Source organism: Anolis carolinensis, chromosome 3 (assembly GCF_035594765.1).
Source record: "Anolis carolinensis isolate JA03-04 chromosome 3, rAnoCar3.1.pri, whole genome shotgun sequence".
NCBI classification, from domain to species: Eukaryota; Metazoa; Chordata; class Lepidosauria; order Squamata; family Dactyloidae; genus Anolis; species Anolis carolinensis.
Genome location: NC_085843.1, coordinates 116,914,209 through 116,986,297, shown reverse-complemented (window position 1 = coordinate 116,986,297; position 72,089 = coordinate 116,914,209). Strand labels below are relative to the sequence as shown.

Sequence of the window (72,089 nt, the reverse complement as noted above, 5' to 3'; positions counted from 1 at the left end):
CACATGAAGAACTGTCATTAATAGCATCTACACATAACTTCCACTGCTGTGAGCATACATTTTATATTAAGTTTACTTTTCTCAAATAGTCCTGAAGATCTGAGATTTTAAACTCCCAAATCCTTGAATATGGGCAATAATATGATGTACCGCTCAGCCTCATGTCCAATCAATTATATTTGTTATACAAAACTGCAGCAATTGTGTTATAGAATTGCTTATCATCCAAACACATTAATCAGTGTGCCACTTCAACAAGTTTATATTACATAGAAAATTCCAGTGGGGAAGGGATGTGTGTGTTTATTCTCAAAATGTATAGAATTCCTTTAAAGAGAAAGATAGCTTCCATTTACTCCAGGAAACATTGATACAAAATGGCAAAACATAAATAAGAAATAAGAACAACGGTGGATTAAACTGAAATATAACTTGGAAGATCCCTTAACAGCAACTACTAAAATCAATTCCACTCAGCAGACCAATAAAGAAACATTACTGAAACGTTTTTAAAATCTCACTTAAGCACTGGCAATTACAGGGCCTGAGAGATCCCAAGGGGTCCTTTTTCAGAAATCGCCACTTTCATACACAAATTACACACCTGTAAGACTGGAAGTTAATTCCCACTGGTGCTAGTAAAGTTTCAACAGATGACCTCAGTGCATGGCCCACTATTATGGGCAAAGTTACTTGGTCCCAAACCATTTAGAGCTTTACTGCAATACTGGGTAATGGAGGAAGCAGGCATTTTTCATCTTGTGCTGTTTCAGCCGGTCACAGCTTAGGATTTTTAGCTGAAAATTGGGTGTAAATAATTCCCAGAAGTGACCAAAAATCTACTTCTGGTTTTCACTTCCAGGACTGTTGGTCTTTTGGGAACTGGGAATAACACTTGGGAAAGGTATTAATTCGTGTGACAGGCAGATGAAATCTTTTTCTTCACTTTCATTAATTATCACCATTTGTGGCAGTGTTCAATAAGACTTACAGATGTGGCCCAAATGGATAGAATCTGGAAAACAGTCTGACAAAAAGCATGTAATAATAGAAGGAAGGAAGAAAGAACTCCTCTGTCATATTCTGCAGAAATGTAGACTACCTGCCTTTACTCAGATGTCAGTTAATGTATATGCTGAACAATATGAACCAGACAGGCTTTCCACTTCCCTTTTTTATATAAACTGAAAAAATTGAGTTAAGTCAATTTATTTAGATAATATTTTGTAAATTATATAAAATGTAATAGTTCTTTTAAACACCTCTTAATTCTCTAAATTGGTAGTCTGTGATAAAGTTCCATTTGGACCTTGAACCAAGTAAATAAGTAGCAGATTATATTTGGGATGCCTTTGGATAGATATTCCAAAGTCTACAGGCAAGACTTCTGGAAATGAGTGGATTAAAATTATATCCACATTCATATCTCAGAAGGTATGTGTAAGAGAAGCTCTGGAATATTTCACTTTGACAGATGTTTTAGAAGGGATTTCTTTTCCTTTTTGAAGATAGTTGAGCAATAGTAGAAAGAATGATAAAAACAGAGGCAGGTTGGATAGATTGGACTTTTGTTTTATCCATTCAGAAGATATTTTGAATCATATGTAGAAATTTTCACCTTAATCAATTATCAATTGAAATGGATTTGGATTTCATTGTATTTCAAGTGGACCAATTAAAATAAATAGCACAATTTATTCATGAATGACTAAAATCCATTGATTTTAATGGCTCTATTTTAGATACGACTATGTCAGGATCCAACCGTTATAAATACATTTTAAAACAAATAATGATTGAACAATCCCTCATTGATTCAGGCATCTACATTATTTATGACTAGGACATTCATAAATAATTTACTAATAATTTACTAGGCACTGATAGTCTGGAGCAATTCATTTGCTTGGAGATATGAAACATCATATGTAATAAGTAAACTCTGTATTTCCTTTTGGTGTGTTGCTCATAATATATTTATATCCTCCCACATTGACAGAGCTACCCCTCTGTTAGAAAGACTAAAGCAGCTATCTCAGGCAACAGATTTGGATGGCAAATTGTATGACTGTGTTTTTTTTTCCCTACTAGAGAGGGGAAAATGTGGTCATAAAATGCTTTGCTTCAGGTATCAAGAAAGACTGGCTGAGAATACTATGCATCTTGAATCCGTAGCAAGAAAAACTTATTTGTCATTCTGCAAGCCCAGATAAGTACCCCAAAGCCTTTGTGAATGTTTCCCCTTTTATGTAAGTTCCTCTATTCCTACAGAAATGTACAATGGAAGGCAACTGCAGTGGATCAGTTGGCCTTCTTGCTGCCTTTTGGGAGGCACATGATATGCAAAGATGACGCAACCACTCCTGATTTGAAAGGTGAATATTTTATTTTTATGCTAATAAATGTGGACCTGGGTTCTTTTTTAAAAGCCCAAGCCCCAGTAATCTATTTAAAATATGAATTGCCACTCTGGGAGGCTTTCAAAAAGGCAAATGACCTTTTCAGGAGCAGTCATAAAAGTTTTGGTTTAGGGTGAGCTTTGGGTCCCTGTGCCACCCAAAACTACACGCTGCCCACCCCACTTCTAAATGGTACTTATTCCCCAAGTAAATGTTTCATAACATTAGCTTTGCAACCTTCAGTATCTAGTACTACATGTTCTTGTGAAAAATGATTTTGTATCCTGAATGTTTAGTTATAATAGAGGAGGGGAGATTTCAGGCTCATCAGTTGCTTAGAACGTAGAACAGCAAGTTTCCAGAATCTTCAGGAGCCTAGTATAATATAGTACCTTAATGTCACAGAAATAAAATCCCATTTGTTTTTTCATAGGTCCTAGCTATATGTTTTATATCATCCTCATGTTCACAAATAACACTGAAAAACATGCATCCTTTGCTCACAGACTAAAGACTGATAGGTTTGTACAACATAGTGGTTTTTACATGGACTGTGTTCTATTGATGCTTAGCTTTGCACTTCTTTTATTCCCCATCAAATAATACCTTTCATTTTAATCTTTTAATAAGATACTGACCATGACTTTTGAAGTAGGCAGACTGATCATAAACACAACAGGTATCTACATTCAGTAGAAAACCACAGATGTTGCTCTTAAACTTGAGAGGGTGGGGGACTACATATCAAAGGGATTTAAGAAACATTAACAAATAAACAGATGGCTTGATGCCTCATGGCTGAAACTCATTAATAAACACAACTGGCACTGAGCTGAGATTCATCCTCCTCCAACTTGATGCAGATTCAAAGATTCAAAGTAGTATTATCTTTACTGTGTGCAGATGAAAAATATATGGAAAAAATCTAAAGTCTCCTCAATCAACATTCTGCTGTTAGAAAGGACTTTCTTATTCACAGTCCAGTAGGGAGCATTTTGGAAGGATTGCATGTAGCAATTGTTGTTGTGTCGTCACATCATTTCTGATTTATAGTGACCCAAAGGCAGGATTTTCTTGGGAGATCGTGTTCAGATGAGAATTATCTTTTCCTTCCTCAGTGACTGAGGCTGGCCCAAGCCAAGGCCAACAAGTGCATTTCCATGCCTGATTTGGGGTTCAAAATTTGGTCTCCAGAGTTGTAGTCCTATGCTTAACCCACTATACCACTCTAGCTCCCTTCTCTTCAAAGATACGTGTTCCATCCATTATGGTACAGTAAATTCTGGACCATTAAGGACCTCATCACATCAAGGTCCTGAACCCAGGGAACAGAGGGGGCATTCATTGGGCAGCAGGGCAAACTGGGTGGGCAGCATGGGAAGCCATGGCCTCATGCTCTGCATCACCTGCATTGCCTCCTTCCCCATCCCAAGGAGGGAGTGTCGCCACCTAGTTTCCCCTTGCATGTTCCTATTCTATCTTAGGAGAACACGGGAGGCCATTGTGTTCTCAAGGCTCTGTTATAGGACCCTTTCAACATGGAGTCAGGACGGAGCCCCACTGGAAGTAGCCCCGCATCATGTGATGGGCTCTGTCCAGCTCCGTACTGGCTCCATGTAGAAAATGTCCTACATGGAGCCCAGACCTCATGTGATGAGGTTGTGAGTGCATGTGTTGCAACAGGTAGCAACTATAATTTATTAGCTTTAATAATTAATACTTCATTGCATGAAAAAGTATAGGAAGGATATATGATAATTTCTTTGGCTTGATGAATCCATATCTTGTCTTTCTAGAAAGAGAGGTGATGTGATATCAGCATATCCTGTGCATCTTGCTTTAATTTCTTTTAGCAGAGAAATGTCATTCTCTCCTGCTCATAACATGGGATCCTCGGCTCTGTGAGGCTAATTGACCCATTTAAGCTCATTTCTTAATATCAGTCAATTCCTCTACCAGACAAGAAGCCCCTATTTCCTGTGTAGGAAGTGGTTAGCATTTTGCAGAAAATGGGAATATTCCAGCAAGACACTAATAGCCTCCTTCAGCAATTAATTATAAGTAACTATTATAAATCTGAATTAGCATCAGAAACTAATTAATTCATCTTTATCATGAATAGAAATAGCTAATGAATATGATCCAGACAAAACTTAAGGTTACAATTATTTATTTAACCAAAGAAATTATAATTGGCAAGAGATGGTCAGATCCACAGCTTTTTGAGCGATGTAACTGTGACCTATAAAGACAGTGGTTAAATTCTTTTTGTTATTACTGTTTTTTTTATTGTGTCTCAGACTTTGACTTAAGCCTTCTTGGAAGAACCCAAGATTAGGTTAAAGATTTATAAAGTTATACAGTATATGAGCTACATGAGTTCTGACTTATTCTTCCTGAAGTAAACAGAACGCTTAAGGGCTTAACTAAAATTAGTGATCTGAAAAATGAATTCATGGGCATTTCCATATTTAAAGACTATGTCTGGAAGGTTAATCCCATTTTCTGTGCCATAAAAAGCAGACTACTATAGGGAAAAAGGCATTTTCTTATTAGAATTATGAGCAGTTGCTTTAACTATGGCTGCCAAGGCATAGTGATGTGGGAGCAAGTATACTTTACCCATTTGTTTGCTTTGCCATCAAAAACAACTCTCCAGGCAAAAATAAATGTTAGTCATGGCTTTTCATAAATTAGTTATGCCCGCTTGTCACAAACCCACACTAAGATGCCATTTAGTGAGCGAATATAGTATGTATAACTACATTGGGGGTCCTTTAAAATATATTAACACATTTTAACAGAATTTGTCTTACCCGACATTTAAGGGGGAGTATATAAACAGTTTGTTAGGAAAGTGATACAGATCTTCTTCCATCAAACCCATCATTTCTTCTGAGCATATATTCTGTATTTTCATTAAAAAGTGTATCAGATTAAAGACTTGTAAGTATAAATCTGAAGCCAAGAGATTGGTTTCAGAAACATATTTTGATGGCTGACTGGCTCTAGTGCAGGACCGGCCCAAGGGAATCTTCAGGGGTACGCAAAAAAATTTTTGCGCCCCCCCACCGCGCCGCGGGAGGCGTGGTCAGATCTGGCCCCGCCTCCCACACCACGTGTGGGTGCCCTGACCCCGCCCCCACGGCGTGGGGCAGCGTGGGAGGCGGGGCCAGACCTGGCCCCGCCTCCTACGCTGTGTGCGGGCGCCCTGACCCCGCCCCCACAGCGGGAAGCGGGGCTGGCCACGCCTCCCTTGGCGGGCACCCTGTCCCAGCCAAGCCGCAGCGCACGCCCGCTGCAGCTTGACTGGGACAGGGTGCCCGCCGTGGGAAGCGGGGCTGGCCACGCCTCCCGCGGCGGGCACCCTCTCCCAGCCAAGCTGCAGCGGGCGTGTGCTGCGGCTTGGCGGGGACAGGGTGCCCGCCACGGGAAGCGGGGCTGGCCACGCCTCCCGCGGCGGGCACCCTCTCCGAGTCCCAGCCAAGCTGCAGCGAGCGTGCGCTGCAGCTTGGCTGGGACAGGGTGCCTGCCGTGGGAAGCGGGGCTGGCCACGCCTCCCACGGCGGGCACCCTCTCCGAGTCCCAGCCAAGCTGCAGCGGGCGTGCGCTGCGGCTTGGCTGGGACAGGGTGCCCGCCGCAGGAAGCAGGGCTGGCCACGCCTCCCACGGCGGGCACCCTCTCCGAGTCCCAGCCAAGCTGCAGCAGGCGTGCGCTGCGGCTTGGCTGGGACAGGGTGCCCGCCGCAGGAAGCAGGGCTGGCCACGCCTCCCGCGGCAGGCACCCTCTCCGAGTCCCAGCCAAGCTGCAGCGGGCGTGCGCTGCGGCTTGGCTGGGACAGGGTGCCCGCCGCGGGAAGCGGGGCTGGCCACGCCTCCCGCGGCGGGCACCCTCTCCGAGTCCCAGCCAAGCTGCAGCGGGCGTGCGCTGCGGCTTGGCTGGGACAGGGTGCCCGCCGCGTGAAGCGGGGCTGGCCACGCCTCCCGCGGCGGGCACCCTGTCCCTACGGCAGGCGCCGCAGGAGGCGGGGCCAGACTTGACCACGCCTCCCGCGTCGCACGGCCATGCCTCCCACAGAGCGGGAGGCAGGGCCAGGGCGCCGGAGGCGGGGCCAAGTGTGGCCACGCCTCCCAGGGGCTCGATAGCGCCCCTGGGAACATGGCGCCCAACGCGGGGGCGTGGCTAGCGTCCCGTGTTGGGCCGGGCCTGCTCTAGTGATATCCTTATTTCAAAAAGAAAATAAAATGTTGGCATTAACTTGCCAGTTTAGGGCCCATTTTAGGAGAAAAGTGGATTATAAATCTAATAAACAACTGCTGGAGTCATCCACAATACATACTTCTGCACTGGCCAATTTGTTTTAATAAACCATTAAAATCCTCAGTTTTTCTTTTCTTGATTCCTTTTCTTTCAATTGTGATTGTTTTAGTGTATGATGATTACTGTGAACATTTTGATTTTTTTTATGAAAAGCAGTGTAGAAATGCTGGAAGTAAACAAAACAAATGAAGTACAATTACACAACTGAATTGTTTATTGAAAACAAATATTAAATGCGTGGGAATTCTGGCAGAAAGAAGTAAGTAAGTAAGTAACTTTATTTTTCTACCCTGCCACCATCTCCCGACAGGGACTCAGGGTGGCTAACAAAACAAGTACAACAATTAAAATATATTACAATAAATAAACCACAATAAAATCGACATTATAGAACAATACATTACAATGATCATAAAACTCATTAAAAGCATAAAATGAATAAAGACAAGGTAAAATGAACTGAACCACTTAAAATGGATGGAAGTGTCATCGGTAATACTATATTGGGACAATGAGAGTGTTGAAAGATTATTATTTTCTGTTTTATTCCTACTGACACATTTGTTGACTGGGTTTCTTAAAATCCACCAACTGTAGGGAAATGTCACTTATAATAAACAAACAAATAAATAAATAAATGCATAGATACATTTATTTATATCCCACCCCCTCTCCAAACAGGACTCGGGATGGCTTACAAAAAAATAAAATACAGTACAAAAACACAGAAATGAAACATGATAAATAAACGACAGTTTCAAAAAACTAACAAAACTTATACACACACTACCAAATTGTCTAAGTATCTGGACCACTCTCAACTGAATTCATAATACAGGCTAGTTTCCTTTCTTTCAGTTTCTGATGCTGCCCTCAGATCCTTAAGAGAATTTTCCTTTTAACCCTTAACATATCAGAAAAGTTATCACAAGCATATTGTATTGCAGAATTTGCACAGAACAAGAACTAGAGTATACACGTTCTATGACAGTTTATGGCATTATTACTGGAAGAGTCCTAAACTATGTCCTTGAGTTATGATCCCCTGCCTTGTAGTGGTTTTTTTTTCAGGACAAAATATGGCTGGAATAAAAATTGTCCCAACAAATCTGTTGTCCTCATATTGATTCATTTCTTCCAGAAAAGGAGTGCTGATAACTACTCAAAATAAATGTTCTTCTTCATGTGAATGTGTTTTTTCTTGCTCTGGCTGTTTTGATATTGGGGAACACTCTTGAGTCTGCACCTGTACACACTCTTGTGGAAATATGCAGATTTTGCCTCCTGCAATTATTTTTTTCTTTGAAATTTCAAACCCAGATTGAACCATTTAGGGAAGGGTTCCTCACTTTCCTAGACTGTCATGAATAGAGCAATAGGATAAACACACATGGAAAATTATTTAGGAATACATTTATGACAGAGGTATGGAGAGAGATATTGATATGTTTGATGATTTTTGAACCTTGCACACAAATGCATACGATCTGTTATATCCTTAACTAAAGTTACTTCTGCAATCGTCTTTATCTTCAATCCTAGTAAGCTCTGCTAATACGGGATTGATCCTTGGATTTCTCCTGGAGTCCTGAATGCCTACAGACTACCATACTGAACACAGTCACTCAGCTCTCATTATAAGAGTCACTTGTTGAGACTGATGCTCTTTTTCTGGAGGTTTGCTTCCTACAGTTCCTGAAATGGTCTTTCCTCAGGTTCAGGATGTAGTGAAGAATGTGTCACAATTGTCTCTTTGTAAGTTCTTTTTTGATATTCATTGATCATCAGACCACTCTGATTCAACTGACCAAAGGTGCTCATTTCATACAATTTTGGACATAATACTGTCACCAATCACCTAGAAATATTTGATTATGAGCTACTTATTGGCCTGCAATTATAAGCCAATTACAACCAATAGGCCAGCTTGTCAAATAATCATGTCTCATGTTTGATAGGTCTAAATTTGGTGACAATTTTACTGTCACTCTGGATACTGTCAAGAGCATGCCATTGACAGGAAATAACAGGTAATTTTTCACCTATTCCAGATAACTTTAATAAACATATCCATATTATGTTACACATAATATATAACTTGTTTTACACAATACTTTAAATATCTTATAGCCCGTATTTTTAGATTCTCTACAGACCAGATAGAAATGCATTATGATAAAGTGCTGGTCTGGATTCAGCATAGGAGACACTATTTTAAAGACATCTATAGTGCCACATTTGTAGATCACAATAAAACAAGTGCATCTGAAAAGAAAGGTGTACTGGATATTGTTGGAGTATGGTTGTATTTGTATGAAATGTAAATCAAGTGTTTACTGCTGATGAGCAAGAGTGCGTATTTTTCATGAAATAGTTAACAGCAGGCTAGTTTTGACTGACAGCCTGTTGTGATTGTTATGACCTATCAGGCTTGATTTCCTGCCTTTGAGGGTTGGAACTTCCTCTGGACAGAGGAATGTGTGTCTTATCTTATCTGTGGTTTTCGGCTTGAGCATTCCCTGAAGATGGACTATGAATGCTATGCTCTGAAGCCGAGAAAAGGAACTGTAAATATGTAAATAAAGTTTAACAACAGTTGGATTTACAACTGAACCTCCGGCTGCTGGAATTCTGTTGGCCAGTGCTGTTTCTCCGCAAGAGAAGACAGCCTGCGGAAGAAAGGGGGCGGTGAGACCAGAATGATGATTTTTGGAATCCACTCTGCTACCCATCATCCCCTGACAGATATATCTACATATTCTCTTTCAGTACACCCAGGAAGATGAAAGGCTTAATGTCCATAAAGTGAGAAATCTAATTTATTAGTATGACAGATGCTGTACCATCCTGCTATTTATGCAAACCATGGTGGGTAAAGTGAAGCTTGTGGGTGCCACCACCCCAAAAAAGTTACCAGAAACTCCATGTAGATTTTTACAATTTACCTCCTATTCCTCAAAACATGAAGAAAGTTCAACTCAAAACAGTCAGAAATAACATCTATGAGCAGAGACAGATTGTATGGAGAAGATTTGTTCTTGTTTAGTATGCAAGGAGCATGTGATGATCTGGCTAATTTGAAGCTGATCAGCAAATTCACCACTATATCCTTGGCTTACATAAACTATGTATTAGCTATCTTGCTAAGGAAAGCAATACTCCCCCGGTAGTAATGTAATCTTTATTCTCACTAATAGAGGTTGAACATTTTTTGGCACATATTGAATGGTTCCTTTTAACATTCACCTGGTAAATCACACCAGCAGGAATGAAAGAAGGCAATAATTCTGATTGGAACATATATTCATCTGTGAAAGCATTCAGACTTTAGTCTAAAAACACACTTCATTCCTGACAAGATCAGGGTTCATATTACTTGCATTTTGTTTATCTTTCAGTCTGCCTGTGCTTTTCTTCCACTGCACATATAAGCCCCATGCAAAACACAGTCTGAATACAGCTTAGTGAAATTCATGACACATTCAAATGACTGGTCTTTATGTCCTACAAAATTATTTGCACTTTAAATGATAAAATGAGAGACAAAAAACAGTAGAGTTTGTACCACTTGTTATCATTTGTCAAGGACAGGTATAGATAAACATTTTGATTGTTTTCATTTAAAAAAACAACACCCGTCCAAAATTTGAAAATTTATTCAAGCATTCAAAGGAACGCACTTGAGATTTTGAGTATTTGGATACAGGAAGAATCAAAATTTCACAGTTTTTCTCCTACAAAAGTTTTCAAGTATTAAAAGTTTGGCTTTGCATTTAGGCATTTTTGTTTGTGTGTGTCCTGAATTAGCTTCAGTACACACTGAACTAGCCAACTCTCTCTTTTTTCTCTCTGGGTTTGTCTAAACTGACATGGCCCAAAATCACTCTTATATGTTTGCACAATATCCAAGAATTTTCAATAGAAGAATTTTCTTCTATTTTTAAGCACAAAGAGATGACAGAATGATTCTCAGAATATTCTTCCCTTAAGATGTTTCTTTTGAGGTTCTACTACATAACTTTTCTATTCTTAAATTGCTTGGGGGAATGCAGGTTTAAAAATAAATTCAAAAGAACTGTCATAAACATGGCCACATGAGTAAATCAAAGCATAGCTAAGTAGCTTTTCATATTGTCTAAATCCACATGGAGCTGGAGAAACAACCATTCTGACCAATCTATAAATTATAGTGAAGTGTGGTTCACTTATCAAACTGACCTGTCAAGATGTAGGAAAATGAACAAAGCATGTTCTGTGATACCTCCTTTCTCCTGTTTCCAGAATGTCATACATTCCAATTCATTGACAGTAGGCTTTTTAGTAGCCAATGATCAATCTTTCCAGGCAGACTTGAGCTGAATAGAGTTTCATGATGTAAAAACCTTGGTCCAGGTAATTCCAGACAGCTGGCAAATACTATTCGCAGTCTTGGTTAGTAACTTCATACATCAATACTAATATTTATTTATTTATTTATTTATTTACAGTATTTATATTCCGCCCTTCTCACCCCGAAGGGGACTCAGGGCGGATCACATTATAACACACATAGGGCAAACATTCAATGCCCATAAACACATCAAACAGAGACTGAGAGACACACACGCAGAGGCAAGTTAACTTTCTTCTGAGGGGATGTTCGATTCTGGCCACAGGGGGGAGCAGCTGCTTCATCATCCACACTGACGGCACTTCCTCATTCCAGGTCGTAAATTAGTTAATCTTGCCTCCCCACTTTTATTAGTGGTACCTTATCTCCTACTTGATAGATGCAACTATCTTTCGGGTTGCTAGGTCAGCAACGAGCAGGGGCTATTTTTTATTTTTAATTGACGGGTGCTCACCCCGCCACAGGCTGGCCTCGAACTCATGACCTCATGGTCAGAGTGATTTAAGGCAGCTGCTCAACAGCTGCGCCACAGCCCGGCCCCACTATTATGTTGCTCCATGTCCCACTAAAAATTGTGAAGATATCTCACTATATTTGCTCTCTCATCACAGAAGACAGTTATTTTGTGGATTATCCAACCATCTCCTAAGAGCTCACCTCTGGAATAAAACCAAGACATCAATTCTGCCCTGTCACAGTTTTTCACTTCGTCCAAAATATACTTTGTTCAAAATGTCTGCTTAAAATGTTTGGTTACTTTACTGAAATGAAGGACTCATTCATGTGTTTATAGCAATATAATCTCACTTTAACTATTATGGATCCCTGGGATTTTCAGTTTAGGGAGAGGCACTTAGAATTCTCAGCCAGATTACTCCAGTTCTTCACCAAACTACAAACCTCAAGATTTCATAGGAGAAAGACATGGAAGTTAAAGAAATATCATAGTGATGTAGTTGTCCTATGGAAAGACTCTAAGTACTCATGTATGCATCCAGGCATGCACATTCATGAGTTGGATTGATGAATTACAAAAACACAAATAATTCTTCCCATAATTTGGAGAGGAAAAAGACATTTTAAAATCCAAACATAGACATTTCCCATTATATAGTCAAAAGGAGCATACAACTATGAAGATGCTTAGAAGTGCACATAGTACTTACTAAAGGTAGCTCACAGTTAAAAAGGGGGGCACATCACAGTGTTGAGGAGAGGTGCACCTTTTCCCTGGTCCACAAGCAGTCACCAGGGTTTTCCATGATTATTATTTTATGTATCCTGGCAGTTTGAAAGTTTATATGCACTATGATTCCGGTACAAAGGTCAATATTCTCAGATTGTTCAAGGTCAAGTCATGGAATTTACAGAGAAGGGCATGTAGACTGTTGCTGTTGACCTCAAGGGAACACATTGCTGTTATTTGTTCCTTCAAAATCTCTTTGTCCCTTGGAACAAGTTCAAGTTCACTTTATTATGGTCAATGACCAGCTCGTCCTTTGGAACAGCCTTTCCCCAATATGGATTTTTTAAAATCCATAATCTAATTGTTGCCTGGGGGTGATGAGAATCCAACATATCTGAGAATCCCATATCTGACTGGGAAAGGCATGGGATCTAATCTTACAGCTTCTTCTATTTTTTTGGGGGGGGGGGGTTGTTTTTGTTTTTATCTTGGCCAATACATACACTTCACTCACTTGTAAAATACCTTGTTTGTTAAATATTAATAAGGATTTGCAAAAGTTCAAAAAAAGAAAGAAATAACAGTATTATATTAAATTAGATAAAACAATTTAAAACATGTTGTAAGACCCCTTTATCCATGGGCAATATGTTCCAAGCTGGATTGCAGTTTCTTGAAACCATGGATATGACCAAACACCATTACATTATGTGACTTCTGGTCCCAGGATGCCATAGATTTGTCCTCAATGACTTAGACATTCCTAAAAATGTTTTCTCTCTACAAATGTCTAAGGTCATCCAGGACAATGCTGTAAACATTTACTGTGGAATCATATCATAGAATAAACTAGAAGACCAACAAATTCCTTAAGGAGCCATCCTTCCTTGGGCACAGGTAAGCAAAAACATGGGCTATGGGTTCTGTGGTTATGGGAGTCTCACCATATTTAAAACTTAATTTCTAATAAAAGGTAAGAAATACAGTACACTATTTCATACACACCGCTGCTACACAAATCTCAAAGGCCTGCCTGAATAAAAAAAATTATCCTGGTGATAAAAGAGAGCAGGGAGGAAGTCCACCTCCCATTGAAGTTCCATAGCCTGGAAGAAGCCTCTTTTTTGTGTTCTCATCAAATGTGTCTGTGAAGGTGGTGAGATAAAGTGGAAACCTGCCCCTGCAGGTTTTGAACGGGCGCTGCTTTGTATAGGGAGATATGGTCTTATGGATAATCAGAACTCAAACTGTTTGGGACTTTAAAAGATTAAAAAAAGAAAGCAATGCGAATTGTGCCTAGATATAGACTGGTAGCCAGAGAAGTTATTTCAACTGGGCCAGGAAAGGCAGGTCATACAAACAATAACAGATGAATATCAGTTGTGTATTAGCAATAAATGTAATATATACCTTGTCACTTAGTAACAGAATGAAATCTTAAACATTTATTGGTAATCGTTGTTTTTTGTATCAGTGTGGGCTTGTATTTGTATTATTTCAATGTATACAGTCAGCCCCCAATTTCATGGGTTTCACATTCACAGTTTTCATTCTTCACAAGCATGTATAATTGCAACCACCTCCTGAAATTGAAGCTGCCATTTGAACATTCACACAGAAACTCTGTTGTCAGGTGATGTGGGAATGTGCTGAATTACCACCCATTATTTGCCTACCTATGCAAGATGGGCCTGGCATGTGAACATTCACATGGCAGCTCCATCTCCAGGAGATGAGCAGAGCAGGCACCAAATGGGTAGTGATGGTTTTCTTCCTCCACTTAACTCCTGAGGATGAGGTTGCATTGTGAATGTCCACAAGGTAGCCCTTTTTGCAGGAGCCAGGTGTGCCATGTGTTTCTGTTTAACCTGATGGTTTTCTTCTTTTGTCTGGGCAAAACAGACACATGTGGCACACAAGAAGAGGAGAAGGAGTAGAACCCACATATCACTTTACTTGCCATGCAGATTCAGGTTCCACTTCCCATGTGCTGCATATATCTGTTTTACCCAGGCAGAGGAGGGGAGGTATTGGGCAAAATGGACCCATGTGACACAGAGGAAGAGAAAGAGGAGCCATGAAGATGCCTGGGTGATTGTGAGTCCTTTGTCCATGTGGCTGCCACAAAGGAATGTTGGCCCAATTCAGGTTCTGGTAATCCCTTGCCCAGCCGGTTCTATTGATCCTGGAGATGTTGGTTGTTTGAATCCGTTGTTGGAGTGATGACCCAGAGAACACAGAAGAAAATCTGGGTCACGATGTGTCAGTGAAAGGTTACCAAGGTGGCTTCATACTCCAAAGAGTTATGTGTATAAAATTATAAAACATAAAAAGATGAAACACACACATAAGAATCCCAGTATCCACTGACCAGCGGATCCTAGGGGCAGCAAAGGCCCAGGATTTTGGGGTGGCTTGGGGTGACTCAGGGGACGGGGACGCATGAAAGAGGCTACATAGGGAAAGGGAAAAGGAAGGAAAGGGAGCTTGTTTAGGAGTGGGGAGGCAGGGAACCTCAGCCGGGGATGATGGGGTCCATAGGGGCAGAAGCCAGCCATAGCTGCTGAGAGAGAAAAGAGAAAGAAAGATATAGAGAAGCAAGCATAAATTAACAAGAGATACTTTTTCTTTACAGTTCAAGGGTGAAAGGGGATTTGAAACATTATCTCATGGAGCCAGCTCTGCTGCAGGTCCTCTCAGAGGCTTTCACTGGTGATTCACTGGAGGGGGGGTTGTGGCTCGATATCAGTGAAAGCAAAGCAGCACTCATCTCCTCAACCCCTGAAGATACTGTAGTCACAGTTTTTCCACTTTCATGTTCCCAAATACTGCAATAGTGAAACAATAGTACTTATGAATCCTAAAGCAAAGAAAAGTCAGGCTGATATGACAATTGTGCCAGTAGTACAACTGATGTTTCAAAGGGAAGAGTGGGTTGTAGACTGCCTGCTGATTACAGTTTGAACTCACACTGAATGAAGTTGTGCTGCTCAGTATGGGATCCACTATAAAACACAACCTGTTATGTTATGTGAAATTTTCTTTGTGGGATTACGATCTGAATGCTTTACTTTCTAATAACTAACATGAACACATGTGCTTTCTTATTATGAATGTTGGCTGTAGTGAGGCAGCTGTAGATAATTATATTACATCATAAAAATATATTAAGATATATTAAGATAATGACACCAAAGTTTAGAACACTGTATCAATCTATCCATTTCTATAAGGATCACCAACAGAACACATTCCTTGTTTTCTTATTGAAAAATCAATGCCTTGGCTTATGCAAAAATCCAAAAACTAATTTCACAGAATTAAGTCAAAAATGTATTTTTCTGAATCTGGTTGGTTTTTGGAGGTCTTCCCCACTCCTGCAAATGACTTCCCAACTTGATTTGCTTTGAACTTACCTGAATTTCTTTTGATTATTAATATGATCGGCAGATTTCACACAGGGCTGTGCCAACATCAGGTAGCAGTGTCAAATGAAATTTATTCAAACGTGCCTAATGTAGCATAAGCTACAGGTTCTCATCCACCAAATGTATTATTTTCCCTTTCATTGAACCTGAGAATGTAAACAAATCTGATATTCATGTCTGAAGCAGCTGGGCTGGTTTACTATAATCTCCTTTAAGCCATATGATAGCCTCCTTTAGGGCTTCTAGGATTTCAAAAGTTTGTTTCTAGCCGAGAACATATAATTTTATTGCTCTTGTGCAGCAGCAGAATAAACCCATTGTTCAAGCTCATTAAACAGAGATAAGTAATACTCGTTATATTTTGGTTGTATATAGTGATACAGATATATTTTGATAAAGGAATCAATCTGCCATGCAAAGTTCCTTCTCTTTCTTTTGAAAGAAATCTGGTCATCTTTCCTTCATATAGCCCAAAAGAGTGCTTTAAAATTGATGCTCAGATTTATTCTACTTGGAAATGAAAACCTAACTTCTACATTTACAGCAAGACAAGCTTATTTTCCAAACATATTATCTCTGGTTTTTAAATGAATATTGATTCTGCAGCAAAATAAATACAATATGGAGAGAGTGGCAGATGAAGATAATTAAAAAGTCATCAGATGAATGGAAGGTATGAATATGAAAGAGACCATAAATATTAAATTTGGACTCTACATTCCCTCACCAATTAAGGAATATAAACGGCAATATCTGCTTTTATCTCAACCGTAATTGTTACATAATCACTATGACCTCATTTGTGACAAATCCTCTAAAGTTGGATGCAAAAGCTACACTAATTAGAGCTACATTGAAAAGCAAAATGAAACCTGGTTCTATTTGCTGAAGGGTTATCTACTCTCTCTAGACACTATCAGATTCTATACACTGCAGCCAAGGAAAATTAATTTCACGTTTTTTCTTAAGATCAAAAGATGGAATAGGCAGAATACCTGAGAAGCAATTTGCTAGGTTAAATTTTCAAAAATCACATTTTCCTTCTCATTGAGTGGAAAGAACATAGCAGTGATTATGAGGCCCCTTCTACACTGTCCTTATATCCCAGGATCTGATCACAGTTTATCAGCTTTGAACTGGATTATATGAGTTTTCACTGAGATAATCTGAGATCATATCCTGGATAAGGGCAGTGTAGAAGGGCCAGAGTTACTCTTTTTGAATGACAATTCCCAAAGTTGTATTTTGGTGATTTGGGGATTTCTGGTCTTCCAAACTCTAAAGTACTGACTGAGGGATGACTCACAGCCCCTTCTGTGCTGCCATAGAATCCAGATTATCAAAGTAGATAATCCACATTATATGATTTGAACTGGATTTGAACTAATCCAGTTCAAAGCAGATAATCTGGATTTTATATGGCAGTGTAGAAGGGATCCTCTTCTCTTTCTATACCAAAGATAGGTATGGCAAACCAAAACTCCAATTCTTTAGCTGCTCCTTCTTTCCTCCCGCTCCTATATACATTGCTTGGACATATAACAGTAGTGGCTGTTGACTTCCATGTTGGCAGGGTAGTGAATCCATTCTGCAGTCAATTTTAAAGGAGCTACAGTATTTAAGATGCTAAACTTATATTATTGACAAAGTCTAACACCTTAGATATTACCTTTAAACTTTGGATTAAAACACAGAACAAAACTATCAGCTACCAGGGCATAACTTGGCTTATTCAACAAACAAAGGGGGGGGCCACACCCTGCCTTCTTTGCAGGGAAAGACAAAAACACTGGCATACTTTATTATAATTTCAGAGATGTTTTCTGTCAGGCAATGAAAATCTTCATCCGATTGATTCATTACTTAATGTAACAACTGAAATGGCAATGTGCACCCATTAAATGAGAAATGCTATCTTGATGAAGAGTGTCTTATGCTAGGCACACTTTTATGAGCTCCTATAAACACTGGAATTAAAAAAAAGTGCAGGACAAGGAGCTTGAAGTAAATAGGATTTGAGTACCATCCATTTCCAGAATGGGTTTTGACAGCCTCAGATGAGAAATGAAGAAAACAGGGATACAAAACAGAAAATGATGCCTAGATGTGCAAGCATTTGATCCATTACTTATATCTAACTAGATTGTACATAGAGGAGATTTTTTGGTACTTATAAACATAAAACATTACTTGGGCTTATTAAAAAATATTGCACATGGTAAGACTCCATAAAAGGTTTTTTTTTAAAGAATATACCTTGAGGTATGAATTTAACTTCTAGAGAACTGAAAGATTCCAAACACTTGACTAGAATAATCCAAAAATCCAATATATCAATTACAATTTTTTTTAATGTCAGGATAACTTGAGAAACAGCAAGTCACTTCTGGTGTGAGAGAATTGGCCATCTACAAGGATGTTACCCAGGGGACGCCTGGATGTTTGATGTTTTACCATCCTGTGTAAGGCTTCTCTCATGTCCCTGCATGGGAATCTGGAGCTGACAAAGGGGAACTCAACCTGCTCCCCAGATTCAAACCACCGACCTTTGGTCAGCAGTCCTGCTAGCACTAGCCAAGAAAGGTGAAGGTTTGTAAGTATCACATTTGTTCAATAGCTTGGCCTGCCCAGAGATACACATCCTGTGGTCCTCTGGAAGTTTTTGGATCCCATGTACCATCAGCTTTAGTCGGCATAGTCAATGAAGGATGATGGGAACTGCAATCTTACAACATCTGGAGGGACACATTTTGCCCAACTTCTTCCTAGACAAGATAACCCTCAAGGAAAGTTTCACATAGATTTGCCACTAAAGATGAGATGAACTGGAAGCTGTAGCCTATTAACCTTACTAATAAATCTATGCAATACACAGTCTTGTACATAAACAACCAGGTGGAAGGTCACAAAGTTCGTGTGAATATAAAAACATTCTTCTGTTCATGAATAGAGAGTAATTCAGAGATAGCCTATTAAAAGTGAAAAAACAGAGCTTGGTTAAAGTTTCCCACAGAACTTAGCTGAAAGTGTGATACATCTACAAAGAAAAATGCCCTCTGTTCCATGTTAAACACACAAATGTGATCAATGTTTCATACACTACAATAGGGATTCCTCATCTAACAATTTCTCTCTTCCTAACTGACAGGCAAAGCTTCATTTTTCCAGGGATAAAGCCAATATATATTCTGCTCTTATTCTTATTGCTGAAACATATAGCAAAGAAACCTGCAACATAAGCAGGCTTCAGAGACAACTTAAAGTTTGCTTTATGAGGAAGCCCAATATTTTTCTTATCACCTCTAATTTCTAAGAGCTAGAGTAGCTCTGAAGGGAAGACCTTAACAGGGTCTTTTCTGACTGAAAGCTTATAAGAGAGGCATGCAATTCACCAAATCAGTTTAACAAAGTGTACGCTTTTTAAAGTGTGGGAGTGACGTCAGTGCCAGTAACAGTTAAAAAGAGAGGGAACATCAGCTCATTTCTTTTCTTTTTTAAAAATGAAAAATCCTGCTTATATAGAACACCAAGTATGTAATATAAAACTCAGTGTTGCCTCCATGGTGCTTTATACTGGAAAAGTCAATCCCCTAGGCAATACAGCACAGTTCACCACTCACTGCTTCGACATGTACAATAATGAATTATCAGACATGCAATAAGTTCAAGGAATTTGGAGCCAGGATGACTACAAAAACTAGATTTTCACATGCGTTTATTCTCTTGGGATTTATCCCATTGAAGTGCTGGGTTTATGGACAGAAATCCAACATGGTATAATGGTTTTAATGTTGGACTAGGATTCTGAGAGACCAGGATTTGTCTCCCTGCACAGCCATGGAAACCCACTGGGTGACCTTGGGCAAGACACAATATCTGTCTATAAAGGAGGCAATGACAGTAGTATGTATATGTATGTATGTATGTATGTATGTATGTATATCAGGAATGGAAATAATGAAGTCCTTCAGTTGTGGTTGTATAACTGGTAGCTTACCTCACTGGACACTAGAATGAAAAAAACAGGGCCGCGTAATTCCCATCCTTGAGGTAGAGAAACTCAGACTTTGAAGACAGAAGAATCACAAATGCAAATTGAGCTAATTTAGTCCTGATTTCTTTTAACCAAACTGCAAGTCTCTTCTGGTGTGAGAGAATTGGCTATTTGCAAGGACATTGCCCAGAGGACAACCGAATGTTTGATGTTTTACCATCCTGTGGGAGGCTTCTCTCATGTCCCCGCATGAGAAGCTGGAGCTGACATTTAACCCATTGCACCATTGGGGGCTCCATTTAAAGTATTAAAATACCATATATTCTCTGTAACAAAAAAAAAGTGTGCTCTTGTCATCCAACTTTAAAACTGGTAATAATATCTTCTTATATTGTCCTGTGTTGTTCTTCTCTTCTCTTCCAGATATTTACATTAATTCTTATCAGTTTATTTATTTAAGATCTTTTATATAATTTTAATTATTGACACATAAATCTAAATATTTAATTTAATTTGTTAGTAAATTAGTTTTTGTGTAGTCGCTCGGATACGCCTTGAGCTCGACTCCAATTTCACCACAGTGCCAGGGGAGGTGATTGAGGCATCTGCTTGTCCAATTTTGTGGGATTCTTTTAGGCTTGTTCTTCCTGAGAACGTGGTGGAGGTCCTTGGGGCTGTGAGGGCAACCACGTCGGCTCTGGACCCTTGCCCGTCTTGGCTAATTAAATCGGCCAGAGAGGGGCTGGTTGATTGGTTTGTTGATCATTAATGCATCGCTGGAGCAGGGGTTTTTTCCATCTTATCTGAAACAAGCTGTGGTTCGTCCACTCCTTAAAAAGGTTTCCCTTGACTCTACGGTGCTGAACAACTTCAGACCAATCTCCAACCTCCCTTTCTTGGGTAAGGTGCTGGAGCGGGTGGTTGCCTCCCAGCTCTAGGGCTTTCTAGATGACATCAACTACCTAGATCAGTCACAGTCTGGTTTCAGGCCTGGTCACGGCACCGAGACAGCCTTGGTCGCCTTGGTGGATGATCTCCGTAGAGAGCTGGACAGGGGGAGTGTGACCCTTTTGGTTCTCTTGGACATCTCAGCGGCTTTCGATACCATCGATCATGGTATCATTCTGGGATGACTCTCTGGGATGGGTCTTGGGGGCACGGTTTTGTCGTGGCTCCAATCCTTCCTGGAGGGTCGATCCCAGATGGGTGTCACCTCTATGCAGATGACGCACAACTCTACTACTCTTTTCCACCTAATTCCAAGGAGGCCTCTCGGGTGCTGGACGAGTGCCTGGCCGCTGTGTCTATCTGGATGAGGAGGAACAAGCTGAAGATCAATCCCGACAAGACAGAGGTCCTCCTGGTTGATCGTAAACCTGAACGGGGTATAGGGTGGCAACCTGTGCTGGACGGGGTTACACTCCCCCTGAAGCCACAGGTCCGCAGTTTGGGAGTCCTCTTGGATTCATCGCTTACGCTTGAGGCTCAGGCGTCGGCGGTGTCTGGGAGGGCCTTCGCACAATTGAGACTCGTGCGCCAACTGCGACCGTACCTCGCGAAGGCTGATCTGGCCGGGGTGGTCCACGCCTTGGTCACCTCCAGACTGGACTACTGTAATGCGGTCTACGTGGGGCTGCCCTTGAAAACGGCTCGGAAGTTCCAACTGGTCCAACGAGCGGCAGCCAGGATGTTAACTGGGGCCCCTTACAGAGAGAGGTCAACCCTCCTGTTTAGGGAGCTCCACTGGCTGCCATTTATTTACCGAGCCCAATTTAAGGTGCAGTTTCTTACCTACAAAGCCCTGAACGGTTTGGGACCATCCTACCTCCGTGACCGCATCTTTGTCTACGAACCCACGCATTCACTTCAGTCATCTGGAGAGACCCTGCTCGTGATCCCGCCTGCGTCGCAAGCGCGGTTGGTGGGGACACGAGACAGGGCCTTCTCCGTGGTGGCCCCCCGACTCTGGAACACCCTCCCCAAGGATCTCAGACAGGCCCCTACATTGGCAGTCTTCAGAAAGAACTTGAAGACCTGGCTGTTCCAATGTGCCTTCCCAGATTAATAGGAAATCTCCAATACCAAGTCCCATAAGCAGTTTATTAGAACTAAGATCGCATTTTGCCCTCTGCACTTGCCCTATAAGCCTTATATATCACCTGTCACATCAGCACTTTTAATCTTGTACCCATTACTCTGGCCCGACCCAGTTTTATTGTGTTCTAGCGTATTGTTATTGCTTGTGGTTTATACTGTTTTCATTGTTTTAATTTGCTTTTTGTTTGTATTGCTACATTGTGTGTTGAGGCCTTGGCCTTTGTAAGCCGCATCGAGTCCTTCGGGAGATGCTAGCGGGGTACAAATAAAGTTTAATAATAATAATAATAATAATAACAATAATAATAATAATAATTTACTAACAAACAATTGGAGCCTCCGGTGGCTCAGTGTGTTAAAGCGCTGAGCTGCTGAACTTGCAGACTGAAAGGTCCCAGGTTCAAATCAGGGGAGCGGAGTGAGCGCCCGCTGTTAGCTCCAGCTTCTGCCAACCTAGCAGTTAGAAAACATGCAAATGTGAGTAGATCAATAGGTACCGCTCCAGCGGGAATGTAACGGCGTTCCATGCAGTCATGCCGTCCATATGACCTTGGAGGTGTTTACGGACAATGCCAGCTCTTCAGCTTAGAAATGGAGATGAGCACCAACCCCCAGAATCGGATACAACTGGACTTAACGTGAGGGGAAACCTTTACCTTTACCATGGGTTTCCTGTGTTACATTATCATCCTTTCTTCTTCTTTTGAACACTTATTCTTTATTACTAGCTGTGCCTGGCCACGTGTTGCTGTGGCAAAGTATGGTGGTATGGGAAATAAAGTATTGAGGAATTGGTGGTAGTTAAGGTAAAGGGTAAAGGTTTTCCCCTGACATGAAGTCCAGTCGTGTCTGACTCTGGGGGTTGGTGCTCATCTCCATTTGTAAGTCAAAGAGCCAGTGTTGTCCATAGACACCTCCAAGGTCATGTGGCCGGCATGACTGCATGGAGCGCTGTTACTTTCCCGCCAGAGCAGTGGGTGGAGCTTAGCCTTCCAACGGGCAGCAATTGGATAAAAACAATTATTCCTCTACCTCTAATTAAAACTTTATTTTTCTTTTCTTTTTGTTGTATCAACCTAGAGGCATGGATGAGGGGCTGTGCTGTCAATTTTCTAGGTTGTGGGGTGTTTAGTTTTGTTGCTTTGTTGGTTGCCGGGATTCCATCACTCTTTTATATATATAGATGCATTCCCAACTAGCCCAGCACATATACACACAGGGAAATGCCATCCGCAAGTAGGACACCCAAGCACAGCCAGATGAGGATTGATAAGGCCCTAAGACATTACCAAAAAGTATTTATTATTCTAACAGTTGGGGAGGGTTGTTTTGTATTTGGGGTGTTTTGGAGGTGTTCACAATATATTTAGACCCCTTCACCCTGCTTACCTTCCAAGATTAGTTGGGATTTGTTACGTTATATAGTATGTAATATTTATTCATTTTTATTTACAGTATTTATATTTCACCCCTCTCACCCTGAAGGGGACTCAGGGCGGACCATAAAACATACATATGTGGCAAACATTCAATGCCGTTTATACATATACAAGGCAGACAATTGTACATAGAAGAGAGGTATATATAGGCTTTCCCCATCTTTGGCATCTTGGAAGCTTGTGCTCAGTTTCGGCCACAGGGGTGCTATCACTCCATTTCCCTGCTGAAGAGCTCTGTTTGTAAAGGAGCTCCTTTTCGAAGAATCGCCGGCATTTTTTCTGGGTGCCTTTAAAATACCTCCCCGTTTTTTAAAAAGTGGTACCTATTAATCTACTCACATTTTTGCTTTCAAATTGCTAGGTAGACGAAAGCTGAGCTAAAGGCCAAGAGCTCACCCTGACCCGGGCTTCGAACTGCCAACCTATTGACTGGCAAGATTTACTGCAGCTAGTCATTAACCTGTTGTGCTAAAGCCCGGCCCTGATATAATATTTGAGAAAGAACTTAGAATGTAACTTTTGAGAGATGGATTACATTTTAATTACACTCATTTTAAAATAACTATTTCTTTTTAGTAGAGTGAAAGACATACAGCTGAATGGCAGGACAACTGAACCTTTATTATTAAATTGTTTAGAGACATAAGCCACAAATGGCTCCTAAAACGATCTTCCTAAGCGCGGATGAATTGAATATCTTCATCCACAGTGCAAAGTGGGGGGAAAAGCCATATTTGATGGACTAATGAGCTGAGCAAACCATATGTCTCATCTTCACTGCATTAAATAATGTAAGTCTCCTGCCTTGCAACATGTTTCCCACTAAATGATTTCTGGCCAGCCTTTGGGGAAAATATCAAGTCATACCTTAATTAAGTTGTCTTTTACAGAAATATAAGAGAGAACTTAATTAATTATTTTGGTTTGTTTAAAAAGATATTTGAATACCTGTACTATATTGTGTCACTGGTGTCCATCTGGATATTTTGGCACTGAGTGGTATTTAATGAATTAGCTCCTCAAGAGAAATTTAGATTTTAAGTTAAATGCATGTCACAAGTGGATGGAGTGAAGAACCAGTCTCAGCAAAATGTAAAGTATGATAAAAGTTCCCATTGCTCAGAATCAAATGCACTTCAGATTTATATATGTGGAGGAAATGCACCCAGTTGGTGTAAACAGAGAAGACATTTTCTAGAAATATTTCTCCAGGCTTGAAAAAACTTCCATGATTGTCTCCTTTGTGGATATTCAACGTTGGTTGCAGAGGTTATTTTAGTATTGTGATGAGAGCTTGGGAAATTTTTGAACTGCATCTCCCAATTTCCTGCAGTTAGCACAGCCATTTATAGTACTGATTGGCACACTTAAAAAACAACAACAAAATTTCCAGGCTTTGGGTACAGTTATATCTGAGCCATGTTCCACAACGCTAGTGTGACATTATTTCTATGTTGTTGCTTAGGCAGATTTCAATAGCATAGCTCTTGTTTCTTCACTTCACTTTCATGCTTTCCTTTCTAACAAATTGCCAAACACACATTTCTGAAATTCATGAAATGGTGTCTATCCAGTTTGGCTCCATGGGAAAATTGGGAGACTGAATTTGAGAAATAACCAAAATCCAAAAAGAAAACGTTCCAGTCTGTAGTAATGTAAAAACTGACTTGAAGCCAAATACAGAATGAGATATATATTTGGCCGACACAAACATTAATCCAGATTACATATTTTTAAAGGGAAGACAGAAATAAAGTTATTAAAATTAGGTGCAAGAAATCTATTAAATCCCTTAGGGAATTGGTTTTCAGTTTTGTACCCTCCAGATATTTTGGACTTGTTTGCCACAATCCCTGGCCTTTAGCCATGTTGGCTTGGGTTTCTGGGAGTTAAAGTCCAAAGGATCAAAGTTTGAGAACTGCTGCCTAAGGTCAACAATTCAGTCTACTATATACTAGTGTTCCCTCACTTATCACGGGGGTTAGATTCCAGGACCACCCACAATAAGTGAAAATTCGCAAAGTAGGGACACTATATATTTATACATTATTTTAATAGTTATACACTATTTTAAGTCTTTGTCAACCAATCGTGTGTTGATAAATCGCCTCCTTCTCCTCCCATTGTCACTTGGGCTCCTTTTCTCTCCCTTCAGCGTCTCCTTCCTCCCTTCCTTAGGCTGCAAATTATAATTTTTTATGATATATAATATTCTTTTAGAGTTTATTGAAAAACCGTGAAACAGCGAATCCACAATAAGGGAACCGCGAAGTAGTGAGGGAACACTGTAGATGATGAGGATGATATGAATAATGAGAACGTGAATCTCTCATACTTGTCTCTACATCTTCTTCATTCATCCATATATATATCATACAAATGATATCTTTACTGTATTGTATACAGTGCCTTCAACAGGAACAATGTCTGGTGGATTTTCACTTAATATTTTAGTCATTTAAATTGCAATCCTTCTTAACAGCTGGTAATTCTTCTGTAATTTTTTCACCACCTGTATCTTTCTTTGTTCTTTAAAAATACAACTAATTTTCATTGGCTCTCCTAATGCTGCTCATAGATATTAAATGCTTAAATATCAAGAGATGTTTGTGTTAGAGTATGTGGTAAATAGCATGCTGTGACATGCAAAGCAACCATAAATGACTCAGCCTTTCATCCACTTAAAGCATCTGCTTGCTAGTCCTCAAGATGGCACTTGGTAATGGCATGGTGGGATGCACTGGATATCCTTAAAGGGTCTAAATGAGGCCCCTGAGCCTTGCATTGGCTGCCTCTGCTTAGATTAATTTGTAATTCAAAGCAAGTTGATACATATTCTATTCTGTACTTTTGTGGGCTGTTTATTTGCATAAATAATGTTTCCAACTGGTAGCAACAGATGTCACCTGCAAAAAAAAAACAAGTTCCCGTGGGTCCTCTCTAAAATGCCATGTGTGCCTGCATGCTATTAAATTATCGCTCAAGCCAATTTTGCACTTCCTCCAAATCTCACTGAAGGGTTTGATTTGTCCTGGAGTTTTGATAGCTACGGTCCTGAGTTGCTGCATGATATACAATATTGGTGTAGAAATGCTACATAGCAAGTAATGAGCTCCTGAGGGTACAGAATGCAGTGAAGCTCAGCTTTGATTTACGAAGAAGAAGAAGAAGAAGAAGAAGAAGAAGAAGAAGAAGAAGAAGAAGAAGAAGAAGAAGAAGAAGAAGAAAAGGGAGGAGGACAATTCCCTCCTTTCCCCGTAATGATGAGTGTGTGTTGATTCAAGATATGGTGTGGTGGTTATTTTTTATTTCAGAATCACCTGACAATTATAACTTGTAAGAAAAATAACGATGTTTGATGAAAAAGGCTTTTCCCTCCTACCTTCACACATGATATGAAAGTCACAATGCATAAACTTTCTGCTCAATCTCTTGCTACACTTTGCAGGATCTCCAGTCAATAGCATGGAGCGTATGATATAAACTATATTAAGGAGGACAAATCAATCACATTAATTCCACCTTTCGTTTCCTTTGCAAAATAGCCATTCATTCACTTTAATTGTTTCATTACATCTTCCTTTCCCTTCATTTCGCTTTTGAAAAAAAGTTATCTCTATTATCTGAATTGCAAAGCTAACCAAAACAGAATCAATGCTGGAGCCACAGCAATACATTTATTGAACTTAGAACTTTTCTGATATTTAGTGAAATATAAAATTGCATGCCCGTTTTTCTTAGCTGCTCAATATCTTGACCAAGGAAAGCAGCAGTAACAGTGTGATAGATGGAAGAGATGATGGAGAATCACACAAAGAACAGAAAGGAGGCATATTCCTAGCTATTGTCAATGAAAGAATGCAAATGTGACTAGCAGTATTTCTGGTTTTTTTTGGGGGGGGGGTGTAAAAGTGATGAACCTTGTACTTTTAGGTTATTATCAAGATTTGTAATATGCTAATATTTGTAAAATTAATTAATTATAGGTAAAGGTAAAGGTTTTCCTCTGACATTAAGTCTAGTCATGTCCGACTCTGGGGGTTGGTGCTCATCTCAATTTCTAAGCCGAAGAGCCGCTGTTGTCCATAGACACCTCTAAGGTCATGTGGCCGGCATGACTGCATGGAGTGTCATTACCTTCCCACTGGAGCGGTACCTATTAATCTACTCACATTTGCATGTTTTTGAACTGCTAGTTTGGCAGAAGCTGGGGCTAACAGTGGGAACTCACCCTGCTCCCTGAATTCAAACCTCTGACTTTTTGACCAGCAAGTTCAGCAGCTCAGCGGTTTTATCCACCGTGCCACTGGGGGCTCTTTAATTAATTATATATTTGTATATATACAAATTTCAGCTTGGGTCGGTGGGAAAACATGGCAACCATTAAGATACATGTGTTAGCATGCTGTTTGCTTATCCATCTGTAGAATTACCGAACACACACACCTCTTTCTGGAAAAAAATGCTTACCTTTGTGCACTCTTATTATAGAACGAGATATTCATTCAGCTGTATCTCAGCTGTTAGAAAGTGTAAAATTATCATAGTCCCATGAATATTCCCACAATTTCAATTGTTTGGCACAATGTGACAGGGAACAGGTAGCCAGCGTGGCATAGTGGTTTGAACATTGGACTAGCACTCTGGAAACTAGGGCTCAAATCCTTGCTTGACCATGGAGGGCTACAGGTTGACCTTGGGAAAGCCACACTCTCAGGCTTAGAGGAGGGGAAAGCCCTTTGGAACAAACCTTGCAACAAAACCTGCTTGAAATGTTCACAGTAGGGCCACCATAAGGCACACAACAGGAAACAGCTTATTCTTCTTTTACTATTTTTAATTTACATTTCTCATTGCAATGCTATAAAACTATAGTATATAGCTTATAGATATATTAAAACATTCAATTTCTTCTTCCCCTTTCTTCCTGCCTCCCAGTTTATTTACTAAGCCATATATATATTGCTGACTATCATTATAATTGCTTTTTATCTGATAGTGAAATAGACCATACTTTATTTATCTACTTTTGTACTGAAAAATGCTCTAGCATTTTCCATGAGCTCACCATTTCTAATCTTTCAGCACTTAACAGCACTGCGATAAGAGCTTCATTTGGAAATCTTTCATTTTTATTTCCAGGTATGGCAATTAACCACAGTGCTTCTCTGTAATGTACTTTTTGACTTAACATGTTCAATATACGTCCTGTTTCCTCAGTCTTCTGTATGCAACCCCCACCTTACTTTTGAGGTGGAATTGAGCTTTTGCATTGTAGCTTCCACCATATTGTGGAATTTATGCTGGAAACTTTCAGCTTGATTACCCAATTGTCCAGTAGTAAATCCTTGGCATTAGGATATACTTTATGTGGCGTATATTATGTGCCATCAGCAGACTTCTTCTCTTCATATTAGGCAGGAAAGCAGTAAAAAAAGACAATAATGAAGTGTGAGAGATTTTGAGGGGTTTTTCCTGATAGCAACTTTAAACATTTCACAAATATCTTCACAAATATGAGAGAAAGAAAGACCTTGTGATTAAGGACATCGGAATGTGAGTGAATGCAAATTGGACAGTGCTCAAAAGTCATATTTTAAATTGTTGCTTATTCAACTGTGTGCCTGATCTGAATTAGGTCTACCATCCCTGGTTTCCTGGGAGATTTCCTGAGTATCCAAAGGGTGAGTTTTGCTCCATAAAAAAGAAAACAATACACACAATATATGTTGAATAGGTAGGTCACAACTTTATTCTCTATAGCTAGTGCAGGAAAGTGTTCACCCTTTTCCTAGGCAAGACCCAGTCTGCCCCCCACCCACACCCCATGGGTTCCTCAAGTAAATCCCAACCACCACTCTGGGACTCATAGAGATCCTGAATTGAGAACCCATGCCAACCATCTCCCAGGAGTTGTGAGAAATAAACTTAACAGAACATAATTGGTAACATGTCCAAGCCTCACAAGAAAGAGTATATGAAATCAATATGACAGAGCAGGCTCCTCAAACTTTTTCAGGCCAGGGCCAGTTCACATTCCTTCAGATTGTTGGGAGGTCAGACTATAGTTTGGAGGGGGAAAAACATGAACAAATTCCTATGCACACAGCACATATCATATTTTAGTGCAAAAAACCCCCAAACAAACCCATAATATAATAACAACTAGCTGTGCCCGGCCACGCGTTGCTGTGGTATTGTCTGGTGGTGTTGGTGAGAAATTGTTGAGGTAGTGGTGGTATTGAATGTCTGTTGTATGGTTGTCTTTATGTTTAGTATGCACACCGAAGTGGATTATATGGCAGTGTGGAGTCAAGATAATCCAGTTCAAAGCAGATAATATAAGATTCTAAATGGGTGATATAGCTGTGTGGAAGAGCCTTGAGTTTACACTGCCATATAATCCAGTTAAAATCTGATAATCTGTGGAAGAGGCCTAAGTGAGGCCTGTCCCTTGGGCTGAGTAGGTGCTAGGAGACCAAGTGGGCGGAGCTTAGCCTTCAAACTGGCAGCAATTGGATAAAAACTATTATTCCTCTCCTTGTAATTAGGACTTTATTTTTCTTTTCTTTTTGTTGTATCAACCTAGAGCCGTGAATGATGGGTTGTGTTGTCAAATTTTGAGGTTGGGGGGGCTGTAGTTTTGTTGTTTTGTCCGCTGCCCTGATGCCATCACTCTTTTATATATATAGATTCTTGGGGCTCCACGAGAATCTTTTGTTTCAAAAAGGGCTCCGCAGCTGAAAAGGTTTGGGAACCCCTGTCTTACATGAATGGTTTTAAAAGGCTGGTGTACTTTGAACCCACTATCATTTTTTTTCTAGGAGTCAATTCCAGAACATTCTATGCTACCATACCCGTGCACATTACTCTAAGGAAAGAGCTCTCAGATCACAGTCCTTCTGAGAACATGAAGTGATAGAAGCATGCTCCTATATACTAGAATGTGCAAAAAGCCTTTGATGTGGAGATGCACTTTTATGAGTTGCACAGTAAACCGAAGTGCTGGCTAGACTACCTCTAATCCTGTGAATCAAAACAAAGAGAATGAGGAAGTGATGAATTATTTTAGAATGCACTAGTATTTCATTTTTTATTTCTATTTGTAACATACATCAGGCATTGGAAAGGGAGTCTTACTTAAGGACATTCTTGGCCTCCAACCAATTAGATAAGTACTGCACTATTACATTCTACAAAATGCCATGTGTAATAAAATTGCTCACATGCCGCACGTTATTGGAAGGCTGTATTTAAAACTCTCTCTGAGATAAAATTAATACACTTTATAATTAAAGTGCTTTCAATAGCACTTCTGTCTATTTTTGGTGAAAATCATATACCATCATCTTAATAAGAATCTTACACAGTTTTCATTAGTAGCATCTAGATAAGATGTTGCCAGACTCTGGAAAATATGTATCACAGAAATATGATTTTTGAGTATGGAATACAGCACTGCCAAAGAGAGAGTGAACCTTTTACACCATACAATTACAATGCCATGATGCCACTTCAGTGCCATTTGAACATCCCATGGAATCCAGTTTAAATAGGAAACTTGGAATTCTTGTCACACCACAAATCTTAAGATTTCTTAGGGTGCATATATGGCCATCAAAGTGGATCACATTGCCACAATTGTGTAGTGTGAAAGACCCTTGGCCATCAAAATACATGAAATAGAAGAGTTACAGTGTGATCTATAGATTTAGCCTTGGCTTCCTTTTTCCCCCCTTATGAGCAAGGGATCTTTAAACATATTCTTTTTGGAAGGACATTATCACCTGCAAAAAAATAATAATAAAGAAAACCAGTAACTAATAATAATTATTTATGATGCTATATGTCACATATAACAGCACATTTTTCATCCCTTGTTGGTTTTGTCAATATACTAGTCTTGACAGTCATCATTCTTTATTTTATTATTGATCTATTGAGGGAGCCGTACAGACACCACATATTTCATTAAATTTTTTATTTTATAAATCACACCCTCTGCCACCAGGTGCTTGGAGTAATGCACAATAAAATATGATTAAAATATAAAATGAAGGAACACAAAGGAGCACACAAGCAATAATGCGGCCAGGATACAACATTAAGGAGAACCGAAGTTTAGATGAGTTTCTAAAATAATATATCATCCCAAAGTTCCTAGTAATCTTGGTAATATAATAATAACAACTGATTCAATTGTTCTGTGCTTGCTCTGTAAAATAGATTTCCACTGTTGCAATATTCCAATTTTATCAGAAAATATAAGGTTAATATATGGTATATAGATGCTAGAAAAATAAAAGTTTTTTGCAGTACTAAAATATGTCCTTCTGTCCTTCTTTCCTCTCTTTTTGTAAAATACAGGTGTGTGCACAGAATTGTTGCTATTCTTTTCACTTCTTCCTGCCCTTGCCAAAAGCCAAATGAAGGAAATGTCAAAGATTTTTCATCTCTGAGATCTGATAAGATTACTTTCTGTTTCCTTCCTCTGAAGACTTTGATAGACAGTGAAGAAGAGACAGAGGAAAAAAAGTATTTACTACCTTTCAGAAGTTTAGAGAAAGGCTTCCACTTCAACCCAATTGTGTTTTAGAAGTCGAGATTAAACCTGTCATATCTGATATATATTTTAAAATCTGCTACTGTCTTTCCAGAAATATATTTTGAGTTACACCTGCATTAAATGGGTGTAGGGTGTTCCACATAATATTGCATGTTATATTTATGTAGCCGTGACAGCCAGCATGGTGTAGTAAAAAATATTACTCATAAAATTACCTTCAGACTATGTGTATAAAGGGCTTTGGGTTTGTCAGCAGCACAAAAGTTATCAAACACCACTACCTCCCCCCCCCCCCCCCGCCAATAAAAAGAATGTATAGTTTGGGGATCTACAGTTTCCTAAGGACATCAGGCTAAAATTGTCATAGACAGAACGCCACCCAATAGAGTACAACACAGTTTATTAAAGTTACAGAACTGAGAAATGCCCGTAGGAAGCAAAGGACTAAGCAAACACTTGTCTTTAGTGTGAAAAGTAACAGAAACAGCTCCGTTTGAATTAAAACGGTTCCAAAGGATCAACCGGATTAAACAGGAATTTAATCCGGGTTAAAGCAAAAGTGCTTACTTCAGCCTGACAATTTAAACAAACAAAAGTTGGAAAACAGAGGTCAAAATGAACACAAAAACTGGCAGCAGATTCCTCTCTGCTACTCAAAAGCTACAGATGAGTAACTCAGGCTGTTTACTCCTCCGTGCAACGAGCGAAATCCGGGTCCAGGCACATCAATCAGGGTAACGACGGTCAGCATGGGTCCCAATCCGGTCCAAGGTCGAAAGCCAAGTGCAGACGTCCACAGGTTCCACCGATAGCCACAGAAGGGATAGTCCAGGGTCGTAGTCAGTCAGTCAGTCCAGCGTCAATCCAGAGTAGGTAATTAATGTCTGTCAAAAAGACGACGGAGGTCCAAACTATCAAGATTAAACACAAGTTGTACAGAAAAACCCCACACAGTTCCTCCCGCCGTCTATGCCCAGTGTCCTTGGTAACTTACGTATCCAGCAACGAATCACACCCGTCTTCGGAAGTTCCCCAACAAGAGCCCAAGCGTTCGTCCAGATTACCTTGCCCAACGCAATTAGCCATTGATCCTAAACCCCATTTTATCCCAGTTCATAACTCCTCATCGCTATCAGCTGCTATCCTAATTCCAGGTGCCTCATCATCATCATCCTCATCAGAGCTAAAACACCTTTGACTACGCCCCACAGCATCCCCAGCTGTGGATCCCGCTCCATCCCTCCAGCCCATCCATGGGTCTGATCCTGCAACCCGCCAATTGTCTCCCATGCTATCATTGCCGGTGACACCCAAATCCTCCCTCACACGAGTCCACTCCATGTCATCCTCCTCTGAGCTAACCATCTCTTCCTCCATTCCCTCGGTAAAACCCTCAAATGAGTCTTCATCTGTTGGTTCTGCAAATAAGTCCCGGAGCCGTTTCCTTTCACGCTCCTCAAAAGAGTCTGACTCTCGAGGAGTCTTACGACCACGTCTCCTAGTACCGGAGCCAGAAGGCTCAACCAAAACAAAAATGATAAGGGTTATGTCTTGGTCACCCTGCGACAAGATTGGCAGCAGCATGGACTGCCTTCCCCTTTGGCGATATCTGCACACATCTTATCAGGTCTACATGGGAGTGTAGTTTGGTGATGTACCATCACTCTTTCACAGAGAAGGCTAAAGATCTTCTAAAACTACCGTTCCAAAGCCAATACACACATAGGTGAGAGATACCATGGATATTCTCACATAGATAAACTTTGAAGAAAGGTAAATAAGAACAAGCATGTGAAATTTGTCATGTTCTCTTGTGCTATATAAACAGGATCATGTACATTTACATATTTTGATTTTTCACCACTAAACCAATTGTCATTTGCTGGTTCCTAGCTATGTGAACAAAGCAACTCTACTAACAACCACTCATTAAAGGGTTGTAAAGGCCATATCTGTGAGTTGCATTGGAGTTTGTTCTGAGAGGGCACATTCACACATGAAAGTCACGTGGCAATCAACATACCTCAATGATACAGGTTTTTAATATGCATACATTTCCTTCCTATATCAGCCTCCTGAAGTGGGATAGGCAGGTTTTCTTAATGATGAGTCATCCAATTTTCTGCATCTGACTTTATTGCATTGCAAATTATAGTTCAACTTTTCTTCTCATCACTCTCTGTGTTTCGAAGTGAGCTTTTTCTTTCCTGAAAGAAAGTGGACTTAATATCAGTCTCATCCTACTCTGCAAGTATCAAAACAGATTGTTCTTAGAGAAAAACAACCAAAAAAGCATGAAGTATCATTTTCGTGACAGTATTTATTGTATACTGTCAAAGGGGAGCTACTATTTACTCAAATTGTTGGTCCATCTAGCTCACTTTTGTCTACACTTAATAGTAGCAATTTCCAGGATTTCCTGCAGATGCTGGCAGGTAAAACTGATACATTTTTCCATGCATATTGCAACTTCTGTCCCTAAGCTACTGCTTTTTCATATAGATCAGGCATGAGGACCTATACTCAGCTTAAAGTACTAGCTAGGAATTTGAAATTAATTCAGTTTTCTCAATAACTGATGTTTATTTAAATAACATTAATATTAATTTATAACTTCAGGAGAGAAACAGAGAAAATGTTCCTGTTGGTTGCACCAACAACATTGTCTATTTAAACACAATTCATTGCACAAGCATAAACATTTTATCTAGATGCTGGGTTCTTTTTTTATTAGCGCATACATCATAGCAAAAACACAAAAACAAACAAAAAATATTTTTGGACAAAAACCTAGTTTTAAACAAGTGACATTTCTCTTTCTCTTCACTATATAGGATGGGAGAACAGGGCCTTTGCACTACATCACAAGAAGCTTGTTATAGACAGGGAATGACCTGTACAGAAAGATGGATAACTTATCAAGATCTTTTGAAGTAGGATCAAAAGAAGTATAAAATTAATTTGAAGGAGGCCATAACTTTCAGTGGTTTTCTTATCAACAAATTGTTGAAAAATTTAAGAAGAAGGGGGAGGCGGAGTCAGCTATGGCCGGGTAAAGACGTCTTTCCTTTCAGCTCTTGAGAAAACAAAGCGAAAAGCAGTGAAAAAGGGATCGAGGAAGGATCTTTATGGATTAAAAGGGAGATGAGAGTGTTGAGCATACAAGAAACCTGAAAAGGTAATCTATTACCACTTAATTGCTTTGATTTATGAGCTTTGGCAGAAGTGAGGGGAAGCTGGCCGAAGCAGGCTGAAAGCAGGCTGAAAGCAAAAGCGAAAGTAACATGATGAGTGCGAACGCGTGCGAAGCCGGAGAAGAAAAATAGTCTGTAGCTCAAATAAGCATTAAAATAATTAGCAAGATTGAATATAATCATCTGGAAGCCTCCTTTGAGGAAGGAGTGAGCTTTCCTCATCAGATTAAAAGCGAATCCCCTGGTTCCAAAGGCTCCAAAGGAAATAATGTTACAATAATGTTGCAAGGCCTTGCAAGGCGTACTAGGGTTGTTTTTTTTTTGGACTGCGTCGAAAGGGGGAACTAAGTACTTATAAAAAAAAAAAATTGATAAATACGGAAGGAGCAACTGAAGGGAGGTGAATGAGAAGGAATAAACAAAGTCAGGATATCCCAAAAAATCCTCTTTGGTCACGCACAAGGCCTTCGGACAGATCTTTTTCTAGATTGGAAAGGGTTTCTCAGATCCCCAAGGAAATGAGCATTGTTAAAAGAAGTCCCCCCACCTCAATTAAGGAGGGGAAACAATTAAAACGGACCCCCCCTCAAGCGGAGGGGGCAATAGGAGGAGGAGGCATTTCTACCTCTCTGCCATGTTTATCAGCAGAACTAAAAGGAAGCAGTGAGAGCAGAGAGAGGAAAGAAATGGGGAATGAAATGGGCAGTGGCCAATTGTTAAATAAAATAGCGGAATTGATCAAAGAGGAGAGTGAAAGACAAACAAAGGAAATGAATTTGAATTTGAATTTGATGTTTGATAAAGAAAGAGAAATGAGGAAGAGCGAGATCCAGGTTTTGAAGCAAGAAATTCTGACCAGCAACAAAGAAATAAAAGCACAATTGGAGGCAGAAAGGAAAAGCTCAGATGAAAAATTTCAGACAATAAGAGAAAGTTTGAAAACAGCACATGGAGAGATACAAACAAATAAATCTGAAATCGGGAAAAATAAACAGGAACAACTTGTACTCAAACAACAAACGCAAAAAAATGAAAATAGGCTTTCAGATGTGGAAAGAAAGTTCGTGTATATGCAAGATAATCAAAGAAGAAACAACGCAATAATTAGAAACTACCCAGAAGGGAATAAGAAAGAAGATCTGAAAACCGAGATTTTGAAGTGGTTGCAAAAGATCACGCCGATATTAAACTGGTCAGAATTAGATATCGAGAGAGTTCATCGCCTTCCGAGTGGAAGAAATAAAATAATTCCTAGGAATATAATAATCCGATTTCAAAACTTCGTAAAGAAAGAAAATTTGATGAAAATATTAAAGAAGAACCCAGAATATTTAAAGATGGGCGACTCAAAATTGGAGATATTCAATGACTATTGTACTGAAACTAAGAATTGGAGATATTCAATGAAGCCTATTACGATCCAATTAATGAAGGCCGGAATTTTGTACACTTGGGGATATCCTATCTTTCTCAAATTCCAATGGAAAGGCAAGAGATATAGAATAGACTCATTGGAGCAAGGACATCAACTATTGGAGGAGCTCGGTATAATAAGAAAACAAGAGAGAGATCGAAAGGAGGAGGAGGAGAAGGGTTCGGAAGCAGGAGTAACGGAGGAATTATTTGGCGCCACTGGAGGAATCGGGATGTAAGAAGAAAGCGTAACACTGCAATTAAATTTATTATTGAATTTAAAATGAGCACTCGGGGGGAGGGAGACTCTGGGCCATGGGATGACTTCGCCTTCCCCCTCCCCAATTGGGAAGGCCGGGGGCCATGATTGGGACGAGGAGTCCCGAAGAATGGAAGGGGAGGAAGGGGGGAATGAGGGAAGGGGGGGATCAAGGGGGAGGAGGGGGGAAGGGTGGGCAAGGGTAGGGGAGGGTAAGGGTCAAGGGTTCACATTGGTTCAAGCCACAAAAAAGCTTTTAAAGGGAAATGGAAATGATGTCTCATAAATTAAGAATTTCAACACTTAATGTGAGAGGGTTGGGGACGGTAATTAAGAGAAGGCGGATTGAAGCCCTACTGAAGAAGGACGCGGCGGATGTCATCTTCCTACAGGAAACGCATCAGAATAAACTGGGCTCAAATGAACTAAAGTCGAGCTGGATAAGGAATTATGAGAAATCTTTTGGGTCATCAAAGTCAAGAGGTGTAGCTATAATAATAGCAAAGAAATGCAATTTGGGTATAAATAAGGTATTGAAAGATGAAGAGGGAAGATACATAATAATATATGGTGAAATAGGGGAAGAAAAATATGTATTAGTAAATGTATATGCACCAAATGTTAAACAGCAAGAATTTTACGAAAAAGTATTAGAGCAAATAGAGAATTATCACCAACAAAATGTAATATTTGGAGGAGATTGTAATTGTTATATGGACCCAAAGAAGGATAAAACAATGTTAACATCAAAAACAAGAAATATCGAAATAACGGACTTAAGTAGAGTAATGAATAAATGGCAACTGAAGGATGTGTGGAGATTGGTAAAAGGGAATGAAAGCAGATATACATATTATTCATCGGTGCATAAGGTGTATACAAGAATAGATTATATTTTTGTCTCCAAAAATATGTTAAGTAAAGTGTTAAATGCTGATATTGGGATAATTAAGATTTCGGATCATGCTCTGGTATCGATTGAGTTGGTGCTGAAATGTGATTATGACAAAATGAAGAGGTGGAGGTTAAATACGAAAATATTGAATTATAAAGAGATAGTAGACAGAATGCAAGTAGAATGGCAAGAAATATGGGGCTTTAATGAAAAGGGGGTGACAAAAGGAGTTCTATGGGACACCATGAAAGCAGTGACTAGAGGGTTATGCATAAAAGAGACAATTAATCTAAAAAAAAGGCAAGAAGAAAGGAAAAGGAATTTAGAAAGAGAAATAGAAGAGATCGAAAAAACATATGTAATAAAGAGAGATATACGAACTTATGCAAGGCTGAGAGCAAAAAAAGAGGAACTGGATAAAATGGAAATAGATGAAGTACAAGAGAATTTAATTTATTTAAGGAGGGAATACTTTGAGTTTAGTGATAGGAATTCCAAGATGCTAGCCAAATCAACACAAAAAAAGAAAATGGAAGGAATGATAAATATGATAAAAGATAAAACAGGTAAATTATGTAGAACTATGAAAGAAAAACTGAAGGTATTTGAAGAATTTTATAAAGAATTATATCAAACTAAAGCTAGCTCTATAGAAGTAATTAGGAAATATGTGGAGGAAAATTGGGAGTGCAAGCTGGAGGAGAGGGATAAAGAGCTATTGGAACAACCCATTAAGAGGATAGAAATAGAGGAAGTTATTAAGAAATTAAAAGTGGGGAAAGCTCCAGGCCTGGATGGTCTAGGGACAGAATATTATAAAAGCTTCAGAGAAGTTTTAACTCCAAAATTATTAAAAATGTATAATGGGATAATGGAGGGAGATAAAATACCAGAATCATGGAGGAAATCACTAATAATATTAATACCCAAACCTGATAAAGATTTAACAGACCCGGGGTCATATAGGCCCATATCGTTAGTTAATCAGGACGCAAAAATTCTGTCTGCGATAATAGCTAATAGAATGAATAAATGCATGTATAAGTATATAAAAAAAGATCAGTGTGGGTTTGTGAAGGGAAGACTAATGTCAAATTTGATAGGGAGAGTACTAAAAAAAATTTATTTGGCTAAAGAGGGGAAGGAAAAAGCAGGGATATTATCACTAGATATTTTTAAAGCGTTTGATTGTGTGGAATGGGAGGCATTAAGGGAAATCCTGAATAAATTCGGAATGGGAAATAGAATAAAAGGAATCTTAGAACAATTTTATTCAAGGAATTCAGCAGAGATAACTATAAATGATGGAGTGACTAAGGAAATAAAAGTGTCCAGAGGAACGAGGCAAGGGTGCCCTTTGTCGCCGATATTATTTGCTATGGTGATAGAAATGTTTGCAAACGGTATAAGGAATGATAAGAATCTAGAGGGGCTAGGAAAAGAGGAGAAACATAAGGTGAGCTTATTTGCTGACGATACATTGCTATTTATAGAAAATATAATAGAGAAAATGGACAAAATAAAAGAACATTTGGAGATATTTGGGAAAACGACAGGATTACAAGTTAATTGGAATAAGTCAGAAATGATGTTAATAAATTATACAAAGGAAGAAGAGAAAGATTTTATAGAGCAGAGTAAAATGGGAATAAGAATTAAGAATGAATTAAAATACTTAGGAATATTAATAACAAAGGATTTAAAAAAAATGGAAGAACTAAATGTAGTAACATTAAGGAAAGAGGTTCAGAAAAAATTAATAGAATATGAAGACATACGCCTATCCTGGTTTGGAAGAATAGCATTAGTAAAAATGAAAATACTTCCAAAGATAAATTTTATATTTAGAATGCTACCACTTCAAATCACAGAAGAAGAACTAAACAGATGGCAACAAATGATTAACAAGTATTGTAATGGAAGTAAAAGAAATAGATTAACTAAACAGTTATGGTATAGATCGCAAAAAGAGGGAGGACTAGCACTACCTAATATTAAAAAATATTATGAAGCAAGCAGATTAAGCTGGGTGATAGAAGGAATGGTTAAAAGAGAGGGAATAGATTGGCTTAGTAATGATTCAGGAAAAGTGGAGGATGAAATTTGGAATATATTTTTTAAACAGTTTACTAAAAAAGAAATGAGGGAAATTAGAAACCCAATGTTGAGCAATATATTAGAAGTGTGGAATAAATATAGGAGGAAGTTAATAGGGGAGGGGTCAATCATAACCCCAATAGTGATGGAAAAAAAATTCCCTAAAAATTTAAAAAAAGTAATGGATAAAAAATTAAGGGAGAATAAATTAGATAGGATAGAGGATTGGCTGAAGGTGAGAATGAAGAAGGAAATGATGTTGGAAGAGTTTAAAGAAATAAAATTGACATGGTTCCACTGTATACAATTAGAACAATGGTTTAAAAATTGGGAAAAAAACAATAGAAATGGAAGCCAACTTAGTCAATTTGAGCTAACAATACAGAAGGGAAGGGCTGTAGAGGAACAGGAAAACTTGAGAGGTATAATTAGTAGAATTTATAAGATATTAATCGAAACGAAGGAGGGGAAAATAAATAAGAATACCCTTAAGGAGTCTTGGGAAGAAGACTTAGGGATAAAAATAAGCGAAATAGAATGGCAACAGTTATGGGGACAAAGACACTTAAAAAATTTATCAATACGGGTTAAAGAAAATTACTACAAGTTAATATGGAAGTGGTATCTGACACCAGTAAGAATAGCATATATGAATAAAAATAATTCAAAAAATTGCTGGAGAGGGTGCCAAGAACCAGGAACTTATATACACATGTGGTGGCAATGCAAATATGTAAACAAATTTTGGGGGAAAGTTTTTAGAGAAATAGAAGATATAATGAATATGAAAATTGATAAAAGTCCTAGCATAGCATTATTATCATTATATAATAATAAACAATGGAAAAAGGAGGAGAAAGATGCGATAACAAATCTAGTAACAATAGCAAGATTACTTATAGCAAGGAATTGGAAAAAAGAAATGAACATACAAATAGAGGAGTGGTATAAAGAAGCATGGAAATTAGCAATAAATGATAAACTAACATGTATATTAAAGGTTAAAAAAGGTATATGGAAACAAAGCGATTATGATGCTGTGTGGGGAAAATTTGTTGTAAAAGGTTTAAAAAACAAGGAAGGAAAGTTACCGTCACAAGAGGAAATGAGGTTTTGGACAGATGATATGTAAGAATTGTGGCTTGAGACGGGGGGAGGGGAGCACCGTGGTGGGGTGAAAATGTTTAAGCAAACTATAAAAGAGTGTGCTGTATAAAATGTAATAGAACCAATAATTGTATAATAATAAAAAAACATTTATAAAAAAAAAATAAAAAAAAAAGAAAAATTTAAGAAGGATAAAAATATTTATAGTTTTCAAGAGAACACATCTGAATTTGAATTACAATTGTGTTCTGCTGCTGAACATATGATTGCAAAAATGAATCTACTTTTGTTAAAACCTAATCTGGAAATGGGATAAGATAAAGAGTACATGGTGGAATGGGCTCAGAATTTTGGATATTACATGCAAATAGAGCAATGGGAAAATACGTCATCAAAGGGGCTGAAATTTACCTAGTGCTGTGACTCTAGAAATGTGGTCTACAAACATGTTTCATATGTGTCCTTTATACTTATGTATAAGTCTAGAAATTTTAGTCAGAAAATCGATCTAAGAAACCTGGGTTGACTTATCCATAGGTCTGAGTGAGTACTGTACCTTAAACCTTCTCTGAGTAGAATGGAAAACTTCCAATAAGTACCAACCCTCTCTATTCCTTTCATGGTGGTGCTGCTTCTGATCTTTTTGAATGCCTAGGTAGGCAGCAAAATAGTGGTAGCTGCCAAAGACTGCTGGCCCCCTGAGCTGGCATGGGTGCTTATCCCTTCTGTGCAATGACCCTTAAATTATCCATGGGTCATATCAAAATCCATCACTTTGTCCCCAAAGCCTGCTCTTGACTTATACATGAGGTCAACTTATATTTGAGTATATATGGTATGTTGGAAATGTGAGCAGTATAGATGGACATTTTATCACATGTGATGTTGTATAAAAGAAATCCAAAAAAGATTTTTTCCAAGCTCTATGCTGGACCAAAAATAATTCAGAAAGTGACCGATGTCCTGCTTTTAAGACAATACAGCTTTTACTTTCTGGTGCAAAATTGATTTTATTCCATACCTCCTACTGAAATATCAGATGCAGATAAGGCTTGTCGCTGTATAAACTAATAATACACTGTCTCTTCAGAATTCTAAGGAGACAGCCAGAGCTTTCTGCCAGCAGCAATAGAAATCGTGACAGTTTTGCCCATTATCACAACACGTCTCTGTCATGTTTTTATAATCATGGCTTAGTTTTAAAGACGCAAAATCCTCCTCATCCTCCCACACAGCCCAGGGAGCAAACACTGTTATTAGAGACTGCCTCATTCTTTCTATCTCCAACATCAGAAATGCAAGCTTTCCAAGACAAGGAGAGAAAACTTTCTCATTAAAATTATTTGAACAACTCAGATCAACTGCTAACAAAGGTAAGGATCCTTCATGCTGTGGGAAGTTGTTGTTTTCCAGGGCTGTTACCTTTTAGGACAGCTGTTGAAAGTACTGAAAAAGGTCCGCCATGGGACAGTTCAATCACCGGTGAAATAGAAGTTAACATTGACAGAATATGTGCTTGTTTTTATCCATGCTGGGTTGAACAGAACAACAGTTTGTCAAGAAGCAAGTTAGAAATAAATGAAAGGAAGGAAACTCCACAGAAATATCCAATGAACATTCACCCTTGGAAAATAAACTCATCATGTTTGGGCCTGAACATTGCCTGGATGAAAGACTATTAGAGAACACCATGTAAGATGTTCTCATCTTTCTAAAGGAAAAGCAATAAATGAGTTAAATTGATTAATCAGTGAGGGATTACTAGGATGTGAAGAACAAATGAACCGTCTCCATAGATTTCCAAATATTGGTATCTAGATAGATATGTTTTTAATGTTTTAAATTTAACACCAAATGACTATTGCTAAAGGAATTTTGGAGTTTGTCTTCTTTGATGGTGTCAGTTGGAATGAAAATTATGAACAGCATCCAATGACAGGTGTAGAATTCCCAGGATCTATGTCCCCACATTAAAGTCTTGAAATAAGTTGTTCTGTTAGATACATAGATCATGACACATATGCCTTCTGTCTTTTTTAATGTACAAATCAATACCAAGATTCAACTAAATAGTGCTCATACACATTTCTGAATATTCTCTAGTTTATTCATCTGAAAAATGACACAGATTTTTTTTCTTTGAGGCTACTATGACAATATAGGGAAGTAGAAAACTGGGGAAATCATACAATATTATTGTAGTGGAGACAGGAGGAGCCCCCAGTGGTGCAGTGGGCTAAACCCTTGTGCTGGCAGGACTGATGACTTGAAGGTTGTTGGTTCAAATTCAACACGGGGAGAGCACGGTTGAGCTCCCACTAACAACTCCAGCTCCATGTGGGGACATGAGAGAATCCTCCCACAAGGATGGTAAAAACATCAAAACATCCGGGCATCCCTCGGGCAACATCCTTGCAGATGGCCAATTCTCTCACACCAGAAGCGACTTGTAGTTTCTCAAGTCACTCTTGACACAAAAAAGTGTCAGGGCTTGCAGGACAAAAATGCCAGGACTTTTAATTAGCATGGATTAGAACAATTTCTTATGGTAGTTGGGAATTGGATAGATTTCCCCAGCAGCAATGTACAGTAGAATCTCACTTATCCAACATAAACGGGCTGGCAGAATGTTGGATAAGCGAATATGTTGGATTATAAGGAGGCATTAAGGAAAAGCTTATTAAACATCAAATTAGGTTATGATTTTACAAATTAAGCACCAAAACATCATGTTATACAACAAATTTGACAGAAAAAGTAGTTCAATACGCAGTAATGCTATGTAGTAATTACTGTATTTACGAATTTAGCACCAAAATATCACGATACATTGAAAACACTGACTACAAAAATGCGTTGGATAATCCAGAACGTTGGATAAGCGAGTGTTGGATAAGTGAGACTCTACTGTACTATGAACAATCCTCTTCATCACAATCCAAAGTATTTTAGGATTGCTATTGAACAGATCGTTACATATCTTTTATATCTCTTGGTATAGATTAATACTAACAGAAAATATTTAAAATGTTAGAAAGATTAGAATACTGGTAACAGGAAGTTGTTACTAAGATAAGACTAGATCTTTCAAGAGAATTATTAGCTCATGCACTGGTTACATTTGTTGAGAGCTATGTATAATTTGTACTAGAATATTCATACCCAAGTAACTGTTAAAGTGGAATACAGTGCTGTAATTGTGTAAAGTGAAAGAGAAAATTGCCCTATTTCAAATGAAAGAATAATCATCTTTCAAAATCAGAAGTGGACATCAAGTCACTTCTGGTTTGGTTTGGGTGTTGTTTTGGCAGCACATCCAGTCCCTATAGAGTCCCAGGAGGAAGAGGCTGGCCCCTGGATCAATATGGCAGAGCTATTTTTATAACTAGGACAATCACAAAAGATCTAGGAGAAAATAACTACAATGCAAAATTAATCACATAGTCACTGTGAAAGAACACTATACTTGGCTGTAAATTTGAACTGAGGAGCTGCTTCCCAGTTGACAAGGATTTTACAAATGAAAGGTGTATAGCATATAATGCTTCAGCAAATTACTTACATTCCAGACTTCTGTGGCTTAAGTTGTCAAAAGCTTATTAGTGTTGTATGAAACCAAGTGCAGGAATGTGCAAAGCTCAAAAGGTTTCGAATTTGGATTTATTTCAGATAAACACCAAATAGTGCAGAAGATTAAAGCTTATCAAGAAACCCTCAGAAGATCACAGAAGAGCAGGTTTTCTCATAGTATTAACAGATGAATGTTACAGAGCTGCTTTGGAGAAGATCACGTACTCCTATTCCACTCTAATCTAAATTCAACATAACCTTTTTAGTTTTCTCATTGTTGGTTACTTTCTAAACAACAAACTGAGGAGAGGACAACAAACAAGATGAAGAGGAAAGAGTCTATCATGAGTGAAAGAGAGAATGCACATACAATGAATATGAAAGCGCCACATAAGCCAAAAGAAAAACTAAAGGAGTCAGACAAGAAATAGCCGAGAAGAAGCTGGAAGTCATATGATATTAAATGATGAAACTAGTATATAATTTGCAGGCTCATCGCCAAAAACTTGTGATGGGTTCATATTTTAAGAGCCTATTGCATCAATGTGGTAGCAAGTTGACGCAACAGCAAATAAGTAAATGCAAGTTACTGGATGTATGTATAATTATACAGGCTTACTCAAAAGTAAACTCTGTAGAATTCAAAACAGGCATGTATAGGATTGACTCCTTAATTTCTTCTCACTCACTCACTCTCATTCTCTCTCTCTCTCTCTCACACACACACACACACACACACACACACACACACGGGGTTGTTGTTATTATTATATTTATTTATACCTGCTTTATCTCTCCCAAAGTGGACTCAAAGCAGCTTAACATAAAAGCATTAGTACACCATTTAAAATATACATATATACAAGGATTAAAACAGAATTAAATATAAACAGTATTAAAATTGTATTGTTGAAGGCTTTCATGGCCAGAATCACTGGGTTACTGTGAGACTTTTGGGCTGTATGGCCATGTTCCAGAAGCTTTCTCTCCTGACGTTTCGCCCACATCTGTACCTCACACCTCTGAGGATGTCTGCCACAAATGTAGGTGAAACGTCAGGAGAGAAAGCTTCTGGAATATGGCCATACAGCCCGAAAGTCTCACAGCAAGCCAGTATTAAAAATTCATAGTCAAAAACCATTCAAATATGTTCAATGCATGTTCAAAGTTAAAACCACAGCGCCCCATGAATTGATCTTTAAAACCTTCTTTGAAAGCCTGTCTGAGGCCCCTTCCACACAGCTGAATAAAATCCACATTATCTGCTTTGAAGTGGAATATATGGCAGCATGGACTCAGCTATCCCAGTTCAAACCAGATGATATTGTGGGATTTTCAGCTTTAATATTCTAGGTTATATGGTTGTGTGGAAGAGCCCTGAGTAAAAGGGTTTCAGCCTGGTGTCTCTTAATGGAAGGAATGTCCCTTATATGAGGGCCAGAAAGCTTGTCTCTCATTAATAAGGTAAGGGTTGCCCCATACTTCAGGGTTAGAAAATTTAAACTGAATAAGATACAAAAAAATCATGTATTTTTGCCAAGGGCCCTTCATAAAAGCAGCAACGTATGTATTGTGTAATTTATGACTGTAAGCAATATGTTGTTTGTACCAAAAACTACATGGCTAGGTTAACTGAAATAAATAATAATAATAATAATAATAATAATAATAATAATAATAATAATAATAATAATAATAACAACTATTTATACCCCGCCACTATCTCCCCGCGGGGACTTGGGGTGGCTTACATGGGGCAGAGGCCCAAACAACATAAGGACAAAATAAACAACAACATAATACGAATCACAATATAAAAGATAAAAACAGTAATACAATATGAAGCAAGAATATTATAACAGTTAAAAACCAGTCAACTGAAACAGCAATACAAGGGTAAAGTTGCATTTAAAACATATAAATGGTAAGGACACAATAAATACAGGATAGATTATTAAAACCATCTGGGGCTGATTAGCTAATGACTGTCTCGCCGAAGGCCTGCCGAAACATCCAAGTCTTCAGTTGTTTCCTGAAGGAGGATAGAGAGGGAGCTAACCTAATCTCTCTGGGGAGGGAGTTCCAGAGTCGCGGGGCCACGGCCGAGAAGGCCCTCTCTCTCGTCCCCAGCAAATGCAGTTGTGAGGAAGATGGAAGCGAGAGGAGGGCCTCCCCGGAAGATTTCAGACGTGTGTTCATAGGGGATGACCCCCCCCCAAGTGGGTTCATAGGGGATGACGGGGGACACGAAAAGACCCTCCTCGAAGACTGAAGATAGGCAGGTACCGAACCGTTTAGAGCTTTATAGGTAATAACCTGCACCTTGACTTGGGCCCAGAAAGTTATTGGCAGCCAGTGGAGCTGCTTGAACAGGGGGGTTGACCACTCCCTGTAAGCAGCTCAATATTTTCAATTGGTATTTGGGTGGACATACTCTTTCTTTTGCTATTTCCTGATTGTTAAACCTGCTTGTCATGAATTTCCCAACTCTTATTGCTGTTTTGAAAACATGGCAACACTGCACACAGAGAGTGGATTGATCATAAGTCATGACAATTAGTTACTTATAATATATATCAGAATGTCTAAAAAACAGAAAATATTTCAGTTTCCACCTTTCTCATCTGCTCTGAATGAAAGTAAACTATATCCAATATGGCAGCTGCAGAATGCAAAAGACAAAGGATTCCAAAGTGGATGAATAATTTCAGGGGTTGTCTTTGAGACTGAAACCATGAAGTGTTATGAACATTACGTCTATAAACTAGGGATGTGCATGATTCTGTATCATGATTCAGGATTTGGGGAAATTCAGTGATCCGATAGCTGGATCATCAAAAAAGGACCTGTTTTTTTTTTTTGGGGGGGGGGGCAACCTAAACCTTAACCATTGTGGATCACAGCATAATAATAATAAATAATAATAAAACTTTATTTATATCCCGCCACCATCTCCCAGAGGGACTCGGGTGGCTCACAAAACACTGAAGGTATGACATACAAAATGCAACAAGTGCAAAACAAAACATAGGCAATAAACAGGTAACACAACATCATAAATTCACAGTACCAGCAAATGCTGCAGATAAACAGCAGTATTCAACTCAGAGTTGTAAAGTGCTTAAAAAGAATCTAAAGGTCCTCATATATATTATAAGAGAGTCTAAACATGATCAAAGGCTTATCAGTCTTTTGTTGTGTGTGGAAGGTTTGGAGGGTAGGGGCTAGCCGGATCTTTCAGCTAATGAGGGCTAATGGGGCTGAGTGGTACACTATCCGAATGTGGGCGGCCTCGCAAATCAGGCAAGAGTGAGAATGACTTCTTTCTTTCCTAGCAGCCCCCCCCCTTCCCGAAGGCCTCCCCCACCAGGGCCTGCTTGAGGCAAATGGGAACTCGCTTTCCCAACAGCACTTTGTGTGGGGTGGGCATTTAAGGAGCCTCTGCGCTCACTTCCAGGGCATGATGAGAGTTTAGGTTTTCCTCTTTCTCTGTTTCACTTTCTTTCTCAGTCAATCAGAGGCCTGGTTGTGTGTGTTTTTTAATGTTATGGTAAAAACTTTAAATTTCCCAAAAATCAGTGGATTAGTGAAACATTCTGAAACTTGGCATGCTTGCAGTCATAAATGTGGCCTACAAGTGAGGCCCGTTTCATGCTGATAGGCCTAAAAATGATGGAGAAACAAGCCTCTAAATTTTCCCCATTGGTGCCCGTAGACCAAATCTCACTGGCACAAAAACAGAACCCCCCCCCCTTCTGATTTTGGGAATTTCCTGGTATATGAGATGAGGGAAGCAGTCGAAAACAGGACCAAAAATGGCACTTTTTTGCCAAGTTGCAAATCTCTACTATAAACCCAGAAATTATCTCTCACATCCCATGTCCTTGCATTCAGTGGTCTTTCTATTCCATTCACATAATACAATATTCTGAATTAAAAATTCTGGCCACCCGTTGTTTTACATTTCTGGCCAGGATTGCAGACCTGTAGTTTCTGTAATCAAATGGCTAGCTGTAGGCAATGAATGACAGAAGTTTGATTGAAGATTGCAGCAATAGCTACCTCTAACCACCTGGCACAAGATCAAAAATAGCACCAAAGAAAACACAGATGAAAACAGATATTGTCATAAAGTCTTCTAAGAAAGTGTGCAGAGCAAACATTGTGGAGCACGCAGCAGAAGACGAATGACAACTGAAGGATGCAAACTTTTGGGGACAGACATCACCACAATACTTCATGTCATCAAAAAAATAATCTTATGAACAGGAAACTGCTTAAAAACAAGACAGCTGATTTTCCTTAGAACTGGACTCCCCTGCTCGAAAATTTTACATTATCAGAAATCCACAAAGTAAACCACACAGAACTCTATCGTTATCTGGTAATAATATAAACACAGAAAGGAACTTTTTTTCATTGACTTAAATGTATAGAAAATGGTTTTAAGCCCATCTTGAGTTACATTTTAAATTAACCAATGATTTCTTACTAAGAATAGAGTCATTAAAATAATAATCATGTCCCTTTGCAATTACATGATGATGATGAGGATGATGATAGAAGTAAATAGGACAAAAGTGGGACGCAATGGCTTTGCAGCCTGATGTCCTCCTGGTCTGCTCACCAGAAGTGAAATGCCAAGCAGTTTGGCCACAGGGAAGTGAAGAAATGCAAATTGGCATCCTTAACACATCCATGGTCACATGTCACAGTCCCCAAATTAGATGCAGAGGCACTTGGAACTTTGAACACACTTAGGAATCACTTTCTGAAGCCTAACAATGGATTTCCTCTGTCTGTTAAAATGTACAGCCTGTAAATACATTTTAAACTTTGTCAAAGTGCTTGAACTACAATGTTATGTGATGGTGAGCACTGCCGTTCATTGCTAAGGGATTCATAACACATGCTGTAATATCCTTAAGCGTGATCTTTCCCCTGCTATTGAAATTCAAAGAAGTTTACAAACCATTTTAATAGTAGCTCTCAAGGAACCAGAAAGCACATTTATCTAGCATGGCAGGGAGTTGGACTGGATGGCCCGTGTCGTCTCTTCAGACTCTATGACTCTATACCATTGGTGCTAGTTAACTGAGATTCTACTGTGTAATATTAAGAAGCAGTGTTTGGCATAACCAAAGGCCAGACGGTTCATTGGTGGTCAGAATAGAAATATCTTTGGATGCAACAATGGTGAAGAAAATACAAAACTAGATTTATAAATTTAGCCTTTGGCACCTTCATGACCTCAACATAGGAGGATAGCATATCCTATCGTCTACACCAGGGGCCCCCAAATGAAGGCCAATGGGCCGGATGCAGCCCTCCAAGGTTATTTACCTGGCCCCTGTCCTAAACTTTAGACTTAGGGTTGACCTAAGTTTGGAACGACTTGAAGGCACACAACAACAACAATCCTAATTTTGGACTATTTCATCATAGTCCAGCCCCCCAACCGGCCCTCCACTTAAAAAGTTTGAGGACCCCTGGTCTACACTCTATAAATGCAACCCTTTTTAAATATACAATCAACCCTCCATATCCATGGGCTCTGCATTCAGAGTTTCAACCAACCATGACTTGAAACTAGTCAGAAAGAAACATTGATCTTGCCTTGTTCAGAGCACAACATGGTAGAGACATAGCCCTTTATAGCCTCCCACTAGTTCACAGAACACCAGACTCTCTCCAGGACTCATTTGAGCTGTTTGCCATTTCATATAAGGGTAACATTTCATTATGCCACTGTATATAATAAAATGTGAGCATCCACAGATTTTGGTATCCATGGGAGTGAGAAATAAACTCCGGTGGATACTGTAGGTCACCTGTATTTGTATCCTACCTTTCTTCTGAAATAGAGCTAACGTATTTTTATAAAAAATAAACAATAAACAGTTGCATTAAAACTTTTTATTAAACTGAATCATATTGAAAGATAGTAAAAAGGTAAAAGCATAACATGTCACATTAATCTAATAAATCTTACTTTTATTTGGAGCAACAGAAGAAGCCAGAAGCTGTAATGTCTTAACATGATATTCCCACAATGTTCATTTCCATTTTGTTACTTGTTCCAGTGACTGTAAGGACTTAGCAATCATCTTATCCCTTCATAGACAATGATAACTGTATATCTCTATAGGTCGGGCACTAATACCATTTTTAAAATAAGGCTGTTAAGGTTCTCTGTTAAGAAAATTATTCTATTTTGCAAGATCAAACCAAAATTCCTGGGATAATAATCTCTTTGTCTTTGTTTACTATCTGTGAGTCTTTTTCTCCTGACTTGCTGGATTTCTTGAGGCAGTGGTCCCAGGGACTCAAAGTTCCCGTTCCCTATTCTATGTGTTTTCTGACTTTTTACAATATTGCCTTATGGCAATAGGACATCATAAGCAAACAACAGTTGGTATTAATTCAGTGGCTACTGCTGTTTCCAAGCAGTTCTAATTAGAAGAGTTTATATGTTTAATATGCCTCCTATATAGCAAGTAAAATGAACTCATTTGTCATTGCCTGCTAGAGCAGACAACATGTTTGCTAGTACAAAGGATGAATTATATTGGTATAATCAACTTCTGGCTTTTAATAGCATTTTTCTTCCTTTAAAGGGGTCAACAACACAGAGTTTTGTAAGGCTGTGTCGTAGCAGGAAAAAACAGATGTGCTGGAAATATATTTTATTGATTTACTGGCTCTGTTGGTTCTGTTGTCTCTGTTGGTTTTATTGACCGCATAATAATTTTAATAACTATTTTAAATGAATTTTAATTGTGGTTTTATATAAATTTATGTTTGTGTTTTTATGATAGATGTAAATTAATTGACAAATTATGTTATTTAATTTCTGGTTATAACTTTGTCTTAGATGTTGGTTTGTCTTGGGATTTGGTTGGTTCGTTATTTGTACTTGTATTTATGAATGTACTGTGGCATTGAACATTTGCCATTGTTTGGTGGAATCTGCCCTGAGTCTCCTTGGGGAAATAGGGTGGAATACAAATAAAGTTTATTGTTATCATCATCATCATCAAGTTATATGCTTATGGTCAGTAAGAGATATTTCCAGCACATCTGATAAGATTTGTTTTACAGTTTCATTAGTATATTCCATTTTTAAAACAACCCTATCCTTGGCTCTTATAATAAGTGGGCAATAGGGGAAAGAAATTAAAAGAGCTGCCATATATACTGTACAAGTCGGCCTCATGTATAAGCCAAGGGCAGTTTGGGGGGCCAAAATTATGGATTTTTATATGGCCCGTGGATAAGTCGAAGGTCATTCCTCAGAGAAGGAAAAGCATCAATGCCTTCTCGGGAGCCCAGATGCTTTGGCCACCACTGCCATTTTCCCATCCAGGCCTTCAAAAGGGCCAAAAGTAGCATGAATGCAGAAAAAGTAGAGGGGACTGATACTTCATTTTGGTTCTCCTGAGATGGACTAGGCTCCGGCCTTTCACCACTTACTCATAGAAGGTGCCGATTTCTTTCTCTTTTTTTTACACATGGATAAGTTGAGCCAGGTTTTTTGCATTGATTTTTTGACCAAAATTTCAGTATATAAGGTAGATCTAGTTGAACTAGGCATTTAACAACTATATGACCATTCTAATAGAAAACAGATCAAGGGATTTACATGAACCTAGAAAATTTTATTGTACCCCCTCCAATATATCTCTATAAGTCATCATGCCCTCTATGATTCATCAAATGTGTATTTTATCTTTGCAGCTTTATCCATGTCACAAGATTGAACCTAGATACTATGGGAAGCCTCTTTCTAGTCCAATGCTCTGTGAAAAGCATACATTCATTAAGAGCATTTCTACTTGAATTATTTTTCTTGGTTTTACTGGGTTTAAACTATTCATTTATCCTGAGAGCTCTGATTTACAAAAGAAGGGAAGGGGTAATTAAAGGTATAGTGGAGGGAGAGGAAGGATTGAAGGGGAAGGTAGACAAGCAAAGGTTATGAAAATATGGCCAAAGATCTGACTTTCACCACTCTTATTTAGCAAAACATTTTAAAAACAAACGGAAAGTGGGGAATCCCATGCAAGTTAACATAGAAAAAAGTTGCAGGAGGGTTTCTACATTCCTGAAATACATGTAAATAATAATAACAATTATTATTATCAACACAACGACGTTGTATGGCACAGCAAACAAGATAGATATGCTGGATTTCGTTTCGCAAAACCACAAGTCGAACACTTCCCAAGTGTCTAGGACTGTGTGATGTATTTTCTGATGATGTGTGCAGATCCCAATAGGGTGGCCTTTTGCAGTTGGCAGATGGTGATTTTGTCAATGTCTATTGTTTCCAATCATAGTCCAGCCCCCTAACCGGCCCTCCACTTAAAAAGTTTGAGGACCCCTGGTCTACACTCTATAAATGCAACCCTTTTTAAATATACAATCAACCCTCCATATCCATGGGCTCTGCATTCAGAGTTTCAACCAACCATGACTTGAAACTAGTCAGAAAGAAACATTAGGCATCATTTTTAAAATTATGACTGGGAAACTCTCAGAGGACAGTGGCACCTCTCTTGAGCTGTAGAGACAACCTTAATCGCAACTCACTCAAGATATATAATGGAATGGCAGAATAATTCTATATTTTAGAATATATTATATAAATCAATTCAGAATATAATCAATAGTGGGAAAGAAGTTACTGAAGAGAGTCATAATGCACACACACCCCCACACAGAAACAGTCCATACACTTTCCCTTCATACAGATCCATGAAAGAGAAACCACTTGCCTTTCAAGTGTAAGAAGCTTGGAGGGCCTAGAAGGATACTCTAAAAATAATATACAATAGAAACCAGTCCTGAGAATAACCAATAGACGAGAAGAAGCTCTTGAAGTCAATCACAATGCATGCACGCATACACACGCTCTCAACCCTCAGAAAGACTCCCAAGCACTTTCTTTCCATATAGACCCATTCCCTTTATGGCAACATACTCAAAGGGCTCTGGCTATCTGAGGGCATTTGTCTCCTGCTAAGCAAACAAATCACTAACAGTACTGCATTGTTGTGCTCAGATAATAAAGGCCAAAAAATGTTTTGATCTTTCTGTTTATATTCAGAGTAAAAGTTAGAATTGATTGATCTGCTTTACAATTTAATGAATGATTTCAATTCATTATAAATACTGGTACGTACTATGCCAGATAAGAGTTTGAAGCATCATGCTCATACAGTGCGTACCTGTTCATAATTTATAAGACTTTGACGAAGTTTTGCCAGACTTCAAAATGCAATTTCCTTCAGACTCTAATTTTTTTCTTCAGTCCTTTTGCTTTGATGTGACAGCAGCCAACAGCATAGAGAACAATTTTGTAATTCAGTAGTCTTGTTTCTTGCACCAGGTGAATTGCACTGTGTTTAAGAAAATCTTTCCGAAAAGCTGTGTTCATCTTGGCTTTCGGTCTCTTGAGGAAGGCAACAAGCAGAACGTGTTGGCTCTACAGATGGGGGGAAATATACCATGTCTTCAAAATTGACGTGAACATTAGAAAGATCCCAGAAGGAAACAAGTTTAATATGAATAACGCCTTCAGAAGTGCTTTCCCTCATCTGCTACAAGTCAGATCTGTTGTGGTTGACCACAGATAGTTTCAGGGGGAAAATAAGGATAATTCATTGAAAAGAAACAGTCAGAAAACACAGACATCTTTTGAAATCAGTGGAGTTGAAACGATTTTTCCATTTAGATCCAACTTATTTGACTTAGACAGGTTACTTTTTCTAATACAACTCATACAATTCTTCAGCTCATGTGACCAGGGGGATTTGCTGGCTGCAGGATTCTAGAAACTGTAATCCAAAACAGAAGGCATCTCCGGCTATGTTAATTCTTACTTGTACTGACTGAACCACATCTATCCTTAATTATTAATTTAAAATAATTATATCCTAACTTTCTGTCTGATGACAATCTTCCAAGATGTGAACCATAAGTGCCACAACCTTCTACTATTCCTCTTTATCTTCAGCATACTTCAACTGATTTCAAATTACAAGAGGACTCAACTCAGCAGGAAAGGAGAGGAGAGCCTTGCAATTCCTCACAAACTTAGTCAAAAGCAAACTGCTGCAGCCTCTTCTAGCTTAAGTGCCCTTACTCATTAATGCCTTTTGTCATCTTGACCATACTCTGATGTTGCTTAGCCAAGTTTCCCAATTTTAATATGGGAAATGATAAGGTGTGAAATGTGATGTGTACAATGTGAAATATTAAAATGCTCTATCAGTACTACTATTACTATAATATAATGGTGCTCTCTTTGGAACATCTACCCTAGGTAATATTTGTATTAATTTTATTGCAAATTATTCATAAACTTTATCTCTGTGTGCTTTCCTAGGTTCCTGGTTGTTGGAATAATGTATTTTATACTATAATGTACTCTTGATGCACTAAAAAAAAAGACATAGCCATAATCCAAACTGGGATTATTGGACATTTCAGAGGTCTTCATCAATTATTTATTTCAAGAGTTATCTTGCTCCTGTGCAATCATGCCTCATATTTCAAACTTAACATATTTTTCCTGCTGCAGCCAAAATTAGATGTCAGATCCTAGTCAGTTTTTGGTGTGATGATTTAATCCAAGTTTGCATGTGCTGTGTTTTCTGTTCAACAGTGGTGTGCCCTAATTTGGTTCCTTTTACTTCTCCTCCCACACCAAACTAATTAAACTACAGTGATTAAAGAAATGTAATCACTGTTTCATTTGAACTATCTAAGCTATTAATAATGCACGACTCACAGTACAGCAATCAGTACAGATCTGCAACCAGAGCTGTAAAACATGGGTGAAAATGCAGCCACGCCTGCATTGAGGAGGAAACAGAAGAATTGTGGCCTGCAGCTTTCCCCACACTCATTTGTGATGGTAGTTATGTAGTGATACGTTTTTCCTGCACTGGCAGGCAGATAACATTTTCTGATAGCAGATCTAAGCTCCTTCTAATTAAACCTGTGATAAAGGAACTTCTTTTATTATGATTTAGTATATTTACAGCACAGCTTTGCTCAGAAAGAAGTCAAATCAAGTTCAAAGAACTGGCTTTAAGACTGCAGTCTAATTAAATGTCCACAGTTTTCCCTTCAGAGTTTGGGAATTGTTTTTAGGGATGCAAGAAGTCTCCAAATCCTGCTGCTCAATGCTGAAACAAAGGAGCTGTGGTGGCACGATGGGTTAAACCCTTGTGAACTGCTGAGCTGAAGGTTGGGTTGCTGACCTAAAGGTTGCCGGTTCGAATCTGCGAGATGGGGTGAGCTTCTATCTGTCAGCTCTAGCTTGCGGGGACATGAGAGTAGCCTCCCAGAAACCAATCTGGGCATCCCCTGGGCAATGTCTCTGTAGACGGCCAATTCTCTCACACCAGAAGCGACCTGCAGTATATTCTCAAGTCACTTCAGACATGAGAAAAAATGCTGAAACTGCATTCTCTGGTCTTCTTTTTAAATTTTTAATGTACTAAATTATAACTGCACTCTCACCTTTCACATGCATACTGAGTCCCAGGGCTTCAGTTCATTTCTTTCAGATAGAGACAGGGTATAAATTCAATAAATACATGTTGCTTGGTTGCTTTTGCAGTAAGGGGAGAGATAAGAAAACAAAACAATATGAAGAGGAGAGTAACATGGGAAGGAAGGGAAACTAGAAAGTTTGTGGGGATGTTGATTGATTCATTTAATCTATCAATTTTTAAGATACAGCATGAGTAACACTAACAAAATCAGATAAACTGTTTCTCCATTAACTCTCTTACTCTTGTGCAATTTAATCTTGAGCCAATCTTCACTGTATAGGACTTAACATTTACTTAAAGGTTTTTACTTTGGCTGAATGTGAGGACCCTGGGGTTATGGTTAGGTGGAAGGCTTTAGAAAAGTGGTAAGTTTTAAAGAAAAAAATACAACTTGAAAAACTGCTATGTCAGCTATACCAAAACTAGCTAAATGCAAGTATATGATTCCCCCCACTACCTTTCAGAATTAAATTGGGTGAGAATTGGCTCATTCCCATTGATTCGTTAGGCAGCTGAGTAAATGTTATTCTGAGCACATTAAACCTCTTAAACTTGTTTTGGCCTTCTGCATCACATGGATCAATAAGGTAACAAGGTCACCATACTTCGATTTGTTCACCATGAGCAGACAGTAAAGAGTAGGCTTGCTCAAATAATTCGTTTTCCCCGTTTACCGTTATTGATTCGTTTTTTTCGATTGTTTTGAAGCAATATCGAACCTTGGTTGTCCACACGTCTGGATATCGCAGTTTCGAATCGCGAGAGGCCGTTTTTTCTTATTTCTTCGTTTTTTTCGAAAAGAAAAAAAAGCTTTTGCAAATCACCCAAACTCCTTTCCTTTTGCCCCTCAGCCAATGGGAGGCTCAGCCAATGGGAGGGGGCGAGGGGGAAGGAGGCCGAGGAGGAGGAGGAAGACGGAGGGGGGAAATGGCCGCCGCCGCCGCCTCGCCTCAGCTCAGTGCATTAATTAATTGGGCCTTAATGAGCCCCCTTCCAAGCCAAACCCACCAGAGAAACACCCTCAATGCAAACCTTGCAACGTCCTTCTCTCCTTCTTGGACACAAAGGCAAAGGGAGGAGGCACTTCGGGTTCCCAAGCGACCTGAAAAGAGCCATAGAGAAAGGGAGAGCCAGTGCGCATGCTCCACCCTCCAAGGCACACAAGGGGGAGTTCGCATGGGAGCCGGAAGTGTTGGGGCCTCCGTCCCTCCCTTGCTTTTCCTCTTTGGTCTCCCTATCTTGAACACAGAACACGCATGAAAAAAAACACACCATAATTTCACAATATATAGTTTAAATAACAAAAGGAAGAGGAAGGAAGAGGCCCGGGATGCGAGGGGGTGTGGGCCAGGCCCGTCCTCGGCTGCTCCCAGGGGCCCAGATTCGCACCCTCCCTCCCCCCAATACAGGTCTCCAGTCCATACTACGCTACATGAACTTGAATGGATACTGTGGTTGTGTTGTCGAAAGCTTTCATGGCCGGGATCACACTGTTGTGGTATGTATTCCGGGCTCTATGGCCATGTGCCAGAAGCATTCTCTCCTGACATTTCACCCACATCTGTGGCAGACATAGAGGTTTTGACGTCTGTGCGAAGCTAGGCAAGTGGGGTTTATATATCTGTGGAAGGTCCAGGGTGGGAGAAAGAACTCTTGTCTGTGGGAGGCAAGTGTGAATGTTGCAATTGGTCACCTTGATTAGCATTGAATAGCCTTGCAGCTTCAAAGCCTGGCTGCTTCCTACCTGGGGGAATCCTTTGTTGGGAGGTATTAGCTGGCCCTGATTGTTTCCTGTCTGGAATTCCCATTTTCTGTGTGTTTCTGGGAAGGTAATGGCACTCCATGTAGTCATGCCGGCCACATGACCTTGGAGGTGTCTATGGACAACACTGGCTCTTGGGCTTAGAAATGGAGATGAGCACCAACCCCCAGAGTCAGACATGACTGAACTTAATGTCAAGGGATACCTTTACCTTTACCTACACACACACACACACACACACACACACACACACAAGCAGGGACTATATATATATATATATACACAATATATATCACACACACACCAATTTAACAAAGTTTCAGCCACAAAAACAAAGTTTCTGAAGTAGAACAATGACTTTCACAGTAAAGACAACCCAATTTAACAGGAAATAAGACTTTCAAACCAGGAACAGATTACTGCAATTATTAAAAAAAGGTTTATTATAAAAGCTATGAAAATTTGCCAAAAATCAGAGGATAAGGGAAACGTTCCACATTTTGGTGAGCTATCAGTGTTAAATGTGTTCTACCACTGTACCAAGTTTGAAGAAGATCACTCAAAAAATGAGGGCGGGAGAGCCCCCTAAGTCCCCCCCCCCTTCGGGCTGTTTTTGGGCCACCGCGCATGCGCGTCCGCCATTAACGAATTAATTTAGAAAATAACGAATTTTCATTAATTTCGAAAAATTTTGGGGGCCAAATTCGTTATTAGCAACAAAAACGAAAAAACTGCCCCCTCTAGTATTGAAACGAGTTTAGAATCAAATTTTTCATGGATCGATCAAGCCTAGTAAAGAGCTCAGTCCTTTCATCTCCCTCTTTCCCCCCCCCCCTTTTTTTCACATGACCTGGTTTCATGCACTGCAAATGAAGACCTCAGAGGATTACAGTGGCTTAAACCTTGATAAAATAGAGTAGAGTGGGACCATATCTTTTTATTTTGCTCTAATGGCTCCCTGTAATCCCTTCATTGCACACCAATGACCTTTAACTAGTGTTTAATAATTATCAGAACAGTACCTTGTCAAATTCTTTCTCTCTCTCTCTTTCTTTCTCTGGGTCATGGTGTAATTGCTGCAAGTGAGTTCTTGCCACCTCCGCTTTCACCTTTCAGTTGAGCAACAGCATTTGAAAATGTCTTAAAATGCGCTATATGGGGGTTCAACAAGTGTCACAGCCCACTCCAGGTTTCATCCTGTCTCTTCTAATGAGCAGTAGCAACACTCCCAGCAGCACAGGGGGGCTCAGCCAGGCTGCCGTTGACATTTCTCACAATGCTCCTGATGAAATGCCTCCTGGGACACTGTTTTAAATGGTGAACGCCAGCAGCTGCTTAAGAATCCTGGTGAATGACCAGAGCTACAGCCAGTCCTAACATTAGACAATCACCTTAGCCAGCAGGCAATGGGAGGCAGCAGTAGACTATTAGAGCAGAGAGCTGTGAATCCTGCAACCTTCCTTCCCCCCCCCCCCCCCATTTTAACCTAGTACACTGCCTTCAAATGAACTGGGGGATGCTGTTCCATCTTTGATTTTGAATAAAGATTCACCTGCAAAATCCCTTTGGATTTTGTACATAGAATGGAAAATGTGAGTACTGTTTTTCCTTTCTCTCACACTGTTCAGAATACTGTAGAAGTTGCCCTGCGTGAGTAGCGCAGCCGTTTGTCCAGATCATAGAATCATAGAGTTGGAAGCGATCATAAGGGTCATCCAATCCAGCTTCCTGCAATAGAAGAATATATAAACAAGGCACTTTCAACAGATGGCCGCCCAGCCTGTGCTTAAAGACCTCAAGAGAAGGAGATTCCACTTCACTCCGAGGTAGCTGCCTAACAGCTCTTACTATAGAATCATAGAATCATAGAGCTGGAAGAGACCTCATGGGCCATCCAGTCCAACCCCCTGCCAAGAAGCAGGAAAAAGAAGGTCTTCCTAATATTTAGGTGGACTCTCTTTTCCTGCTATTTGAATCCATTGCTCTGTGTCCTTGTCTCCAGAGCAGCAGAAAACTAGCTGCCCCCTCCTCAATGTGACATCCTTTCAGGGCCGGCCCAAGGTAATTTTCAAGTGTAAGCGAACAGAATTTTGGCGCCCCCCCAAAACAATCGGATATCGAATTGTTGGCAGTTGTGAGGCTACCCTGAGTCCTCTTCAGGGTGAGAAGGGCGGGACACAAGTATGGGAAATAAATAAATAAATAAATAAAATCAGGAAAGTAAAAAAAGAACACTCAAAAACAGGGGAATTCCAGACATGAAACAATCAGGGCCAGCTAACACCACCCAACAAAGATTCCCTCAGGCAGGAAGCAGCCAGCTATGAATATGTGAGGGACATTCAATGCTAATCAAGGTGGCCAACTGCAACATTCACACTTGCCTCAACCTCACAACCTCTGAGGATGCCTGCCATAGATGTGGGTGAAATGTCAGGAGAGAATGCTTCTGGAGCATGGCCAGACAGCCCAGAAAATGCACAGCAACTCAATAATGATAATGATAATTTTATTTCTTACCCGCTCAAGACGGTTGACAACATTGCTAGAACACATAATAATTTAAAAACACTCCGTAAAATATACATATGGAAACATATTTCCATAAAATACACAAAACAAAAAGGAGCCCTGGTAGCGAAGTGTGTTAAAGCACTGAGCTGCTGAACTTGCAGACCGAAAGGTCCCAGGTTCAAATCCCGGGAGCGAAATGAGCGCCCGCTGTTAGCTCCAGCTTTTGCCAACCTAGTAGTTCGAAAACATGCCAATGTGAGTAGATCAATAGGTACAACTTCCGGCGGGAAGGTAACGGTGCTCCATGCAGTCATGCTGGCCACATGACCTTGGAGGTGTCTACGGACAACACTGGCTCTTTGGCTTAGAAATGGAGATGAGCACCAACCCCCAGAGTCAGACATGACTGGACTTAACGTCATGGGAAACCTTTACCTTTACCTTACACAAAACAAAAATTAGACATAGAGTGGAAGTTTAAACAATATCATGAAAAGGGCGAGAAATCTGCCCCTCTCCATATGGTATGAATCAGGGGTCCCCAAACTAAGGCCCGGGGGCCGGATGCGGCCCATCGAAGCCATTTATCCAGCCCCACGGCACAAGGGCAGAAGGGGGTTGGGCTAAGTAACCCAAGGGGTCTCTTCTTCTCTTACAACTATTATTATTATTATTATTATTATTATTATTATTATTATTATTATTATTGAGGCTGGGTGGCCATCTATCAGGGATGCTTTGCTTGTGCTTTTGGTGCACAGAGGCAGAAGGTAGTTGGACTAAATGGCCCAAGGGGTCTCTTCCAATCCTATTATTATTATTATTATTATTATTATTATTATTATTATTATTATTATTATTGAGGCTGGGTGGCCATCTATCAGGGATGCTTTGCTTGTGCTTTTGGTGCACACAGGCAGAAGGGGGTTGAACTAAATGGCCCAAGGGGTCTCTTCCAATCCTATTATTATTATTATTATTATTATTATTATTATTATTATTATTATTGAGGCTGGGTGGCCATCTATCAGGGATGCTTTGCTTGTGCTTTTGGTGCACACAGGCAGAAGGGGGTTGGACTAAATGGCCCAAGGGGTCTCTTCCAAACCTCTTTCTTCTTCTTCTTCTTCTTCTTCTTCTTCTTCTTCTTCTTCTTCTTCTTCTTCACATTGACGCTGGGTGGTCATCTGTCAGGGGTGCTTTGCTTGTGCTTTCGATGCACAAAGCAGAAGGGGATTGGACTCAATGGCCCAAAGGGTGTCTTCCAACCCTCTTTTTTATTGTTATTGTTATTATTATTTATTTATATATTTATTTATTATTGCTCGGTGGCCAACTATAGTCTGGCCCTCCAACGGTCCGAAGGATCGTGAACTGGCCCCTGTTTAAAAAGTTTGGGGACCCCTGGTATGAATAAAGAAATCCACTGGACTTAACTGGCACTTGTATCTTTATTTCTCCATTGGAAGAAGTGAGGCACCGTGGAATTAACATAGTTTGACTCCACTTTCACTGCCACGGCTCAATGCTATGGAATCCTGGGAGTTATAGTTCGGTGAGGCATCTAAACTATTTGGCAGAGAAGGTTTAAAGACCTTATAAAACTACAATTCCCAGGGTTTCATAGCATTGAGCCATGGCAATGAAATTGGAGTCAAACTGCATTAATTCCAAAGTGCAGCTGCCCTTTGGTGAGATATATGCATCCCTCTGAAGTACACCACTACAATATACACTACAATATACCCTTAGGCCCTTTCTGTATTGCCATATAAAATGCAGGTTATCTGCTTTGAACTGGATTATATGGCAGTGTAGACTCAGATAACCCAGTTCAAGGCAGATAATGTGGATTATCTGCGTTGATAATCTGAATTATATGGTTATGTAGAAGAACCCATACCCTGCCATATAAGATCCAGACTATCTGCTCTGAACTGGATTATATGGCTGTGTAGATGCATATAATCCGGTTCAGTGCATATGACCTGGATTATCTGCCTTCATAATCTCAATTATATGGTTATGTAGAAGAACCCATACCCTGCCATATAAAATCCAGACTATCTGCTCTGAACTGGATTATATGGCTGTGTGGATGCATATAATCTGGTTCAAAGCAGAAAATGTGGATTATCTGCCTTGATAATCTGTCTTCTATGGCTGTGAAGAAGGGGCCTTAGGAAACTATAAATCCTAGGAGTAGGCCCACATGTTCCAGCATCTGGAACATGGCCAGGCAGCTGAAAAACCTGCAGCAACCCAGCCTCAGGCCCCTTTTCCCCCCTCAGTTGCCAAGTTGGCCCAGGCCTGCCCTGGAGACATGCCTGGCGAAATGCTGGGAACAGGGACGGGTTCCTACCTGCCCCGTCTTCATGGCTGAGAGGGTCCCCAAGGAGGTGCATGGCAGGGGCACAGGCCTGCTCGACCTGCCAGAGCTCCTTCCAGCCACGGAGGGCTGCCGGGCATTGCGGGAGGAATCCAGGAAGGGTGCAGGTGGAGCAGCAGGCCCAGAGGCCTGGCCTCAGGTCTTGTTCAGGGGCAAGAGGGCTGCAAGGGCGAGAGGGCCGAGTGAGAGAGATGCGTGAGTGGGCCGAATGCGAGAGGGGCGTGAGTGGGCCGAGTGCGAGAGAGGCGTGAGTGGGCCGAGTGCGAGAGGGGCGTGAGTGGGCCGAGTGAGAGAGATGCGTGAGTGGGCCGAGTGCGAGAGGGGAGTGAGTGGGCCGAGTGAGAGAGAGGCGCGAGTAGGCCGAGTGAGAGAGAGGCGTGAGTGGGCCGAGTGCGAGAGGGGCGTGAGTGGGCCGAGTGCGAGAGAGGTGTGAGTGGGCCGAGTGCAAGAGGGGCGTGAGTGGGACGAGTGAGAGAGAGGCGCAAGTGGGACGAGTGCGAGAGGGGAGTGAGTGGGCCGAGTGAGAGAGAGGCGCGAGTAGGCCGAGTGAGAGAGAGGCGCGAGTTGGCCGAGTGCGAGAGAGGCGTGAGTGGGCCGAGTGCGAGAGGGGCATGAGTGGGACGAGTGAGAGAGAGGCGCAAGTGGGCCGAGTGCGAGAGGGGCGTGAGTGGGCCGAGTGAGAGAGATGCGTGAGTGGGCCGAGTGCGAGAGGGGCGTGAGTGGGCCGAGTGCGAGAGAGGCGTGAGTGGGCCGAGTGCGAGAGGGGCATGAGTGGGCCGAGTGAGAGAGATGCGTGAGTGGGCCGAGTGCGAGAGGGGAGTGAGTGGGCTGAGTGAGAGAGAGGCGCGAGTAGGCCGAGTGAGAGAGAGGCGCGAGTGGGCCGAGTGCGAGAGAGGCGTGAGTGGGCTGAGTGCGAGAGGGGCGTGAGTGGGACGAGTGAGAGAGAGGCGTGAGTGGGCCGAGTGCGAGAGGGGTGTGAGTGGGCCGAGTGAGAGAGAGGCGCGAGTGGGCCGAGTGAGAGAGAGGTGCGAGTGGGCCGAGTGCGAGAGGGGCGTGAGTGGGCCGAGTGAGAGAGATGCATGAGTGGGCCGAGTGAGAGAGATGCGTGAGTGGGCCGAGTGCGAGAGGGGCGTGAGTGGGCCGAGTGAGAGAGATGCGTGAGTGGGCCGAGTGCGAGAGGGGCGCGAGTGGGCCGAGTGAGAGAGATGCGTGAGTGGGCCGAGTGTGAGAGAGGCGTGAGTGGGCCGAGTGCGAGAGGGGCGCGATTGAGCCGAGTGCGAGAGGGCCGCGAGTGGGCCGAGTGCGAGAGATGTGCGAGTGGGCCGAGGAGTGCGAGAGGGAGCCTCAACAGCGCCCCCCTTGACGTGCGCCCGAAGCGGCCGCTTAAACGGCCTCCATTGTTGGACCGGCCCTGCATCCTTTCAAATATTTTAACATGGCTATCATGTCCCCTCTCAGCCTTCTCCTCTTCAAGCTAAACATACTCAGTTCCCTAAGCCATTCCTCACAGGGCTTGGCTTCCAGACCTTTGATCATTTTGATCATCCATCTCTGGACACTTTCCAGCTTGTGAATATCCTCCTTGAATTCTGGTGCCCAGGATTTGACACAGTATTCCAGGTGAGATCTGACCAAAGCAGAATAGAGTGAGACTATGACTTCCTTCAGTCTTGACACTATGCTCCTACTGATGAATAGGATCAAATTATTTCTCAAGCCTTATTCTTCTATTGAATACAAATACAATAAAGTACATAATGGCTCAATCTCTAAAATGACAGTGTGCATGCCAGCCACACCTGCTCAAGTTATACATATATTAGTATCAATATACATACACATTATATCAATCTGAAGGAGGTTTTATGGGTATATATAGGTACTGCTCTAAGGTGGAGGGAGACTAGTTCCTGTCCATGGATGTGAAGGCCATCAGAAAAAAACAGGTACCCTGGATGGTATGATCAATGAATATGTCACTACCAAATGGGACCAGGCAATCCTACACATTTTTAGTAGATGCTTCCCATTGTTATGCTCAAACATAGTGTCATGATACAGACCCCTCTTAAAGAGCCACACACAATAAGTAAAGTTAACAAATGTTTATTAAATGATATTTTGAACTCAGAAACACTTAACTTCAGTGTTTCAACCAAAAGTAAACGTCTTTGCTTCAAGAAAAGGCACCAAGCAAGAACAAAAAAATAACCTGGATTATCTAGCTTGATAATCCGGTTCAAATGCAACCAAAACGTTCACTGGAACAAGCGCCATGCTATGCTGTAGCGCAGAGAGTCAGGGAAGAGCCAAACGCTCTCAAATAATGAGTGCAAACGATACTGTTGTCAAAAGCCAAAAGGGGACCCAAAATCGCCAAGCCAGGAGCAAGCAATGTCGTCATGAGGAAGCAGACCAGATTCAGAAGCCAAAGAGGAGCCAGAAACGCCAAGTCAGAAGCAAACGCTGCCGTCGTCAGGAAGCAGACCGGATTCAGTAGCCAGTGGAAGCCAGAAACGCCAAACCAAAAATGCCAAGTCGGAATTGCCAAGCCAGGAGCAAATGCTGCCATCAAGAGCCAAACTGGATTCAGGAGCCAGATGAAGCCAGGAACGCCAAGCCAGAAACGCCAAGTCAGGAACGTCAGAGCAGAAATGAACGCTGCCATCAGGAGTCAAACTGGATCCAGGAGCCAGAGGAAGCCAGGAATGCCAAGCCAGAAATGCCAAGTCAGGAACGCCAAAGCAGAAACGAATGCTGTCATCAGGAGTCAATCCGGATTCAGGAAAACAAAGCTGTACAGCCAGGACCCAAGGAGAACAGGCAGCGACAAAGCAATGTCCCAAAAACGACACCTTGCCTTCTGCAAGGGACCTTCACTTTCAACTCCACTTTTAACTTACACTTCGGAGTCCGATGATGATGAGGCCTCCGCCCTGTCATCATTATCCACAGCTGATCTCAATCTCATATGTGAACCTCGCCTACCAGCCCTCCAATCACTCCATCTTTGTTCAAGACTTAGATCTCCCCATGCCCCTGGTGTACCAGTAGTATGCCAGTCTTCTGATGCACCCTCAGAAACTGGTGCTGCACACACATTTACTTGAGTCCAAGCTGCAGCCTCTTCCATCCCACTCTCAGACCCATCATCCCCAGAAAAACCCTCAAATGTTTCATCTTCCATGGGAGCAGTAATTATATCCGGAATCTTTTTTCCCTTTCTTTCCCTTCTTTCTTTCCCTTTCCTCATCTGACTCTTGCTCCTGAGTTGACCTCTACTTTCTGTTAACCCATCATCTTCCAGCATTGAGTCCTCTTCACTAGAGAAGCCTTCAAACGTTTCATCCTCAGTAGGAGCCATAAGTATTTCCCGAACCCGTTTTACTTGCTGTTCCTCATCAAACACCTGCTCAACATTATCCCTTTTCCTCCTACTAGCAATTTTACCAGTAGTGCCAGAACTGCCCCTTGGCACAACTACAACACATAGTCTCTCACTGTATAGGTACGTAAAGGTTTTCCCCTGACATTAAGTCCAGTCATGTCTGACTCTGGGGGTTGGTGCTCATCTCCATTTCTAAGCTGAAGAGACGGGGTTGTCCGTAGACATCTCCAAGGTCATGTGGCCGGCATGACTGCATGGAGTGCCGTTACCTTCCTGCTGGAGCGGTACCTATTGATCTACTCACATCGGCATGTTTTCGAACTGCTAGGTTGGCAGGAGCTGGAGCTAACAGCGGCCGCTCACGCCGCTCCCGGGGATTGAACCTGGGACCTCTCACTGTATAGAGCTTCAGTATTAGTTAATACATATTTAGAAGCCTTTTATTATTGTTTCATACATTTCCTGCTGCACACTTGCAATTCCTGAGTTAACCTTGTTTGTGTGATACTTTGATTTTTTTAAAAAAATCAGTTCCACAAACTTAGATGTGCTTATTAATAAAGTTTGGCATGATTATACAAGTTTCAGGTGATATGAAACAACGTGTAGGTTTGATCAATTTTGGATGCTCTTTCCTCTAGGAGCAAAGATAGGAGCTAAAATTGAAATAAACAAAGGGATGAGAATTAAACTGTATTCATCAGAAGTAGAAAAGCACCTATTTCTTTGTCTAAATTCATGCTAACAACAGAACACACAGTTCATCAGCACTTTCCTACCAACAAAACTCCAAGGAGCTGTCTTCTGCAAAAATTAGCATCCTCCTGCAAGTAAATTGTTTCTGAGGAAATAAAATCAATGGGTGCGTTATCAGCTACTGACAGGAAGTAGCTGCAAGCAGAATGATGCACTATATTCTGGCATCTGACCTCTGAAATACAAAGCTTCTTTGTACTATTTAGGAAGTTGCATTTCAGCAATATGCAAGAAATTCCTTTGTTTCTGTGTATTTAGCAGCGCTCTTCAAAGGTTTAATATCCTGACCATGTACCTCCCATATGTTACAGAAAAGCATGTGAGCATAAGCATGCAAGGAGACAGAAGAGGCCATTTGATTCTCCAGTAGATTAAGAAATGCAATTTCATGCATGCGATTAAACAGAAGGATTGTTGACTTTTAAAGTAGCCTGGCTTTTTTCTAATCCTTGTGCGTTGCAGTAGGTTTTAAAACATAAGCATATTTGATCACTTACCATGGAAGCCTGTTTTGAGTCTCATCAACCAGTGAAACTTTCTTATCTGAACAGAAAGACAATTTGAAGATCAGTATCACAGAAGAAAGCAGCAAGTAGACATTGTCAGCAAAGAAGTCCATTTGTTTTTGTTCTGCTTAAGCTCCCACAGGTCAAAATAATACTATAAATGCATATTATTCTTTTAACCATTTAACAGCAATGATTTTTTACCAAAGTATCATGAGAACTCTTGCCTGGTGAAGATGCTATGAGGTCTTGTGACTCAACTCCCCATGTATTAAAATCACAGAGAGAACAACAATGAAATCAATTGAGCTTTCATTACAGATATATTGTATCTAGGTGTCTACATGTTCTTTTTCCACTGTTTTTCTTCTAAGTTCTTTTCTTGATAAACTTCTATTCAATTGATATTTTCCTTGGCATATCAAGATCAAAGCTGAATCAAGCCCACGCTGCTGTTCCGACTCTGTTTCTAGTCACATTATTCCTATTCTACATATTACATGGGACCAATACACATAAATTTCTTGCAATATTATTTTAGCATTATTTCTTAGGCTTTGCATTCATTACGACACAATATTATTGCATCATAGTGCAATCCACAAAACAAACATTTTAGAAAGGATATACAATGACAGGCACATTCTTTCATTTGAGGTTGCAACAATAAACTCAATGACATGATCAAATGGACAATCTGTTTATTTGATTTGATTTGTATCCCTCATGCGTTCTTATCCTTATTGCAACATAAATTAACTTTTAGGCCAGTTAAGTAAGAAAGAAGGGGGAACAATTAATTCTAGTTGCAATAATGCAGATGATGTGGTGCAGGCTGGTTAGTAGCCAGCTGCAATAAATCACTATGATCAAGAGGTCATTAGTTCGAGGCCAGCTCATGTCGGAATGAGCACCCGACAATTAAAATAAAATATAGCCCCTGCTCATTGTTGACCTAAGCAACCTGAAAGATAGTTGCATCTATCAAGTAGGAAATTTAGGTACCACTATGTGGGGAGGCTAATTTAACTAAATTTACGACACCATAAAACTGCCACCAGCCTGTGGAACGGAATGAGGAAGTCGGCTTCAGAGTGGATGATGAAGCAGCTGGTCCCCTTGTAGCCGGAATCGAGCATCCCCTCAGGAAGCTGGAAGCTGGAGAAGTGTTGTGACTCAGCCTTTGTGTGACTCTGATGAGGATTCTGGGATGCAGTTTCAAGATGATGGGATTCAGGTTCAGGATGAGTTTCCAGATGACTCTGATGGGAATTATGGGATTCAGGTGCAGAGTGTTCCTGCTGTGGGAGATGAGGAGCAGGGAGGCTTTCCCACAGGAAGAAATGATGTTGTTACTGATAATGGTTTTCAGGTGCAAGAAGCAGAAAGGGAGAGCAGCTCCCAGCCTCAGCCTGATAACACTAATGAGCCCTGTGGCCTTGAAAGCGATGAGGCTGCTTCTCTAAATCGGGTTAGTCATTTGGAATTTTGGGGGTTGCGCAGAAGTCTCAGAATAGCAAGTAAGAGGGAGTTCAAAGGGCAAAGAAATGCCTTCATGTTATGCTATTAAAACAGCCTGCTGAGAGGGAAATCTTCATCAAAGCAATTTCCTCGCTTGAATCAAGAACCAAGTCTGCTCTCCTGTATTATCTTGTAGCCTGGATGTATTCTCGTTTCTGGGACTTTGGCTTCTTTTGAAAGGACCTTGTTTCATGTCTAATGTTTCTATGGATTTGTTTCTTACAGCCTTGTTTTTGTAACTATCTTTTGGAACCGAAAGTTTACCTTTTATGAACTATCTTTTCCCTATTTCCTAATAAACTACAAAAGACTACGTTCTGTGTGCAGCCTGGTGTCTTTAGCAAGGTGAAGCTAACCTGAGGTGTGACAAGAAGGCTAAAATTGCCTCTGTGTCTGTCTCTATGTTCATATGGCATTGAATGTTTGCCTTGTATGTATACAATATGATCTGCCCTGAGTCCCCTTCGGGGTGAGAAGGGCAAAATATAAATACTGTAAATAAATAAATAAATAAATAAATAGAACCTTAGAGTCCTCATATTATGCAGAAGAAGAAAATGCCTATTGGTCCTTCTCTCTTTCATGTCTGCCAATGAAAATAAAGCTCTGTAGTTATACACTTCCTAAATAATGATCCCCAAACCTCAAAATGTGGGCATGAAATCCTAAAATTAAGTAGCGAACAAGAATTTGGATGACATTGAGATTATGGATGTTATTCCATGGGCGGAAAGCAAGCTGGGGAAAGTGTTTGGAAGTGTAGGGACTCGTCTTACCCTGGCAAGATTTGTCTTTGTGGGTGGCCAGCCATCCCACATCCTTTCCCCATCTTCCTCCTGCTTCCCCCCCCCCCTTTCTTTTCAGGAGTTGGATAATATCCAGTTCCTTTAAAAAATAGTCTTCCCTCCATTTTGGAATGCTGGCAGAATGGATTCCAACAGGCAGTCACTAGAAATGGCTGTGCATCATGGGATGGCCTTTGTGGAACTACATCTTGTCAAGTGTGAGAAAACGGGGGATAGGGGATGAGAGATGGGGTATTTACATGGAATAAGGTCCTAAGCCTTGATAGTCAATATCCTATAAGCTTTATGGAAGCTGTAGCTTCTTCCCCACTAAAAGATGAAACATCCACTGGAGAAAACCACATGTATAACTTGCTATTTTTTTTATGCTATTACAGATTTTTCTCTATGGGAGTATTTGCATAGATTCTGTTGAGTCTTACATGCTACCAGAGGTGTAGCAATTACTATGAAATTCCAGTTTAAGTCATGGTGGAAATGGATACCAAAATCTTACAATTGAGAATTTGTTCAAGAGCAAAATGTTGCTGTTCTCTAGATCTGATATGATGTACTGAATAGGACATCATACACATTGACAGTTTAAGTGGATAGTCTTAGAAATGCACAACAGAGACCCAAAATGTGGAGCGTTAACTACATGACTTTGATTGAAAGGACACTTACATCCTTCTTCCAGTGGCACTTTTTGCTTCATGTAGTTTGGTTAACTCTGGTGAACTTCAGGAATAGCCCAAAAGAACAGAAAAAGCTACTAAACAGAAGCAAAACTCACACTGAATGTATTGTCGAATCAGCAATGTTAAAGGCTGTATGGTTTCCAGATGCTGACTGTACAATATACTCAGAAGTTACATCATCCATTCTATCTTCCTGAAAAAGAAGATATGGCTAACTGGTAGCTAATGGGGAAAGGGAGGCACTTGTTTCTATCACTATTAACTGGATACAAATGATTCTTCAGATGTGTACATCTTGGCCTTTTGAGTTCAGTACACAGAACAGTATTTCCATCAGACTGAATCTATGTAGTGGACAAGATGACTGCCTACATCTACATTTAGGTAACATGATGCCACCTGTTATGAAGCATACGATTTATGTGTAAAAATATCAAATGCAGGCTCCCTCATTATATTCCTAGAATTGGCATTGTATGGTATGAGAGCGTTTGAAATGATAAAGGCAAAATCATCTGTGATGAGTTGCGTAGAGAGCTGAGAGCTCTGATATGTTTGAGATCTTGCTTTGAAGCGGCATTGACTCTGATCTTAAAAGAAACCCTTAAAAAGGAAAAAGTCAGCCTTGAAAAACCTCTGATAAGTCTTCTTTCATATCAATATCCAGCAGTGCCACACAAGTACTCCATTCTCACCGCATGGGTTCTATTATAATTAATCTTCCTTTGTATACTTTTTCCCCCAAGCAATTCCATTTCCTAACTGCATATTCAAAGAAGAGGAAAAGAATCAAGTAGCTTCTGTATGTGGCTGTGGATGCACACAGTAAACAGGAAACACAGGAAAAAAGACACTAAACAGGTAGACTTCTCAATGACAAAACCCCACTCCCTCTTTCCCTGTCACACACTGGGCATTTTCACAGAAACAAATTTTAAAGGAAAGTATTATTCTTCCTTATTTTACCTTTCTGAATCTGAAAATCTACATGCAAAGTCCACTGTGGGCTTTTGGCCATTTTGAGAGAAGCCTATTCCGGAGGCACCAGAACTGCTCTGTGCTGGCACAAGATAGCTTGGTCTTTGGACTTCATCAGAACCAAAGGCACATCCCAAATGCACATGTGATTCACAGAAAGCTGAGCTAGTGTAATTTATTTATGGCAATGAATCTTAAACCATCATCCACCTAATTGAACAAGCATTCATTTGGCATAATGTACTTGACTGTGGTAAAGTGATACAACTCAGAAAATATGTTCCAGGAACTAGATAGTCTGTTGCAGTAAGCAACTAAGCAGCACAGAACCTTAAAGGCTAACACATGTTATTATGACATAAAATGTGCACATTGCCCCCCTTTGCCAAAAAATTCTAAGTCTCTATTTTTGACATGTATTGCAATAATTGATGAAATGGGAAAAATTGTTGTTTTTAGAAATGAGAGACTTTTTAATGTCACTTGAAAAGTAGAATGATTCTAGTCAAGCATGAAATATTCTGATGTTGAATGTAGGGGAACAGATGGTTTCCCTCCATTCAACCATCCTCCTACCCAAGACTTCAGACTTCTCATGTGAGTTTGATAAAAGGTTTAATCACAGAGGAGGCTGCAAGCATCATTGGATGCTTGCAACCCAGTTGATCCATGGAGCCCATCACACAACACACACTGACTTCTGGAGAGGCTCCATCGATGAACTGGGGCGCAAGCATCCTAGAACACTGTGCCTAGAACATGGGAGGCTTCCCGTGTTCCATAAGGAATAACTGGGCCAGCAAGGGGGGGGGGGGAGACATACAGTTACACCTCCCCACATGTGATGAGGAAGCATCTCTGTGGGGT

General features: G+C 40.2%; 1 long non-coding RNA gene across 1 annotated transcript; it reads right to left on the bottom strand.

Annotated features, from left to right (window-relative positions):
- Positions 1 to 32,127: 32,127 nt before the first annotated feature.
- LOC134297555 (uncharacterized) lies at positions 32,128 to 59,085 on the bottom strand. Its single transcript, XR_010004344.1, has 4 exons — positions 58,707 to 59,085; positions 53,586 to 53,842; positions 33,844 to 34,027; positions 32,128 to 32,704 (listed from the first exon to the last, which is right to left on the bottom strand). It is a non-coding gene; the product is annotated as an uncharacterized LOC134297555 (long non-coding RNA).
- Between the last annotated feature and the right edge of the window lie 13,004 nt (positions 59,086 to 72,089).